This window comes from Perognathus longimembris, chromosome 2, assembly GCF_023159225.1.
Source record: "Perognathus longimembris pacificus isolate PPM17 chromosome 2, ASM2315922v1, whole genome shotgun sequence".
Taxonomy (NCBI): Eukaryota; Metazoa; Chordata; class Mammalia; order Rodentia; family Heteromyidae; genus Perognathus; species Perognathus longimembris.
Window position 1 is genome coordinate 131,841,487 of NC_063162.1, and position 72,089 is coordinate 131,913,575.

The 72,089-nt window shown below is 42.1% G+C and overlaps 1 long non-coding RNA gene and 1 pseudogene across 1 annotated transcript; both read right to left on the reverse strand.

The window, feature by feature from the left end:
- Window positions 1–22,065: 22,065 nt before the first annotated feature.
- On the reverse strand, window positions 22,066–43,769 carry LOC125347088. Its single transcript, XR_007210100.1, has 4 exons — window positions 43,759–43,769; window positions 31,455–31,459; window positions 23,240–23,255; window positions 22,066–22,475 (listed from the first exon to the last, which is right to left on the reverse strand). It is a non-coding gene; the product is annotated as an uncharacterized LOC125347088 (long non-coding RNA).
- On the reverse strand, window positions 31,455–32,121 carry LOC125347086 (annotated as a pseudogene).
- Window positions 43,770–72,089: the final 28,320 nt, after the last annotated feature.

The following is a 72,089-nucleotide window of genomic DNA, read 5'->3' on the forward strand; positions in this document are numbered from 1 at the left end:
ACAAGCTGGGTATGGTGGCTCATATCTATGGTCCCAGCTGCTCTGGAGGTGAAAATAGAAGATCAGGATCTGAGGCCTGCCAAGAAAATCATGAGAGTTTATCTGCAAAGCAAACTAAATAGAAAGCAAAAGGACCAAGGTGTGGCTCAAATGGTAAAGTGCTGTAGTACAAGGTCCTGAGTTCTATTCCCAGTACTGAAAAAAATAAAATCAGAGGACACACTCCCAAAGAATACATGTGGTGCATAAGTTTTAGTATTTTAGTAGATAAATGAAGCCTGAGAAGTCCTGGGCTTTCCTTTGACCTCAGAACAGCATATTATACTCACAAATCACTCTAAGAATTATACAGCTGAGAGCTATTTATCAGTGACAGCAACAGAAAAGGAAACCATGGAACAGGAAATCAAATAAAATAAAATTACAGAGGCTGAGAATATGGCCCAGTGGCAAGAGTGCTTGCCTCAATTACATGAAGCCCTGGGTTCTATTCCTCAGTACCACATATATAGAAAACGGCCAGAGGTGGCGCTGTAGCTCAAGTGGTAGAGTGCTAGCCTTGAGCAAAAAGAAGCCAGGGACAGTGCTCAGGCCTTGAGTTCAAGGCCCAGGACTGGCCTAAATAAATAAGTAAATAAGTAAATAAAATTACAGCGTGGTACATAAAAACCCTGTGGGAAGCCTGAGCCTAGAGGACTAAATTTTACTGGCATGGCTTCTTGTAGAAATTACCCAGTAGAAGTCATGCTACAGAAAAAATGTAAACCTCATAGCACAGAGGGTAGTCTTTCCGCTTCTCTGCCTCAAAGGCTCTCTGAGGAAGGCCCAGATGAGCTGAGCTCAGCTGCTTATAACAACAAGTCACATATAAAGCTGCTCATTATTTCTAAAATTAAGTTTCAGAGTGGAAGTCTTATGGTGGTGGGGGAAACCAAACTGCTCTGGTTTTCTGAGTTGCTTCAATTATTTCATCTACATGATAAATAAAGGCTTGAGGCCTTTTGGGGACCAAATAGTTTAAAGATGAAAAGAAAATACGAAAAGACTGCTGCTTCTTCATATGAGCACCCTCTACACTAACCCCTTAATATACCTCTCAGAGACAATGCCCAGAGTTACCAGGGGTCCAGCTGTGCAGGGTGCCCTCCAGAACTCTAAGCCTCTGCAAATCAGTATCTATTTTTCCCTTCTTTTTGATAGTACTGGGAATTGAACTTGGGGTCTTATACCTACTTGAGCCTTGTCTCTCTTCCCACCCCCAGCGGAATTCTTTAGTTTTAGCTTGTGTTTAAGATAGGGTTTCCTGCTTTTGTTCAGGCCAGATTTAGGCTAGTATTATGGATTTGGCTTGAACTGTGAGCCTCCTATTTCTGTCTCCCATGTAGCTGGAATCCTAGGCATGAAGTACAATATCCAACTGCAACCTTGATTGTTACACTGAGAACATTGAGTACAAAAGACCTCTTTTTAATTTGGCCCTTCCTGGTTTAGAAAATAAGGGTCCAAGCACAGGACCCTGTGGAAACTCTAGAACACTATGGAGACTGTAATTGACTGCAGATCTGGCTGGTGTTTGAATGATACTGTCTAAGTGTTTGACCTTTTGCAGTAATCCTGTCAAAAGGCAGGTATAAAGCCCTGAAGGTACTTATCTTCATATTTCTGATTGCTTGCTATCTATCTCTTAGAATGTATCTCTTTAAAAAGCCCTGGGCCACTATGAGCCTATAAAAGCAGAGGTTGGGGAAGAGATCTTCAGACTAAGAATACTTGCCAATAAACCCATTTCTCACCTCAGGTGGTGTTGGAATATTAATTATTTGATACTGAGATAGTAAATATGATAGATTATTGCATGAGCATTTCTTTATGCAGAGTTTGTTGGTCAGAACCAGCAAGACATAACAAATAAATAAAAACAAGTAGTTTAAGGAGCTTCATAATAATTGTGAAGTAATAAACATCTTCCTACAGAGTAATTTCAGTGTTCTTGATGCCATTCTGTGAGAATTTAATAGAAAAATCCACCAACATTTACTATAGTGCTTATCAAAACATTGTATCTACAAGAAAAAAATAGTATTAACAATCTGTGTAGCTGGATGTAATGGAACATACATGAATCTTTTTGGACTGAGAGTTTGCTGTACTAAAAAAGCAAACCAATAAGTTCAATAAAATTCTATTTAATCATGTAACATTATCTTTAATCTTGCATCACATGTTGCCTGTTAAGTCCAAGAATTAGAAAGCAGCCATTCCAGACAATTTTTCAAATCAGTTTTATCAGGATAGCAGGAAGGAGGGTTCTAAAATAATCTATGCAGGTCTTTTCAAACTAATTGTCTATATCATGCTATGATAACTGTCAACATTAAATGTGAGAATGAAAAAGAACAAAAGGACTATGACCGAAGTGAACTATACCATATTTCTACTTATAAACCAACAGTAGCAAGTCCATACAAGGGAAAATGCAGGCTCCTTACCAATAATTGTTACACCATCATCTTTATCATCTTCAGCCACTTCCTGAACATTGACTTCTAGGTTCATATCAACCTCTTTTCCTGATAACTGTAAATAGGTTTGAAGAGAAGATGGGACCTTGACAGTAACAGAGCCTGTGATAAATTTAAAGGAGAGCTTATTAATGGAAAAAAATCAAAATGTCATATCTGTATTCTTACTGGACTGAAAACTAAGCATGACTCTTGGTTTTCTGTTTTTATTCTTTAGCAGATTTATTTAAACATCGGTATCTTTTCTTACTTCCAGATAGTCAAGGTTTTCTTACTCCTGAGACATTCCTTTTAACTTCTGACAACTTCTGTCAATAATCCTACCCAGTTCAGCAGTATCACAAAAGAGTACTTTGCTACATATCAAGTATCCAGACAAGATATACTATTAATTGAGCACTTACTAAGAGCTGGTGAATTAATCCCCATATCAGTTTTATGAAGTATTATCATGATTCCAATTATACAGATAAGAACTTGTTCCAAATAAGACCCCAAATAGCAAAAAGAATTTTAAGCAGAAAGAACAGTGCTGGAGGAATTTCAGTACCAAACTTCAAGCTGTATTACAGAGCTATAGTAATAAAAACAGCTTGGTATTGGCACAAGAACAGGTCTGAGGACCAATGGAACAGAACTGAAGACCCAGAAATTAACCCACAGACCTATGCCTACTTAATCTTTGATAAAGGAGCTAAAAAAAATAGGATGGAAGAAAGACAGCCTCTTCAACAAACAGTGCTGGCAAAACTGGTTCAACATCTGTAACAAATTAAAGCTAGATCCTTATATACCACCCTGCACCAGAATCAATTCCAAATGGATCAAAGACCTTAAGGTAATAATCAGATAACCTGAAAACATTACAAGAAGGAATAGGAGAAACACCTGGGCTCCTTGGTATAGGATGAAAGTTTCTTAACAAAGACCCAGAAACAAAACAAATCAAAGAAAGGTTGGACAAATGGGATTGCATCAAACTGCAGAGCTTCTGCATGGCAAAGGCTATAGCTTGCAAGATACACAGAAAGTCCACAGATTGGGAGATCTTTACTGGCCATACAACAAACAGAGGAAGGCCTCATATCTATGTAGAACTCAAAAAATTAAATTCCTCCAAAACAAATTCTCAAAGAACCAACTGCCCCCTCAACAAATGCGCTAAAGACATAAAAAAAGACTTCTCTGAAGAGGAAACCAGAATGGCCAAGAGACACATGAAGAAGTGCTCAAAATCACTGGCCATAAAATAAATGCAAATCAAAACAACATTGAGATTCCACCTCACTCCAATAAGAATGGCCATTATCAAGAAAACTAATAATAACAGATGCTGGAAGGGATGTGGCCAAAAGGGAACCCTACTATACTGTGAGTGGGGGTGTAAACTTGTTCAACCACTCTGGGAAGCAGTATGGGTAAACATAGAGCTCCCCTATGACCAAGAAGCCCCACTTTTGGGCATCTACCCAAAAGATTACAAGATCACACTAAAGCCACCAGCACAATTATGCTCATCATAGCACAATTTGTAATGGCTAAAATATGGAACCAAGCCAGATGCCCCTCAGTAGATGAGTGGATCAAGAAAATGTGGTTCATATACACAGTGGTATTCTATGCCTCTATCAGAAAGAATGACACTGCCACATTCATAAGGAAATGGAAGGACTTGGAAAAAAAATCATACTAAGTGAAGTGAGCTAGACCCAAAGAAACACAGACTTTATGGTTTCCCTTATCAGGAATAATTAGTACACGTCTAGGACTATCCTAGCAGAAGAGCACAATAGCTCAATAGGTATGTACATATGAACACATAAAATGATGCTAAGTGAAATAAACTCCGAGTTATGGAAACAAGTGGTTTAACACTGTTGTTATTTTCAACATACCATTTGAAAATATGCCCTTTTTCTTTTGTCTTTCTTTCCTGTGGTTTAACCTCTGATGTCACTGTGATTTTGGTGCCCTGGATATTGCATATATGTGTATTGGAACTAGGGAAGGGAAAGGGAATATCAAAATTGAGAGACAAAGGATAAAAAGACAAACCAAGGCAACAGCAATACCTACAAAACTATCTGGTATAAACCAACTGCACAACTCAAGGGGGAGAGGGAAACAGGGAGGGCAAAAGTGGGGGGGAAATGAGGGAGGAGGTAACAAGTTGGATAAGAAATGTACGCACTGCCTTACATATGAAACTGTAATCCCTCTGTACATAACTCTGACAATAAATTAATGAAAAAAAGAACTTGTTCCAGTATCTATGACAGCTAAGCTCAGAATGCAGGTCTAGCACAATGAACACAAAGCCCATACTTTCTGATTACATATAAGACTAGTGACCACATGGATCATTATAATCAACTAGCACCCTGAGCTCTTGTACCTTCAGTATTACTGAAGTGCCAGACTTTGAAGTCAGGCCCCACTTTACCACGTGAACCCCACTTTACCACGGGAACCTGAGATAAGCAGGCCCTGTGAGCAGACCCAGGATAAGCCCATTAGGGCCCAGTCGGTCCAGAACTCTGACCGCTGGGAATGCTTAACTCTGACCACCCCTGGTGTGCCTCGAACCCTGAGCCAATCAGATTTGTACCTGCGTCCTAATCTTGCTTGCTTTAACACCTGATTGTTGTAACTTTGTTTTTTGCCTTTATAAGCCCTGTGTAATCATAGCTCGAGGCTCCCTCCTAACTTCCGCTGTGTCGGTGGGTAGGACGAGACCTGAGTTGCAGCTCGCTTAAATAAAGCCTTGCCTTGCTTTTGCATTTCGGAATGTCTGATTCCTACAAGTTTGTCGAGATCTAATACTGACCCTTAATAAGTTCCAGGTTAGAGCATGCTTAAAAACTACTTCTGTGTGGACCACCTTGTTGCTTATAATTGGAGTGAAGTGGCCCCTTGTAAGACTCACTGATCTGAAATATGTGGTTCAAAGCCAGCCTGGGCAGAGAAAGGTCCCTGTGAGAGACTTGTCTCTAATCAGCCAGCAGAGTGCTGGGAACAGAGTGGTGTGGAGCCCAAAAGTGGTAGGGTGCTAGTCTTGAGCTGGAGAGCTGAGGGACAGCGCTCAGGCCCTCAGTCCAAGTCCAGTGAAAAGTCACTCCTTCTGGGACAAAAGTGATGGAGCATCCAGAGGCTTGGATGGCAGAGATGGTGTCAGATCCTAGAGTCACTCCTGTTTGGCCTTTCAAAAGTTAATCAAAGCCGGGAAGTCCTAGAAGAATAGTTCATAAGCATGCCTTTCTAATGCCCATGTCTGTCTCCTGGGCAGGAACTTGCCAGTCATCTGTGATAGTGGTTAGTCAGGGTAAGTTTGTCAAATGAGAGGACAGATTAAAATCTCAACCCCCCGCATTTACTCAAAGCTCTGACTGGCAGTGAGAATTTTAAGCTGATACATTTGTTTAGGAAAGAAAGCTTGTAGACCTGAGATTGTGTCCTTACTGAGATCTGTTAAAGGCATGCAAAGGTAACAAGAATGTGACCCCAACTTAAGACATTATATGATTCTGCTTCTGTCCCTACACCCCATTTATTCAGACCAGGGGACTGAAATCCTTAGAACCATGGTGGAAGGGGAAGCCTAGACAGCATCACCACTTGGGTTCATTGCTTCCACACCAGGCCAGCTGACCCCTTTGCCCTGGACGACGACTACCGTGGTGGAACATGGGAGGTCTCCAAGCACCACCCAACTCAGCCGCTTTGCCTTCGCCTCAAGAAAAGAACGTTAGACTGAATATTGTTAGAATTTCCTTTTTGCCTTCTTTCCTTGCTACCCTGGGCTAGTGTTGATGTTATTTTGGCAGGTCACTCCAAAGTGAGGTGACCCCTTTATTTTAGGTAGTTTTGGGCTTGCTCAGGAATACGGGTATAGCCACCCGACCCTTACAGCACAGCTGAGAAGTTTATGTATTATTTTGTTGCTTACATTTGGATACTAAACACTATACAGCTAATGGTAAGTCTGTATAGCTGAAAGTTAATTTTCAGTTTGCAGTAATCCTGCAGTCCCTTGGTAAAGTAGACTAAGGTTATAGATTCCTGGCTAGGTAATGTCAACGCCCCTGAGTCAGCCTGAAGAAGTTACAGAAGATGGATGATTTCACCAATCAGCCCCCCTTTAAAACCGAGGGACCAGAGTTGTTTTTGGGAAGATGAGGCAGGATAAACTAGAGGCATGCAAAACAGAGGTACAGAGACTATACTTGTGAGAAATGGTGACAGGCCCTTTGGTTACTACTTTGAGCCCTATTGGCCCATGCCTTATCTCTATATCATCCCCTAGAAATGCAAGCCATTGAAATGGACAGAATGGAGCCATGATTGGCTCCCAAGGAACCAAAAAGAAAAAGGGGGAAATGAAGTGCCAGACTTTGAAGTCAGGCCCCACTTTACCACGTGAACCCCACTTTACCACGGGAACCTGAGATAAGCAGGCCCTGTGAGCAGACCCAGGATAAGCCCATTAGGGCCCAGTCGGTCTAGAACTCTGACCGCTGGGAATGCTTAACTCTGACCACCCCTGGGGTGCCTTGAACCCTGAGCCAATCAGATTTGTACCTGTGTCCTAATCTTGCTTGCTTTAACACCTGATTGTTGTAACTTTGTTTTCTGCCTTTAGAAGCCCTGTGTAATCATAGCTTGAGGCTCCCTCCTAACTTCCGCTGTGTCGGTGGGTAGGACGAGGCCCGAGTTGCAGCTCGCTTAAATAAAGCCTTGCCTTGCTTTTGCATTTCGGAATGTCTGAGTCTCGGTGGTCTTCTTGGTGGTGGTTTCGTGACTTGGCACAACATTACCTACTATGTGAAAGAAAAATAACAAAAGATTAAAAGGGGATTACTGAAATTCCAACTGCTTAAAATTTCCTTTAATAGGATTATAGGCTTTTGAGTATCTAAGGCAAAACTTTTAACTTAGTTTCCAGCAAAATTTGGTTCTAACTCAGAATTCTAAAAAAGTAGGAATACAGTACTCTGTTAGCTGTGGAATCACGTGTCCCAACAATTATGTAGGTTGTAGTGTAGATTTAGCAGCACAGTCCTATTTCATTAGAATCTGTTTCTTATCACATAAAGGGAGTAAGAACACCCTATCAAAAATCATTAACTCCATCTGTAGTGACAAAGACAGCCAGGAGGATGTTGATTAGAAATGCTGGGAGTATTCCTTTTGAACCTCATTTATTCATGTGCCATAATTTTGCTTCTAGTCTGCAATGTAAGCCTATGTTGCCTTAAATAATTTCATCTTCTCAGTCTTTCCTACTTAATATGTAAGTCTGGAGTAAACTGATAAACTTTCATACTGATTACTCAATCAGTAAGCAACAAAACACACCACTGTATCTGAGTCATTAAAATATGACTTGCTTCCCAGGGTTCCCATGTAAACAGTGACAAGAGAGTCCCCATATCAGATAGGACAGCTTTAGGAAGAGACAAAATAAAAACAGTCCTTTAAAAATTCAAAATGAATAAAAAATGTGCTTTCCTATGATATATATACATATACATGTTTGTGTGTGTGTGTCAGTACTGGGGTTTGAACTAAGGGGTCACCTGGCTTTTTCCTCAAGGCTAGAGCTCTACCACTTGAGCCACACATCTAATTCCACCCATAATTTTAAAAGTAAAAAAATCATGAATTTAAGAAACATTTTTCAAAGACTTAACTGTAAAGGTCTCAAAAGTGACTTCCAGGAAGACAGCTGAGGTGCAGCAGAGCCCTAGCTAAGCTCCCTCCGACATCGCAGTTTTCCCATCCCAGAGAAACTTTTACTCCTAGAAAGAAAGCGCAAGAAAGTTATAACAGTACAGGGATTCTGGCCAGAAAGGAAATATCGACTTTGCTGGCCTGAAAACACAGATTTGAGCTCCAGGTGGTGTCCTGCCGCCACACTAGCGCTGGCACAGCACCCCACACCCCGCGCACCTAAAGCACACAGTGGCGACCATGAAGAAATCCTCCAGACGGCGGCAGACAGATGCCAATAGCAGGCTGAGCACTGCAACTAAAATATGAAACCAACCCAATGCCCCTCAGTAGATGAGTGGATCAAGAAAATGTAGTACATATACACAATGGAATGGGCCAAAATAGCAGAGAAAGTGTGAATACCCCATGAAAGACATTCTCTCTCACATCCACAGAAGGCAGCCCTTCCCCCATCACCAGAGCAAAGTGCCATCTTTGCCTCTGGCATAGGCCTGACCAGAGCAGACTGGAAATAAAGCAGGCCTGGGGAAAGCAAGGATGAAAGGGCTGTAATAGGGAGGTCAGATCTGGCCAGCGCCATCATTGGCTGTGGAGGGGTGTCAGATTGACTCCATCTCAGATTAGTTAAAGAGAGCAGAAGCCAATTCCATCTTCACTAAGATCTCCCCGCCCTATCCAGGGAAGTTCCCCTTCGCTGTGATAAGATTGTGTAAAGCACTTGACCTCTTGAAGTGTGGAAAGTTCAAGGAATGTTCAAGGTTAAACCTGTGCCCTCCCATGAGTAGGCGTATCCACCTGCATCCTGGGAGCCCCACCAAATCCAATTCTAACTAGAATAATAGGTTGGTTCAAACAGATACTGGGAGACAGACTGTAACTCCATTGGCCACCTGTGTATGACATAGCATGCTCTGTAAGTGTGGTAACCCCATTGGCCACCTGCGTGTGGCAGGTTTGACTATGTGATGTTTGCCAATATAACCAGGCCTGAAAGGCCACACGTGGTCGCAGTTCCAGGTCTCGAGTCTGGGCTGCGACTCTGGCCAGTCGGTTTGCTTTTTACTTCCCCAATAAGTCCATCCTTTTATCATCTTTTTTGCTGGAGATTGAGTGGTGGACTCTAGCAGGAACCAGGGATCCCCTCCTTTGTGGGGGGTGACTCCATTACAGGGGCCATCTTTGCAAAGGGCAAGAGTAACTGAACAGTGAGAGCTAGCTCTGCTCAGAAGACGATCCCTCTGCCCACCTGGGAGTATCTCTCCTCGGGCCGAGGATCACAGACTCAGGTAAACTCAGCCAGTGGTGCCCCGCTGACTCGGTGGCTGCCGATTCTCCAGCAGCTGGAATTTCTAAAATCAAACCCAAAGTGGCAAGTAGCTACTGGCAGGATGGAGCAAACAGACAGGAGAGTAAACAGTTCCTGAGACAGATAAACAGCTTCATTACAAACGCCCAATTCTCACGAACAAACAGCTGAATTCCACAGCCAGCTCTGCCCAGGAGGTCACCCTGCCCAAGAGGGAGGAACCTCCCCTAGGGCAAGCAGCTCTCAGCCAGGTAAACCAGGACCCAGGCACCCCACCTGGCTGAGTCCAAGCCTATTCAGAGCCAGATTTTAAAGGCAGCAGCCCCACAGCAGATGAGAGGAGCCATGGTTCCGGAGATTGCTCAGCTTACCCCAACTACAGAGGACACCTAAGTCCTACCTGCAAGCTGTGCTAACCACAGAGCCCCAGGATTTAACTCATAGGGGAGGAGGGTCAGAGTAGATCCACCCCCTTTAAAATTACTTTCCTTTGACTAATACCTTTACTCTTTTCTGTTGACTCTCCATTTTGTCTATTATTTTAACCTCGCTCTTTCTACTGATTCTACTCTTCTCCACCTTTCCATTTCACTGAAACTAAACCAAAATCATCATCCCCCATTCATTTATTCTACTCTCTTCAGTACCCCTAACTTACCCTCCTAAATTTACTTCTAGGACCTCCAGACCCCATTGACCCCTGGTTATAGGTTAGAGGGTATCCTTGTTCAATCTGAGTGAGTCAAAGGGGTTCATAGAGAAATCCCACTAGTCCAAAAAGAACTAAATATGAGAATAAAAATTGCTTATAGGGTTATAATGGTAAATAAGTAACTACTGAATACAGGGTTCAGGGTTGGTTGTTACATTAAAATTGTATTCTTCTGGCACACCAAATTTGCTTTTATATACAAAAAAGAGAGGGAAGATATCTGTATATAACTGTGAACTTCTAAGATTTATACAACAGTGCTTGGTAAGGTCTGCTTTGGATCTTAAATGGTGCTCACTGGTGCTTGTAAATTGGCATTTCCAACCAAAATGGGCAGAAGAAGCACAAGAAAGATGGCAAACAAGGGAATCTCATCTCCCACTCAAAACAAGAAGGAAGTAGAGCAATCAATCAAGACCTAGAAGAGAACCCTCAAAATGCTCTACAAACTCTACTGATAAAAATGTTAAATGAAAAGTTTGAATCTCTTCAGACTATTCTAGAGTATGAGAAAGCGAACCAAAGATTAATACATCAATCCGTCCATAAAGTAATAGAGGATTTCATGGCCAACACAAATAGAAAGATAAATGAACTTCAAGAGTCCAATAAAAAGAGAGCTACCCAACTAAAAGATTTGAGAGACAGCACTCAGTACCAAATTAATGAAGTAAAGAAGTCCATACAGGACTTAAGACATGGAAGCCATCAAGAAAGACCAGTAAGAGGAAGGGAGATTAAAAATCAAGTAGCTAGCCTACAGAACACACTAGATAAAGCAGAGGATCGAATCTCAGGAACTGAAGATTCCCTACAATCTATGGAGAAAGAACAAAAAACTATACAAAACCAATCCAATCAGCAAAACAGATCACTCCAGGAGCTCTAAGATACAGTCAGGAAGGCCAATTTAAGGCTAATAGGTATCAAGGAAAACCTAGAGAAAGAAGTCAATGGAATAGGCAACTTATTTAACAGAATATTAGCTGAGAATTTCCCAAATATCCAGAAGGATAGGCCTATCCAGATACAAGAAACATTTAGAACCCCAAACAGACCAGACCAGAATAGGACATCCCACCTACACATTTTGATCAAAACAGGATCAATACAGTCCAAGGAAAGAATCCTTAAAGCTTCTAGGGAGAAGAAAATAATCACATATAAAGGAAAACCAATCAGAATTACCTCAGACTTCTCATCAGAGACCATGAAAGCAAAGAGAGACTGGAATGAGGTATTCCACACCCTAAGGAAAAAAAAAATAACTATCAACCAAGAATTCTGTACCCAGCTAAACTCTCATTCATAGCTGAAGGTCAAATAAAAGTCTTCCACAGTAAGGAAAAACTGAAGCAATATATTTTCATCACACCAGCTTTACAGAAACTCCTACACATGGAAAATGTACTACACATGGAAAATAATCAAGATTACAATACAGATAGAGAAATGAACCTGCCTCCAAGAGACACATCTATCCAGCAAAAGCAAATATCTTCTAAAAGTGAAAGGCTGGAATAAAATCTACCAGGCAAACTCCCCCCATAGGCAGGCTGGAGTTGCAATCCCCGTATCAGATAAAATTGAATTCAAATTAAAAACGGTAAGAAGAGACAAAGAAGGTTACTACACACTAATAAAAGGATCTCTCCTTCAGGACGATATAACCATCCTAAATATCTACACCCCAAATACAGGAGCACCCAACTTCATCAAACAAACACTACTTACTCTAAAAACACTCATAGACCCAAACACATTGATAGTTGGAGACTTTAACACTCCACTGTCACATCTGGACAGATCAACACACCAAAAACGGAGCAAAGAAACCTCAGAACTAAACAACTGCATAGACCAACTAGACTTAACCAACATCTACAGAATATTCCATCCAGCAACACCAGAATACACATTCTTTTCAGCAGCACATGGAACTTTCTCCAAAATAGATCACACAAAGGGCACAAAGAAAATATGTACAAACTCAGAAGTATCGAAATCATTCCCTACATTCTCTCAGACCACAATGGAATAAAATTAGAGCTCAACTCAAACAGTCACCACAGAAAATCTTACCATTCATGGAGACTAAACAATACATTGCTGAGCCAGAAGTGGGTCATTGAAGAAATTAGAACAGAAATCCAAATGTTTATGGGATTAAACCAAGATGAGCACACAAAGTACCAGCTCCTTTGGGACAGAGCAAAGGCAGTACTCAGAGGAAAAATTATATTTCTGAGTACCTACATCAACAAACTGGAGAAATAGCAACTCAAAAACTTAAGGGATCACCTTAAGCTCCCAGAAAGAGAACAACAAGCCAAACACCAAGCCAATAACTAAAACCAAATCAGAATTAAATGACTCAGAGTAAAAATAAACCATCGAAAGAATCAACAAAATGAAGAGTTGATTTTTTGAAAAAATTAACAAGATAGACAGACCCCTAGCAAATCTGACCAAAAAACAAAGGCAGCACTACCCAAATAAACAAGATCAGAGATGAAACAGGTAACATCACCACAGAAACAATCAAAATCCAGAACACAATAAGGGACTATTTTGCAAACCTTTACACCAACAAATTCGAGAACCTGGAAGAACTGGATGCTTTCCTAGCAAAAATTGATATCCTCAAACTCAACCATGACGATTTAAACCTTCTAAACAGACCCATATCCAGCAGACAACCTTGTAAACAGACCTATATCCAGTGTCTCTCACAGACAAGGTTCCAGTTTCCAGCCTCCTCCTCCCCTTCCTCTTCCCCCTCCTCCTCTTCCTCCTCCCCCTCTCTTGTCAGTCTGTCTCTTTGTCTCTCTCTGTCAATAGTTCCAGTTTCCAGCATCTCTCTCCCTCCCCCTCACCCCCAGGCGGGATAAACTGCAGGCAGAACAGCCCCCATGCTGGCACAAGTAGAATTTCATCCTTGGTTCTAGCCCCCCCCCCCCACCCCCCCCCCCACCCGCTGTCCCCACCACAGTCCCGGCATCCCTTCCACAGCACAAAGACCCACAGCAAGCTTTAAAGCAGGAGGCCATCAGCAGGCCTTTGGCAGTCCTCTGCTTTGATGCCTGAAGACTTTGGGGCCATCTTTTTGATGCCAGGAGGTGGCTCAGGACCGCCCACTCTCTCAGGGGGCGATTGCCCTCACCACTGGGGCTCCCCGCCCTCCTCCCTCTGGGCCGCTGATTTCACTGCGAGCTCAGAGGAGCCACTGGGCCCGCCCTGGCCAGGGAGGCCTTGGTGTCAGTTGCCATACACCTGCCGGGCAGGCCACCCCCCCCCCCCCCCCCCCCCCCGCCTTACCTGCAGATCCAGAGGGGCTCAGCCAATGCCCCCGGCCGCCTCGCCGCGGGCCCCGCCTCAGCCTGTAGATGGCAGTAGCAGGTGCTGGCGCCGAGCACCAGGCGCGCTGCTACCACCCAGGCTGCTGCCCGCCAGGGCGCTGCGGGACTCTGCGGGAGGCTGGAGGGCCGGACGCGGAAGTCCCCCGCGTGCGGAGGTCCAGCACAGCCAGAAGGAGACCTGACCTAGAGAAAAGAAAGGAGGGGCAGAGGTCCGCCGCCCGGAAGTGGCCGGGCTCAGAACGCTGAGTCCTGCCACTCGGCCGGCCCAGTCCCGGGAGCTTTCTCCGGGGACGCTGACTCCGTGGTTAGCTCTGGAGCTTGGACTGCGCCGCTGCCGGAAGAGAGCTCCGCCCTGGCCCCGCCCACTGACTCGACCCCACGTAGCGGATGGTTTACTCTGAATCTCCCACCCACGCTTGCCCGGCAACGCCTGGAGGCGGATGGTCTTCCTGCGGATGTGGGAGTGCTGTCAGTAGGCAAAGTGCAGATATGCTCAGTCTGGCCTCTTTGCCCATGGCTTCGCTACACAACGCCACCCCCAGGCTCAGGAAGTACTTTAAGGACAACGACATTCAAGTCTACGAGGTACTGGAGTCTCCTAGGTCGAGAATGGGGAGGTAGAAGGGCAGGAGACTGAGAAGGAAGAGAGGAGGGAGAAAAGAGCAACAGGCAAGGCGAAGTCGGATGTGCTTGACCCCGCGAGTGTGCGCGGGAGACACAGATCCTCGAAGACCCAGGAGTGATGGTGGCTCAAGTGGGAGGCCCGAGGGGGTGGTAAACCCCAGGGAGAAAGAGTATGTACAGGCCAGGGACAGAACCCCAGACTCCAACTTTGAAGGTTTGGACAAGAGGAGAAACAAGTGTCAGAGGGCCCAAAGAGGGAGGAAAACGAGAGTGGAGTAAGGTGAAGAGTGTTAGCTAGGTGCTATTGCTTCACACCTACCATCCTCACTACTCAGGAGACTGAGAGCAAAAGGATGGGGTTCCAGGGCAGGCCTGGTGGAAAGCTTCGTGATAGGGAACTAGCAAGAAATGGGGCTTCCAAGTGGTGAAGCCACAGCCTAGCACGAATGAGACCCTGAGCTCAAACCCTGTGCTCTCTCTCTCTCTCTCTCTCTCACACACACACACACACACACACACACACACACAGTCTTAAGCAGGTGGTAGTGGGCACTGATTGCCTGAGACAAGGACCTGAAGGAATTCTGTCGGAAAGAAACCTCACAGCATTCCCTTTGGAAAAGAATCTCTCAGTTAAACAAGAGAGGAGAAGGATAATACACAGGTCAATTGTAGGCTTTCTAGGTTTGGGGGTAGCGGACAGAGGAGTTTTTGATAAAGAATTTGAGAAGAACTTCCTAGGTCTGCTCTGGGTTACTTAATGTACAGAACAGCAAGTTTAGGTCATGCATGGCCTTGACCACCTTCATTTTATAAAGCAATGGGTTTGACACTGCCCACTTCAAAGTGACACTGGAAATAGCCTGTTGCCCATACCTGCTTTAGACAGCTCTGTGCCTTCAATAACGTGGGTTTAGCATAAGTTCTTATCTCCTTCAGAGATTTCCCTCCTCCGTCTCTATCAGCTGTCTCTGTTTGGGCCTCCAGGACAGCTTTTCTGAACCATACAACTCTTTAAATTCTTTCTTAGCATTACCTGCACTGTCATTTAATGAAAGGTAATGTGTGATCTGAGAGTTCATATGTGTAATTAAAATTGGAACAAAGAGAACCTGTGTTGTCACTTGCCTATCAAGTTGCATTAGTAGTAGTTCTGAAAGCATGCCAGTGAAATTTATGCAGCTTGTGGATATGTTGTAATGCGGTAAATTCTGGCACTATGGAAAGAAATGAGTCTTTCTGTCTTTCTATTTTTTTTTTTTTTTTTTTTTTTTTTTTTTTTTTTTTTTTTTTTTTGGCCAGTCCTGGGCCTGGGACTCAGGGCCTGCGCACTGTCCCTGGCTTCCTTTTGCTCAAGGCTAGCACTCTGCCACTTGAGCCACAGCGCCACTTCTGGCCGTTTTCTGTATATGTGGTGCTGGGGAATTGAACCCAGGGCCTCATGTATACGAGGCAAGCTCTCTTGCCACTAGGCCATATCCCCAGCCCCCTCTTTCTATTTTTTTGACACAAGTTGCTCACCACATGGTGTGTGTGTGTATGGTGGGCTGCGGATACAGAGAATGGGGGAAAGAGAGAGCACAGATTTGTGCACAGAAAAAGGAGAGCCCAGATGGGGATATTAACTTTACTATTCAATTGGGAGGATGATTCAGTACAGCTTTTCTACTTTTTGGGTGGTAATTTAGAAGTATTTATCAAAATATGAAATATGAATTTTCCTTGCCTAAGATTTTATCCTGAGGGGTCCTTACTTTGGTTTCCACATATTACTAGAACATGCAAAAGGACAGTTTTTCAACAACCAACATACCATCTTAAGTGCATTACTTGATTCTCCTGAGCCTATGAAGGTGAATTTCCCAGAACTTAAGCTCTTCTAAAATCCATCTCCTAGGGTTGAGGGTGTAATTCAAATGGTAGAGTACTTGTCTAATATGTCTTGAGTTCAAACTCGTGCCACCAATGTTTTTTTAGAAGATAAACTAGTTTGAAATCCATCACCTGAAATTTGTGATAAGTAAACAGGTTTACACTCAGAATTGTAGGAAATTTTGGGAACCTTTATTGACTTCTGACACCTCACCTTTATAATATTGACAATATTCTGAGAAAATTTCTCTCAGAAATACATGATGAATAGGACAACTCTTTTTGTGATATATATATATCAGGATGGCTTGGAACTCATATTGGCTTCAGTTTCTCTTGGTTTGGGATTATAGACATAAGATATTGGGAATATCTTAACATTTGTCCATCTTCAAAGATACATCTAAAAGGCACTTATGTATTCACTTATTTATTTTTTATTCATTTATTTATTATGGGTGCCAGTCCTAGGGCTTTAACTCAGGGCCTGGGAGCTGGAGGAGTGGGAGGAGGAGGAGGAGGAGGAGGAGGAGGAGGAGGAGGAGGAGGAGGAGGAGGAGGAGGAGGGAGAGGAAAGGGAGTAGGGGGAGGAGGAGGACAACACCTCTCCTGCTCAAGGTTCAGAAGGTTCAGAACTGAACTGTAGGAGCACAGAGGAGGAGGAGGAGAGCAGTAAGCTGACTCCAGGCCCAGTAGCAGCAAAAGTATCCTCCCGGGGCACAGAGAAGAAGATGAAAGGCAACATTCCTCTTTTCTCTGGTCCAAAATCTGCACTAATCTTATCCCACCTGGGACCATTTTATTACAGCCCCAACAACTGACCAAGGCATGGGCTGGAAGCACCTGAAAAAGGGGATTGACAACTGTTTGGAAGACTCTGATGTGGTTGCATGCCTCAACAAGATGAGATCCCCAAACAAGGTAGGGAGTGGGGAAAAGCATCGACATCCCGGGTACAAGGAGGCAGTGATGGGTGATGTATCCTTTCAAAGCAGGAGCTGGTATATTCTCAAAAGACAGGTAGGGGCAGGTTCAACAAAAGGAAATGTTTCACTCCAGAGTATGAGACCTTTTGGCTTCGTTAATGGCCACTGATCCTGAGCAGAGATCCTCTCTGGGGCAAATGATGTATCACCCCTGGTTTAGGCAAACTGAGGCAGCTTCACAAAGCTCCAGAGTGACTTTTGTGGAACAACCAAAGCCCACCATCCTGGACATAATGTGCTGTTACCTGGGATTTGACCTAGGGCAGGTACAGGCATCCTTGTGTCACAGGACCTTTGATGTGGCATGGCAACCTATCAGATGCTCCTGGAGCACCAGAACTAGTGGTGTGACCTCACCGGCCTTGTGAGGATACTGCTTCCGGCAGCTCTGCCTTGTTCCTGGCCTGCACACTGTCTTGTTATGGTCCTAAAGAGAGACCATGCTCCTTGTCACCCTGCTGCTTGTCTGCCCACTAAGCAATAGAATCAAGGAGGTGACAGGAAACACAACACATCTGTGAGAGTCCCTTGCTTCCTCTGGAATCCTTGTATAAGTGAGCCAGGGGAGACTGGGCAACAAGCATTCCCCTGCTCCAGCAGCAGGAGCAGCAGCAATGCAGCAACCTCACTCCCCTTGTGCCAAATCAGTGATCTGACCTGCCAGAGCACTGAGCCGGAGAGGCAGGAGGACAGCAGGGCTGCTTATCTCCCATGCATCCTCTATAACACCAGGACATGGAGCATTGAGTTGGAGACGGGGAGAATCCTGTCTACCCCAATTCCAGAAGTTCATAAGCCAACTGGAGGGACACAGAGGAGGAGAAGGAGAGCAGCAAGATGCCCCCAGGCTCAGCAATAGAGGAAATCACCTCTAGGGTCACAGAGGAGGAGAAGAGAGTGCCTCGCCTTGCCCCCATTCCAGAATCTTCAGAACTCAACTGTAGGAGCACAGAGGAAAAGGAGGAGAGCAGCAAGCAACCTCTAGTTACAACAGAAACAGAAAGGTCCACCAGGGACAGAGAGGCAGCAGTCAGCTGCAGAAACCTCTGTCCCATTTGGTCAAGCTATTGGTGTGACTACAGCTCCAATAAATGACCAAGGCAGGGGCTGGAAGTGGCTGATGGGGAAGATTGGCTTCTGTTTCAGAAGACTGATGCTATTGCATGTCTCCACAAGAGAAGATCCCCAAACAAAATGGCTCCACCTTGTAAGTGGGGAAGAGTATTGACAGCATGAACACATATAGGTAGTGATGGATGACATGCCCTTTGGAGGCAGGAGCTGGTATATTCTCAGAAGACAGGTGTTAGGAGACAGGTTCATGATAAGGAAATGTTTTCCCCAGAGCTTCAAGAACTTTTTGCTGATTTAACAACTTCTGACCTGAGCAAACTCATCACTGTGGGCAGTGATGTCATAGAGCCCCAGTGAGACTGTCCTGGAACAGCTAGACCCTGGCATCTTGGACATAATGTGTTACAGTCTGGTACTTGACCCTGTCTGGTGGGCCCTTTAATGCCACCATGGTAATTTATCTGATACTCCTATTCACCAAGGTTTTCATTGTGTTTCATGTAGAGAAGTATGTGCAGAAAGTAAGGTATAAACACCAACATGTGACAATACTTTGTATATAAGTGATAGAGCACTTCCATAGCTAGGAGACTAGAGCTAAACAGTAAATAGCTCACAATTTGCCTAAGCCGTAGTCTACCTCCAAGCTCTCAGGCAGTTATTATGGACTTAGCCTACACTCAGGATACAAATCTGAATTCCTGTTAAGTCAGGATGATTGACCTCTCTAGCGAACCCTCAGCATTCTGAGAGTTATGTTGGGAAAACAGCTTTCAAGACTCCCAATCCTTTTGGGTCTCATAGTTTTTTGGGCTCTTACCCGTGTCACCCCGCAATGTAGTTGCCTGGAGAGCAGTAGTAGGAGAAAGCTGGCAGGAAATGCATCATGTCTACATGTCTCCCCTGCCTCTTCTTGAGCCTCTGCATATGGGGAACCCCCCCACCTCCCCTCAAGCCTCAGCAACAGCAGCAACAGTGGCAGCAATCTCACTCCCTCTGGGCCAACTCAGTGATATGCCCTGTAGACACACTGAGCAGGAGAGGCAGGAGGGCAGCAGCGCTGATCCTCTCCCATGAAGCCTCTATAACATCGGGACCTGAGGTACAGAGGGGAAGGCTGAGAACAGCTCACCTACCCCAACTTCAGAAACCAATTGGGGAGACACTGATGATGAGGACAGCAACAAGCTCTCCCAAGCCCAGAAATAGAGGAAATCACCTCTAGGAGCCCAATGAGGAGGAATAGACCTCCTCTCCTGCCCCAGGTCAAAATGCTTCAAGAGCCAAGTGGAAGGGCATGGAGGAGATGTAGGAGAGAAACAAGCTAGTCTGGGACCAGCAACAGCAGAAACTGCCTCTACGTGCATGGAACAAGAAGAGGAGGAGGAGGAGAGCACTTCTCATGCCTCAGGTCCAGAAGGTTCAGAACTCAACTGGAGAGGCACAAGAGAAGAGTAGGAGAGAAGCAAGCAGCCCTCACGGCCAGTAGCTGCACAGATCTCCTTTAGAGGTACATAACAAGAGAAGGAGGGAAGCACACTTCATTCCTCAGGTCCAGTGGCTGCAGAAACCCCTGTTTCATCTGGTTCAACTACAGCCCCAATATATGACCAAGGCAGGGTGTGGAAGCAGCTGAAGAAGAGGATGGGCAACTGTTTCAGAAGACTGATGTAGTTGCATGCCTGGACAAGAGTACCCCCCCCAACCAAAGTGGGCCCTCCTTGTGAGTGGGGAAGAATATAGACAGCCTGAATCTAAGGAGTGTAGGTGGTGATGAGTGATGTGCCCTTTAGAGGCAGGAGCTGGTATATTCTGAAAAGACAGGTGCTAAAGGGTAGGTTCAAGATGAAGTGTTTTTCCACAGAGCTATGAGGCCTTTTGGCCTAGTTAATGGCCACTGATCCTGAGCAGAGATCCTTGCTAAAGCAAGTGATATGACACCTCTGCCTCAGGCAAACTGAGACAGCTTCACAAAGCCCCAAGCAGACTGTCCTGGTACAGCCAGAGCCCTCCATCCTGGACATAATGGGCTCCTGCCTGGGATTTGACTCTCGGTGATGCGGGTAGGCCCATCTGTCAGGACCTTTAATGCATGGCAACATATTTCATGGTCCAGGAGCAAGAGGACCAGGACTTTCTGCTGCCTCCACCCTAAGCCTGCACTTTGCCCCTAGCCTGTGCACCCATCCTTCCCCAATGTTCCTGTAAAGAAAGACAACGCCCCTGCTTGTCACCCTGATGTTTGTCTGCATGCTGCACAGCAGATGAGGTGGAAGGAAATGCACCACTTCTGTGTATCCTCCCAGCCCCTGCACAGTAGAGATGGAGAAGATGGAGAGCAGCAAGAGTTCACCTACTTCAGGAGCAGCAGGAGCAGCTGCAGCAGCAGCAACAGCAATGCTCTTACTCCTTTTGGGCCAATCCAGTGGTCTGACTACCCATGCACTGAGCAGGAGAGGCAGAAGGTGAGCAGGGCTGATTGTCTTTTATGCATTCTCTGTAACACCTGGACATGAGCCACAGATGGAGAGATGGAGAGCACCTCATCCGCTCCAGTTCCAGAAGCTTCAGAACCCAACTGGTGGGGCAGAGAGGAGAAGAGTATAGTGGCAAACTGCCTCCAGGCCCAGGAGCAGCAGAAACATCCTCTAGGGGCACAGAGGGGGAAATGGAGTACAGCATTCATATTTTCTCTGGTCCAAAATCTGCACAAATCTTGTCCCATCTGGTCAACTCCCTGGTTTGACTACAGCCTCAACAAATGACCAAGGCAGGGGTTGGAAACATCTAAAGAAGAGGATTGGCAAGTGTCTGAGAAGACTCTGATACGGTCAACAAGTGATGGTCCCCAAACAGTGGCTCCCCCTTGTGAGTGGGGAAGAACACTGACAGCCTGGATATAAGTAGATGGTGATGGATGACGTGCCCTTTGGAGGCAGGAGCTGGTGTATTCTGAAAAGACAGTTGCTAGGGGGTAGGTTCAAGATAACAAAGTGTTTTTCCACAGAGGTATGAGGCCTTTGGCCTACTTAATGGCCGCAGAACCTAAGAAGAGACCCTCACCGGGACAAGTGATGCACTACCCTTAGCTCAGGCAAACTGAGGCAGCTTCACAAAGCCCTAGAGTGACTTTCATGAAATAGCCAGAGTCCTCCATCCTGTACATAATAGGCTGCTACCTGGATTTGACCTAGGGCAGGTACAGGCATCCTTGTGTGGCAGGATCTTTAATGTTGCATGGCAACCTATCAGATGCTCCTTGAACAGCAGGACCAGGACCTCACCTGCCTTGTGAGGACCCTGCCCCCCTCTGCCTTGATCCTGGCCTACACACTATCCTCCTGCAATATTCCCCTAAAGAGAGTCAGTACTGCTGCTTGTCATCCTGATTGTTGCCTGTGTGCTGAGTAGCAGAAGCAGAGGGTGCAGTTTAAGATTAAGAGGCATACACCACTTAGTAAACTAATGCAAGCTTATTGTGAACGACAGGGTTTATTGATTAGGCAGATCAGATTCTGATTTGATGGGCAGCCAATCAATGAAACAGATACACCTGCACAGTTGGAAATGGAGGATGAAGATACAATTGATGTGTTCCAGCAGCAGACAGGAGGTGTCTACTAAGAAAGGGAACCTGCTACTTTGCTCTAGAACTTTGTTCTTATAGACCAAGAATACATTCTTAATTAGAAAACTGCAATTTGGTTCCACCACATCCTGACTACTACAGTATAAGTTTTCTCTATTCTTTCATTTTCCCCTTCCCCATTCCTTTATTGTACATAAAGTAACTGGTGTATGTGCACAAGCATATTGCTTTTCTTTTTTTTTCCTTTTCCTTTTTTAAAACAAAAAACAAAAAACAAGAAAAAACAACAAACCTAAATGGTCAATGGTATATTTTGATTGACATCAAATGGAGATGGGATTGGGAAAAAAAAAACTGGCCCTGTGAAGATATCCCCCTTCTCCACTAGTGGCATGCTCATTCAGCTTTTATCTTTATATTTCAGTAAGTTATTTTGCTCTCACTGTTTTAACAAAAAAAGAAAAAAACAACAAAAATCCTTGCATACCTTGTTTGATTGGGGAATTTTAATGTTTTCATTTATCATTGTAAAACCAAGGACAATTTTATAACTTCTTTGTACACAGCTGTTACATGTAGGGCAATCTGTCTTTAAGTAGGGGTAAATTACTGTTAAAAAAAAAGGGAATCCTAGATAGTTTTCCCTTCAAGTCAAGCATCTTGTTGTTTAAATAAACCTCTTGTTTTAAAAAGAAAAACTAAAGAAAGCCTAAGAACAAACTGACAGCAGACATGAGACCACCAGAGAGAACAAAAAAAGGAAATGAATATTTAGTACCCTACTTCTCAGGTGCCTCCTTCATGGGATCTGATTCCTCTTTAGTGTTTCTTCCCTTTTTTGTCAACTCATGTCGGTGTCTCGTATGATCTGATGGTCACAGAGAACTGGTTTTGTTGATGTAAAGGCTGTGGGAGAACTCAGGAGATAAACAAAATAAGGGCCCTAGATTATGCTTTCATAAATTATGACCTTAAATAAAAGAATAATTTCAATGTCTTCCTGTACAGAATTCTCAATGTAATGACAACAGAATTAGGTCCCAAGAAGGGAGTAAGGAAGAAATGTGCTTTTTTTCCCCCATTGTTGGTAATTCAATAGTTACCTGACTACGTGGGAAGGTATGAGGGTCACTTATCCAGGTTTGGAAAGGGAAGCTCCTACTTCAGGTATGATCAAGGTGATTGTCCTTATCTTTTGTGGACAACCATGATCTCCAGGCATTTTTCTGTCCAGTGGATAGTTATCAAGGATATTCCAGACTTGACAACCAACTTCCAAGTTGCCACTGAAGCTTAGGAGAAATTAATACTGGTTAATCTCGAGGGATCAATTAAATTGGCCATGACCCAAGTTAAAAGGGCAGAATAAGGAGCACTGGTTCTGGCCTCCCCTCTTATACTTTCCTTTAAAGTAATACTGTGTGGGTCAGGCATCTGGAAAGGTGAATTTCTTTCATTCCACTAAAATCCATCATCAACTATTCCACTGTTCCATTTTGCTATTTTGAGGAGGGACTTTACTTACCCAAATCCACTGAGTATAACGAGGGACAGGGGAGGAGACCCCCAGGTGGGTGTCAGGGCAGTTCAGTGCAATCTTGAGCACAGATTGAGAGCTGGAGAAGGGAGAGCACAGCGCCATCCATGGATGAACAAGAAGACAGGACAGTTAATCCCCCATCACAGGTTTGCACAATATTTATTTCATTTTATCCTTTAAAAAAATTATTACTGAGGCACATTGTGTGCTTAATAGTGGGAAACATTGGGTCCTGGGCACTGTCTTTGATATTTTTCACTCAACGCTGAAGCTCTAACAATGATTTTTGCTTTGAGAATCCTCTGATTTTTGCTAACTGGAGATAAGAGTTGCTTAGTTTAATTGCAGCAGAGGCCTCCAGATAGAGGCTTGAGAGCCCCGAGTGTATATATAGGCTGCCTGCCTGGGTAGGAGGAGGGGGAAAGGTGGAGAGAGAGGAGAAGAGCAGGAGGAGGAGAGAGGAGGTGAGTGAAGTGGAGCAGAGCTGAACCAGACTGGCAGAAGGGGTAGTGAGGGGACAAACATGGCCAGCTGGAGGAATGGAGCAGTGAACCAAGCCTGGCCAGCCTTAAGGGACAGTCTGCAGCCTGAGGCCTGCAAAGAAGCCTAAAGCCTGTGGGGTGGCTTGAGGCATAAAACCTGAGGAGAGGTGAGGCCTGCAGGAATGAAGTTTGCTCCTCTGGAGGTTTGTTTGGAGGTTTGGAGGCTGAGGTGGTTGAAGATTAAGGTGTGGAGGTTTGGAGTTCAGGTCAGGACAGGTCTCAGGTCTGGGTTCTGGGTAGCCAGTCGAGGACAAGGTAGTCACAGGCTAGTATTTGGAGATGGAGGGCTGCTCTGTTCTGGATTTTAGGTTGTAAATAAAGTCCCTTTGTAAATAAAACCCCTTCTCACCTTAAGTTGTGCCTTGATGAATTATTCTTGCTCTCAGAATACAGCAATTAGTATGATGTTTTACGTTAAATCTCTTGAGCTACATCTTCCTGGCCTTCCTTGAGCGGGTTTTTGTTTGTTAGATCATGGGTCTTGACCTCAGAGCCAGGGCTCTGTCTTAGAGCAATTTTCCTCAAGGCCAGCAGTCTTCCACTCTGAGCCACTGTGACCCTTCTGGTTCTCAGATGTGAAATTGGGGATAAGATTCTGCTGGCCTTTACTACTTGGACTGCATTAGAAGGAAGATTATCAGTCAGCCTGCCTCCTGATTAGCTAGGATTACAGGCTTGAGCAATGGATGCCCCTCTCTTTCTTATGAGGAAATTAATAATAAAGAATCCTGAAGGACATCTTTGGATCAGCTAGGTAGATAAATGTTCATAATGAACCTGACTGTATGTTCTAAATGTCATATCAAACACGTTTGACCTCCACCTGAACTGAATGAAAAGAGTAGTCTGTTCAGGGTAGCTCTCCTGCGGTCATTCTAATAACAATGGCAATGTGAAAGCAGAAATGATATGCATTTTGCAGAATAGGACAGGTGTGGGTTTGACCTTAGGCTGACCTTTGACACTGAATCTAGCCTCCAGCCATTTATATCTGTGTTCCCCCCCCCCCCACACACACACCCCGCATCTTGGGGCTTTAATTCTGGGCCTGAGCATTGAGCTCTTCAGCTCAAGGCTAGCACTCTGCTACTTGAGCCACAGTGCCAATTCCGATTTTCTGGTAGTTAATTGGAGATAAGAGTCTCATGGTCTTTTTTTGGCCAGGGCTGGCTTTGAATCCTGAACCTCAGATTTCAGCACCCTGAGTAGCTAGGATTACAGGCATGATCAACTGGTGCCCAGCTTTTTTTTTTTTTTTTTTTTTTTTTTTGGTGATTTTTGAGAAAGGGACTTGCTTTTGTTGCAGACAAGAGCCTGAACCCCATCTTATTTTTCACTTGTCAGCTTAGCTGGGATGAGAGGCATGCACCGCAATGCCAGCTTCTTCTCTTGACATGAATTCTTATGGACTATTTTGCCCAGGCTGGCTTCAAAGTGCTATCTTCACAATTCTAACCTCACAATCAGCTGGGATTATAGATGTCAGTATACACATCTGACTAGATTGCAACTGATAGAAATTAAGACACCCAGATAAGAAATTCACCTTTAGTCCTAGTTGAAGAGGCTGAGTAAACTGAAAGGTTGAAATAGAGCTACTTGACCTTTGTAAAAGAAATCAATGGTGACCAGCCTAAAATTTCAGAGGTAGAGAAATTTAAGGTAAATTAAGAAATTAAATAGGTAAATACAAGTCACACTCAGGACCAAGAATTGAAAAGAGTACTTTGCTTACCTAAGACATTGCCTTGATTGCTTCATTTACTGGAATTGTCATTGCTATTTGTAATCACTAGCTGCCAATTCTTCTGTATGTCTGCTTGTACTTAAACAGAATTTGCCTGAGCACCTATGTGTGGTCATGTCATTTATGTCTTTAAAAACCCAGCCCTACTGAAGTCCCAGGCTGCTCTTCACCATCCTGATGGTAAGGGACAGACACTGCATGCAGCTTAATAAAGGCTCCTAGCCTGATTGTGTACTGGTGACTTTACTATTGTGGGTTTGAGTCCCACCTGGTTGGCCAGGTTGCTACAGAAATATCCAAGGTCAATCTACATAACCACCTAGGAAAATTGTACTCCACTCATGATAATTCAAAGTATCTTACAAGCCCAAGGCTAAGGCTTGTCATCCTAGCTAAGAAGGAGGCTGACATGTGAGGGTAACCATACAAAGGCACTGGAAATCCCTGGACCTATAATCTTGCATGAATAACCAAGGAGATAGAATTTAGGCCTTGGCCCAAATGGTAGAGCACCAGCTTTGAGTATAAAAGCTAAGGGATAGTGTTCAGGTCCTGTGTGCCAGGCTGTGTCCAACACACACATGAAAGAAGTGTCCTGAAGGTCAGGAGCTAAGATGAGCACAGCGGGCGATGCCCAGATAGGCTGGGGCCCTGGGGTGGCCCTGACATCACTGATGCCATTGTGAGGTAACAATAACCATGACTGTATATATACTGGACGGTGACAGGTGGATTCTCGTAGGTAGTTGGGTGGTTGGAGGTAAGGTGGTTGGTTGGTTAAGTGGTGATTTGTTGGTTTGTGGATTCGGTTTTGTGATTTGGTTGGATTTTAGGGTTTTTGGATTTGGATCGTGATTTGGCTTTGACTTGTGGACTTTGGTTTTGGTTTGTTTTTTTGCCTTTTTTGTTTTCCTGTTTGTTGTTTTAGCTTTATTTTCTTTATATTACCTTTTCCCCTAGTTTTTGCTTTACTTATTTCACTTTTATTATTTTAGTTTTACTTTCATTATACTTATATTTTGACTTAATTTTTTTTTTACTTTCCTTGTTCAGAATTAGATAGCATTTAGGTCTCTTGTTCATTTTATTACTATTATTATTCATCTATTTCTTCTACATTTACATTTTAGGTCTTAGGTGTTTATTAGATAGTAGTTACATTTTATTCATTCATTATATATTTACATTTTAGTATTCATTAGTTATCATAGGCTTTGTAGAGATTTTAGTCCTTTATCACCTATTATATATTTTATTATATACCATTTCATTGTATTTTATTTCTGTGTATTTTGGCCTATTGCATTCCATTTCCTTGTATTTTACTTTTTGTTATATTTGATTACTTTTGGTTTCGTTGTCCTTATTTGTTCATTTAGTTTCTCCCTAGACAGCGTCACTAGGGTGCTGTGTAGGATGATTAGAAAGCGTAGACAGGTGAGGTTCCTGTGGGACCCTCAGGTCATTTCCACAACCAAAGAGCTACGTGGGGCTCATTATGAGGTGCTGAGAACCATCGCTCGGGGGGCCTTTGCCCCCATCAAGTTGGCCAGGCACCTGCTCACAGACTCCCTGGTGGCCGTGAAAATCCTGAACAAGATTGACAGTGAGTTCTTTATGACAGAAGTGGACATCCTAAAGTCTGTGGAGCACCAGAACATCGTCAAGCTATTCGAGGTGGTAGAGACAGAGGAGCGGATGTATTTAGTTATGGAGTACCTAGATGGAGACCTAGCGGACTATGTGCAAATGGTGGGCAGGATGGAGGAGGAGCTGGCCAGACCAATATTTTGGCAGATCTTGGGAGGGGTCAAATATTGCCATGACCATTGCATTGCTCACAGGGACCTCAAGGCAGAAAATGTCCTGCTGAACAGCAGAGGCATAGCCAAGATATCTGACTTTGGATTGAGTACACGGTTCCTGCCCCGGCAAGAGCTACAGAGAGTGTGCGGGACAATGACCTACTGGCCGCCTGAGATTTTCAAGCATCAGAAATACCAGGGCCCCAAGATGGACGTCTGGAGCCTGGGTGTGCTACTCTACTATATTGTGATGGGAGAACTGCCCTTTAAAGGCAGGTCGTGGGTAGTGCTGAAAGAGCAAGTGCCAGCCGGAATATTTAAAATTCGAAAAGGTCTCTCCCCTGAGTTCCTAGGGGTTTTGTCATACATGATGACGGCCAACCCTAAGTTAAGACCATCTGTCTGGCAAGTAATGTCCCACTCCTGGTTTGGAGAAATTGAGGAAGAACCACCAAGTCTCATTGAGACCGTTGAGAAGCAGCCAGACCCCACCATTTTGCAGCTAATGAACTCCTACTTAGGGATTCCCCCAGAGGAGGTGCAGGCAGCCCTCTCTGGCAGGATTTTCAATGCTGCCAGCGCCACTTTCAAGATTCTGCAAGACCAACAAGAGCAGGGCCAAGAATTGACCTGTCTAGTGCGGCACCCCCTTCCTGGGCCTCCACCTTGTCCCTCCCCTGTGGACTCATCCTGCCGAAACCTGCCCTTCAAGCGAGCCAGTGCTCCTGTGCGCCACCCTGCTGCTGGCCTGCCTGATGAGCAGCAGGAGGAGGAGGGTGGCAGGAAGGGCACCAGGTCTGTCTGCCTCCCCTATATCCTCTGGAGCCCTAGCACATCTGTAACAGATGGGAAGACTGAGGGCAGCCAGTCTACCCCTGCTCCAGCAGCAGCAGCAAAGTCCATCCCCACAGGCCAACCCAGGGAACTGACCTGCCCAGCCCCTGAGAAGCAGCAGCAGATGGGCAAAAGGGCTGGTTCTCTCCCCAACATCTTATACAATTTGTGGACATGGAACACAGAGGGGGAGAGGGATATCAGCTCGGCTGCCCCACATCTGGAACCTTCTGTTCAAGAGTGCAAGGACCCAGGGGAGACAGAAGAAAGAAGTGAGATAGCCTCAGAAACAACTGTAGCAGAAACACCCAGCAGGGGCACAGAGGCAGTGATGGGGCTCAGAGGCAGGCTTTGGAAAAGGCTGAAGAAGGTTGCCAAACGTTGCAGAAAAATGTGCTGCTGCTGTCTTCCTGGTCGAGAACTCTAAAAAAGCTTTTTATCCTTTGAATGGAGAGCAGCAGTGACAGGCTGACTACAAGGAGGTGGGTCCTGTGCTCTGTTTCATTTGATTCAATGAGATCATTTTAGCTCATCATCCCCTAATTCATGGTTTCCTGTTGGTATTACAGTGTCAAGGTTTAAAGAAAGGAGGGGGCAGAGTGAGATATAAGGATGGGTAAAGGGATGAATTTCAGAAGGAAGGGATGTTCATCTGTCAGGGGTAGTACTGTCTGATTTAGTTCCTGACTTTCCTTTCTTCCTTCAGCTCAAGTGAAGATGCATACAGAGAATTTAAACTGGAAACAGGAATACCATAAATGGGCCTAAAAAGGAAAAACCTTATCATTTCAAAAGATGCAAGAGAAATCTTTTACTAGATACAATATATGCTTAGCAATATGTTTTTCTTTGTTTTATTTGTATGGTAGTCCTGGGGCGTGAACTCAATTGTTGAGCTTTTGTGCTGAAAGCTAGCTTTCTCTGTTTGAGCCACACCTTGACTTTTGGCTGTTTTGGTAGATAATCAGAGACAAGAGATTCACAGACTTTCCTGCCTGGGCTGGCTTTAAACCAGGATCCTCAGATCTCAACCTCCGGAGTAGCTAGGATTACAAGCATAAGCCCCCAGTGAACAGCTAACAATATTTTAAAAAAATATTTGTATTATCTTAAATAGTTGTACAAAGGAGTTGCCATTTAGCATAGTTGATGAATCTCTCCCCATTTGAACATTTTCACCCATCCACTCAATCCACCCCTTTTCTCCTTCCCTCTTCTAATTTTGTAAGATATTCATAGAAAAAATAATTTTTGTGTGTGCCAATCTAGGGCTTGAACTCAGGGCCTGGGAACTGTCCCTGTGCATTGTTGCTCAAGGTTAACACTCTACCACTTTGAACACAGCTCTACTTCTGGCTTTCTTTGTGTGTGTGCTTAATTGAAGAGTGTCACAGACATAATTGCTTGTCTAGTTTTGAACGATGAATCTCAGGTCTCAGCCTTCTGAATATCTAGGATTACATGTGTGAGCCACCAGTGCCAAGCAATACATTGATGGTGGTTTTTTTTTTTTTTAAATTTCATTCTCCTTGCTTTTCTTCATTACAATAATATATTAATAAATTTGTAGCCAAGCTATAATAAAAAGTGAACATAGTATGACACAGCCAACTAAATTTTCATGAGATTTGCCTAATGGCATTTCATTTACAGCTGACATCCTATTTAATGCAGAAAAAAAATGTATTGACCTCTAGTGTTAGTGACAAAGTCAGGCATGTCTGTTTCCATGACTTCTATCGAACATCATACTGAAATTATAACTAGTGCAAGAGGGAGGTAAGAAAAAAGGCATTCAAATCTAAAGACAACTTCTTTAAGGAAGCAGTGCATACTATATTTAGTAAAAGAATTTAGCAATATGACATATACAAGGCCAATATTTAAACAATATCCTTTTGGTACATTTACCAAAACAAGTCTAATATTAATAAGAATTGGTTTTTCTTTTTTGTTTTTTTTTACCATTCATGGGGCTTGAACTCAGGGTCTGAGCACTGTCCCTGGCTTCTCTTTGCTCAAGGCTAGCACTCTAGCACTTGAGCCACAGCACCACTTCCAGCTTTTTCTACATATATGGTGCTGAGGAGTTGAACCTAGGGCTTCATGTATACAAGGCAAGCGTTCTTGCCACTAGGCCATATTCCCAGTCCTTAATAAGAAATTTAATGGGAAAATTTTAAGGTATTTTTTATCAACATTTCATATGCTTTATTGAAAGTTGACAAGTACAACAGTTAAATACAGTGACACCTTACAACTGTGTAGAGAACATGCACAGAAACATATGCATATAACTACTATACAGGTAATATGCAGAAACTCCTACTGGGAAATCCACTCATTAGCTAGGACTGATCATTATTCCAAGTATTCAACCAGCTCATTGGAAAGACTTCAGTGAACAGGGATTCACTTCAGGATATTCAGCAGCTACATTTCAAAGTACACAAAGTGACTAAACTGTGCCAAATTCTTAAAATTTCTTCAGGTGTGATTTTTGTCATATTGCAGTTTTTATGTTGATCTCTCTAGAAAGGACAATCCACACCTCTTCATACAGCCAATGAAACATCTAAATTTCAATCTGTACAACCTAAATAGTTATAGTCCTCTATTGTACAAAATAGTTACACTACATACACAAATATACAATAAGCAAAACAGCCTTCATAGTAAGATAGCCTAGGTCCCAGCTACCTGTCACCGTTTTGTCATTAATAGTTTTGTGTCATCCAATGTTTCAGAAAAGAGGCACAGTACTATTGTGTGTGTGTGTGTGTTCTTATGGACTTTGGTGACAGTCGCCAACTTGTATAATGACTGTATCCACCCTCATTTTAGTTTGTCTCTGGCCTCTCTTTAGTTCCTCATGGGGGACGAGAAGAGAACATAGGGCCCAAAGTCCTTGAGGAACCCCACACAAGGTGCAGGCAGGAGAGAGGACTCTTGGAAGGGGGTAGGCAGCAGGAAGGGATGGAAAGGCACACAGCTCCTCAGTGTCAATGAAACCATTCCTCAGATATCTGCCAAGGTGCACAGGAAACATCCATTCTAATTCTGATTAACCTTTAATTCACCCAACTAGCACATTTCTTCAAGCCAAAAGCATATGAGTGTTTTAATACTGGAAAGAAGAGATAATGTCAACGTCCCTTTTGCAGCGAACAATGAAATGGGTGACTGTGGAGGCGGATTTTCCCTAGCACATCTTCTTGGTCTGTTCAGTTCAGACAGCAGCAGCCAGTTCTGCATTCTGCGGGGCATAGGAGGCTATGCGGTTGGTCCTGAGCCCTGGGACGCTGGCTGGGCCGGGGGCTGTGTGGTCCTGGCTGCGTGGTAGCAGGAGGGGAGCCAGTCTGACTGGCCAGTGTCTTAAGCAGATTGTTTTCTTGCTCCAGCTGGGAAATTTTCTCTAGTCGTTCTTTGATTTGCTCTTTCAGAACCTCCACTTCCTCTGTAACTGCGTACATCAAATGGCTTTTCACCAGATCCATAGCTTGTTCGATTTTGTTGTCGATAGCTACCACACTTGCACCAGAGGGGCTATTGTCAAGTCTCACAGAGGCGTTTTCAGTTCCCAGCAAAGATGACAAGAGATTGAAAAATGTCTCAGTTGGTAAACTCCTAGATCCATCACCACTGGTCTACACCATTGGGATTTCATGCAATTGCAGCCAAAAACATCCGCGTGGAAAAAAGGAGAAGGAACGCGGGCAGCCTTGTTCGGGCCAGCTAAACCCCGGTAGCTTGCGGCAGCCCAGCGAGGGAGCAGCGGACAGTAGGGCTGGTTTGAGGAAACCCGGCTCCTCCTCGGGTTTGGCGAACGGGAGATAGGACCCCAGCGCTTCTAAAAAACCTCCGCTCGGCCACCGGGCTGCACTAGCTCCCTTAAGGTATGTTTATAAGCTTTAAAATGGAAATTTTTACATAGGATTTAATGAACCAAAACCAACATCAGCATAGTTTGTGAAAACTATTAAATATGATGGAGGGGATAAATTTAAATGGATACAGATGTGTCTTGTGTATGTAACCTTGCTAAAGTTGCATGTGCATGTCTTCCTTCTGATGTCATGTTCCTTCTGGCTCCATAGCCAGCAGAGATGCCCCTACTGCTGCAACCCTGTATCAGGCAACAACTGCTTTGTGTTGCAGCTCAGCAGCAGACGTGCCTGCTCTGTGTTGGCGCTCAGCCATAGGTAGATCCTGCTAGTGCTGTAGCTCTGCTGTGAGTCTGACACAAGAGGCTTCTTAGGACTCTGTCTCATGAGTTCAAAAACTGAAGCGTAGAACAAAGGAGAATGTGTGCCAAGAAGAACAGTATCTTACTAGAAGGCCTCTGATGTTTTGTGTGTCCACTCTGTGTAGCTGGCTGAGGCTAGGGGATATGCAAAAAGCCACATCCAATCAAAATAATATAGGAAACCACCTCTAGGAGAAATGAGGAGGAGGAAGAGACCAGCACCTCACCTGCCCAAGATCCAGACACTTCAAAACCAAACAGGAGGACCATAGAGGGTAAGGTGGAGAGCAGCAAGCTGCCTATAGTTCCAACAGCAGCAGAAAGGTCCTGCATAGACACAGGGTAAGATGGCGAGCAGCATACCTCCTTCTCCCTGGGGCTCAGCAGCTGCAGAAATGTCTGTAAAATCTGACTGACTAACTCCTCTTACTAGAGACCTAACAAATGACCAAGGCAGGGGCTATAAGCAATTTAAGGAAAGGACTACTTTAGAAGACTGATGCTGTCCCATGCCTCGACAATAGGAGATCCCCAAGCAGAGTGGTTCCTCCTCTGTCAGTGTGAAAGAGCATTGGCAGGCAAGATACAAGTAGGTGGTGATGGACCACGCACCCTTACGAGGGAAGAGGGAAACAAGTGCTAAGTTGTTGGGATTCTTGGCCCATTTGTTTCCCCCGCCAGCAGGAGAAGCACTGAGCATATCCCATGGGGTTGAGCTGAGAAGAGGTAGAAGAGCAGCCTACCGCCTGCGTGCAGCCCAGAGAAGACACGCAGGCGATCTGGGGAGAAGTCAAGCATTCATCCAAGGCCTTTATTCTGGGATTGGATTTATATAGCAGTAATGGTGGCAGGAAGGAGAGGGATTTGGAGCAGCTAGCTAGGCATGGTGATAGGCTGGTTAGGCTTGTCTACCAAGAGTGACATCATGGGACTTCCGCTAAGGGCAGTTGTCACAGCCCCCAGGACTGCCTCTGAGTTCATCACCCGCAGCCATCTTGGCGCACATGTGGTCCGAGGTGGGAGGCGGGGCTGGTTAGAGCTGCCTTTCTGGTTCCAGACCCAGAGAAGGCAGGCGGGGCTAGTGGCCCCAGGGCTGGAGAAGAAGTGGGCCTGCTAGGACCGCCTCTTAAAGCTGCAAGCCAGTGCCCTACATCTCCCCCTTCTGTTTTTAAGTAGCAGGAGGCACCTTACTCGAGAATGTGCCTGTCTTAGGTTGCCCCCACATGGGAGGTCATACCTGTCATTGGCTGACACCCTAGCTCTTCAGGCAAACATACATGCAGGGTCTGCCAGCCCAGTGGAATGCTGGAGCCAGCCGGCAACGAAAGGGAATCCTGATTAAGGGGGCAAGGAGTAAAGAAAAAGAAAAATACAAGACAAGAGAAAAAGACAAGAGACGAAAGATGGGGTTCAGGAGGTATGCAGCTCAAGTTTGTAGCTCAAGACTGCAGCAGCGTTTATTCTTAACTTCCAGCTTACATGCAGTTTGGGAGCCAGGGAATGGCATAGGGTTACTAAAGTTTAAGAAAATAAGAAAGCTTTTAAGTCGGTAAATAACAAGAGGCAGTAACACAAGACAAGGCTGAATGGTTAACATAAACTGGGCTCCTATGGACACAGTAAAACATCTTGGTAAGTGCTGGCTGTCAATTAAGCCAAATCTTAACACATTCCTTGAGATAACACCACAGCCAGAGGTCAGGATAAACTTTGCTGCCAGCTCCCTACATCTCCCCCGTCTTTGTTTAAAGAAGCGAACCCACCAGTCTTAGGTTGGGTGTGTCACCTTGCCTGCCTTACCCATCATCAGGTGCAGCAAGATGGCGGCCGGCAGTAACCTGGGGGCGGTCCTGCTAGTAGTGACGTAGACTTACGCTGCCCCTTAGGGAGGTCCCATGGCCTTCTGCCCTTGACTGACAGCTCGGACCGCCAATCATAGCCCCTGGCTAGGTATGTTACACCCTCCTCTTCCTGCCGTCATTGCCCATACTTAAGATCGGGTCCGCACCAATAAACGGAGAGCAGTCTTGAACTTCTCCCGAGTCGACTGACTAACCACAGCAGAAAGGTTGGGTTGGGCTACCTGCAAGTGACTTGTGTCTCATTACCTATTCTGGGTTCACCCTCGGCAGGGTGTGCTTCCTCACCTCTCCCGCTGGTTGGGAGAGCACCCAGGGTGCAGGAACCCCTGCAGCTGGTGCCTGAACGTGGAGCAGAGGACGGTGAGCCCGGTGAAGTGAGTCTCCATAGGTAAGCGTCTCCCCAGGAAGAATGGGGCAAACTCCAAGCCAGCTGTGTAATCCAGCCTTCCGGGTGCTGAGATTCATGCTCCAAAATGCTGGACAGGATATCTCAGACTCCCAGGTCATAAAGATTTGGGAGAAATTGACACATGTTGTCCCTTGGCTGGCAGAAGCTAATCTGCTCTCCTGGGAGATGTGGGATGGGTTAGAGCAGGAAGTGGAAAGCAGGGAACTTGACCTGGGAGACGAGCTCCCTCTCATGTTTTTTTTTTCCCAATCTTTCAGGCCTTTAAGGACTGCTTTGCCCCAGGCACAGTAAAGAAGGACGTCTAGGCCTGGGAGAGAGACAGCTCCCCCGCTGCTCATGAGGAGAGGGGCTCAATGCCCCATCTCGAGGAGCCCACAGACGGGTATTAGGCTGGTCCCCTGGGTCCCGAGTTAAGCGCCTCGATCCTGAGACACGTGACGGATGAGCAAGGTGGGGGATGGCCTCCGCTGTCTCGTCACCCTTCCCCTACCGGACGCTCCCCTCCACTTTGTGCAGCCCTGAGAAGGCCCTGCGAGCCACTGGCCCGCAGCCTCGGTTCGCGCTCACCTTGCATGGGCCCCCCAGCAGATGTTGATCCAAATGCTTTAAGGGATTTCTCAGGGTTCTTTAATTAAAATAAAAAAAAAATCAGAGCTAAGTGTCAGAAATTTGGATTTAAAAGGACATATATATACTAAACTAATGCGGATAGAAGTAAACTCTCATTAACTCTATGTATGTAGGAAGAAATGGAAAAATGGGCCAATGTTTCTCACTAATATACTGGAAAGCTGAATGGATAAGTATTTCCAATTGTAATTCTTGCATTAAGGAAAAATTCAAAGGTCTTCATGCCATGCAGTAATTGGGACTGAAGAAAAAATAAAAGAGGCTCTTTTGAAACAAGCAGCCCATAGGCAAAGGGCGGCACCTGGTTTCAGAATGCCTGTGAGCTTCAGTTTTTCTGATGCAGATAAAAGTTGAAGTGTTGTGTTAGTGTTAAAAAGGCTTTGGAAATCAAGAATACGTTTCTAGATAAGAAATTTGGAAGTAAAATTGTCCTAAATAATTATTGCAAAGTGAGAAAAGGAGAATTATGGCTAGCAAAATGTTTAATTGCCATTCCAGCTTCTTTGTAGTTTTTTTTGTAACAGTTTCCAGCAGGCCCACAGAGAAGCACAGGTGATTCCTACAAGTTTGTTGAGATCTAATACTGACCCTTAATAAGTTCCAGGTTAGAGCATGCTTAAAAACTACTTCTGTGTGGACCACCTTGTTGCTTATAATTGGAGTAAAGTGGCCCCTTGTAAGACTCACTGATCTGAAATATGTGGTTCAAAGCCAGCCTGGGCAGAGAAAGGTCCCTGTGAGAGACTTGTCTCTAATCAGCCAGCAGAGTGCTGGGAACAGAGTGGTGTGGAGCCCAAAAGTGGTAGGGTGCTAGTCTTGAGCTGGAGAGCTGAGGGACAGCGCTCAGGCCCTCAGTCCAAGTCCAGTGAAAAGTCACTCCTTCTGGGACAAAAGTGATGGAGCATCCAGAGGCAGTAAGCCGCTGCTTGGATGGCAGAGATGGTGTCAGATCCTAGAGTCACTCCTGTTTGGCCTTTCAAAAGTTAATCAAAGCCGGGAAGTCCTAGAAGAATAGTTCATAAGCATGCCTTTCCAATGCCCATGTCTGTCTACTGGGCAGGAACTTGCCAGTCATCTGTGATAGTGGTTAGTCAGGGTAAGTTTGTCAAATGAGAGGACAGATTAAAATCTCAACCCCCTGCACTTACTCAAAGCTCTGACTGGCAGTGAGAATTTTAAGCTGATACATCTGTTTAGGAAAGAAAGCTTGTAGACCTGAGATTGTGTCCTTACTGAGATCTGTTAAAGGCATGCAAAGGTAACTTTTTAGGTCATCAGAGATCAGTTCCCCAGCCAGTCAGGAGAGCAAGCGTTGGCTGTCAGATGCACATAGACTGTGCTGAAAATCCCTGTGCCTAAATCAGCCAGACAAGTCAGAGTACCTGGGAACAGACTTTAGTAGACCCAGGGCCATGAGCTTTGCCTCCTGTGCCCCAGTATTCCCAAGAAGGCTTGGAGTGGATAAAGAAAATTCCCATGGCCCACAAAACCCTTGCACAGAGAAGGAAACAATGACTGGTGGAAAACTTGTGAAGGGAAACTTATCTTGCCACAAGGGCTGGGTAAGGAGATCCTTAAGAGAATCCACTGAGCTTCTCACATGGGAACCCGAAAAATGCAGGACTTGCTCTGACACTCCAAAGTGAAAATTAGACAAGGAAATCAACTTATTGAAGATATTGTTAAAAAGTGCAAGCCCTGTCAGCTCACCAATGCCCCCAATCAACAAAGCATGACTAAAGGAGCTCGCCTCGGTGGGGATAGACCAGGCGTATATTGGGAAGTAGATTTCACAGAAATCAAACCTGGAAAATTTGGATACAAATATTTGCTAGTTTTTGTAGACACCTTTTCAGGATGTGTTGAAGCCTATCCAACAAAGCATGAGACTGCGAATATAGTGGCTAAGAAAATCCTGGAAGAAATCCTACCCAGGTATGGCTTCCCATCCACCACAGACAAAGATCCTCGAAGACCCAGGAGTGATGGTGGCTCAAGTGGGAGGCCCGAGGGGGTGGTAAACCCCAGGGAGAAAGAGTATGTACAGGCCAGGGACAGAACCCCAGACTCCAACTTTGAAGGTTTGGACAAGAGGAGAAACAAGTGTCAGAGGGCCCAAAGAGGGAGGAAAACGAGAGTGGAGTAAGGTGAAGAGTGTTAGCTAGGTGCTATTGCTTCACACCTACCATCCTCACTACTCAGGAGACTGAGAGCAAAAGGATGGGGTTCCAGGGCAGGCCTGGTGGAAAGCTTCGTGATAGGGAACTAGCAAGAAATGGGGCTTCCAAGTGGTGAAGCCACAGCCTAGCACGAATGAGACCCTGAGCTCAAACCCTGTGCTCTCTCTCTCTCTCTCTCTCTCTCTCTCTCACACACACATACACACACACACACACAGTCTTAAGCAGGTGGTAGTGGGCACTGATTGCCTGAGACAAGGACCTGAAGGAATTCTGTCGGAAAGAAACCTCACAGCATTCCCTTTGGAAAAGAATCTCTCAGTTAAACAAGAGAGGAGAAGGATAATACACAGGTCAATTGTAGGCTTTCTAGGTTTGGGGGTAGCGGACAGAGGAGTTTTTGATAAAGAATTTGAGAAGAACTTCCTAGGTCTGCTCTGGGTTACTTAATGTACAGAACAGCAAGTTTAGGTCATGCATGGCCTTGACCACCTTCATTTTATAAAGCAATGGGTTTGACACTGCCCACTTCAAAGTGACACTGGAAATAGCCTGTTGCCCATATCTGCTTTAGACAGCTCTGTGCCTTCAATAACGTGGGTTTAGCATAAGTTCTTATCTCCTTCAGAGATTTCCCTCCTCTGTCTCTATCAGCTGTCTCTGTTTGGGCCTCCAGGACAGCTTTTGTGAACCATGCAAGTCTTTAAATTCTTTCTTAGCATTACCTGCACTGTCATTTAATGAAAGGTAATGTGTGATCTGAGAGTTCATATGTGTAATTAAAATTGGAACAAAGAGAACCTGTGTTGTCACTTGCCCATCAAGTTGCATTAGTAGTAGTTCTGAAAGCATGCCAGTGAAATTTATGCAGCTTGTGGATATGTTGTAATGCGGTAAATTCTGGCACTATGGAAAGAAATGAGTCTTTCTGTCTTTCTATTTTTTTGACACAAGTTGCTCACCACATGGTGTGTGTGTGTATGGTGGGCTGCGGATACAGAGAATGGGGGAAAGAGAGAGCACAGATTTGTGCACAGAAATAGGAGAGCCCAGATGGGGATATTAACTTTCCTATTCAATTGGGAGGATGATTTAGTACAGCTTTTCTACTTTTTGGGTGGTAATTTAGAAGTATTTATCAAAATATGAAATATGAATTTTCCTTGCCTAAGATTTTATCCTGAGGGGTCCTTACTTTGGTTTCCACATATTACTAGAACATGCAAAAGGACAGTTTTTCAACAACCAACATACCATCTTAAGTGCATTACTTGATTCTCCTGAGCCTATGAAGGTGAATTTCCCAGAACTTAAGCTCTTCTAAAATCCATCTCCTAGGGTTGAGGGTGTAACTCAAATGGTAGAGTACTTGTCTAATATGTCTTGAGTTCAAACTTGTGCCACCAATGTTTTTTTAGAAGATAAACTAGTTTGAAATCCATCACCTGAAATTTGTGATACATGATGAATAGGACAACTCTTTTTGTGATATATATGTATGTATATATATATGTATATATATATATACATACATATATATATATATATATCAGGATGGCTTGGAACTCATATTGGCTTCAGTTTCTCTTGGTTTGGGATTATAGACATAAGATATTGGGAATATCTTAACATTTGTCCATCCTCAAAGATACATCTAAAAGGCACTTATGTTTTCACTTATTTATTTTTTATTCATTTATTTATTATGGGTGCCAGTCCTAGGGCTTTAACTCAGGGCCTGGGTGCTCTCCCTAAGCATTTGGTGCTCCAAGTTAATGCTGTACCATTTGAATGCTCTACTTCTGGCTTTTTTCATGGTTAATTGGAGACAAGTTTCTCATGGACTTTGCTTTCTGGCTAGCTTTAGACTTCAGCCTCCTGAGTAGCTAGGATTACAGGCAGGAGTTGCCAGCACCTGGTGGCATTTGTGTTTTTAAAGAAGTTGTTAAGATGTGGAATTTTAGATAGATCATACAGTACTTAGAAATGTATAATTTCCTTCTGTTTCCTACCAAGCAGAAGCCAGTGCACTATCTGCATAGACAAATTATGACCACAGGTGAGCTACATATGATGACTATAATGTCCACAAAAAATTAAGCAGGTATACCTCCTTCAAGGATTGGGACATGATCAAAGCATCATATACATGTACACACACAGCACATCCTCAGTAACTTCCCCAATTTTCCAGGAAGCTCATAGACATTTATTCCTCCTCATTCTTTTCTTTCTTTCTTTCTTTCTTTTTTTTTTGGCCAGTCCTGGGCCTTGGACTCAGGGCCTGAGCACTGACCCTGGCTTCTTTTTGCTCAAGGCTAGCACTCTGCCACTTGAGCCACAGCGCCACTTCTGGCCATTTTCTGTATATGTGGTGCTGGGGAATTGAACCCAGGGCCTCATGTATATGAGGCAGGCACTCTTGCCACTAGGCCGTATCCCCAGCCCCCTCCTCATTCTTTTTTTTTTTTTTTTTTGGCCAGTCCTGGGCCTTGGACTCAGGGCCTGAGCACTGTCCCTGGCTTCATCCCGCTCAAGGCTAGCACTCTGCCACTTGAGCCACAGCGCCGCTTCTGGCCGTTTTCTGCATATGTTGTGCTGGGGAATCGAACCTAGGGCCTCGTGTATCCGAGGCAGGCACTCTTGCCACTAGGCTATATCCCCAGCCCTCTCATTCTTAATGTTGACCTTTCCCTTTTCTTGGTTTCCTCCTTTCCTGCATAAAAGTACCTCTTAGGAAGACTTTAAGGGAGGATGTTTTCTTTCTAATTGGATTCATTTTGTATTCAATCTTCCATTCTCTGCTGGCTACCTTCACAGATGAGGATAAAGGAAGAATACTCATAAAGATAGGGCCAGATATAGGGCCAGAATCAAACCCAGGGCCTCATGTAGAGGAGGCAAGCTCTCTTGCCACTAGGCCATATCCCCAGCCCTGAAAGATGAATTTTAAATTCTCTTTTAATTCAGTTATTGAATGCTCACTCTGGGCAAAGCCTGTGCTAAAAACTTACAGAAAATTCCTCATTCAACCGGTATAATAGCCTAAGATGGCCATACTGTCATTATCTGAAGAAACTGAGACGTTGGCTGAACTATTTGCTCTAAGTTACCCACAAGCAAGTAGAGTTAGAGCCAGGATGTAGAGTAAGTTCTGATGCACTACTGGAATCGGAGTCTCTTTAGATGATATTAGAAACCATGAGAATGGATGAAAGTGCCAGCCAGAGTGTGTAAAATGGAGCCAGAAAGAAGCAGAATTGCTCAGTGGGGATGAGGGCCGAGGAAAGCAATAGAAAACTCTCTGTGCAGAGGCAAGAGAAGAAACAGTTCTGAGTCGCTGACAATCAGTGTTCAGTAAAGTAAGATTTCCTTTTAAGCCTGCTCTTCTATACCTTCCTTACCTTCCTCTTCTACTACTCCTGATGTTGAATTTTGGAATTAAAAAAAACCCTAACACATATTTTCCATTGTATTAGACTTTGTGTCATTGTAACAAAAGAGCCTGACACAAACCACTAGAGAGAAGGAATTATTTTGGATTACAATCTCAGTGGTGGTAGTATGTGGTTGGATAGTTCCATTATTTTGGGCATGATGTGGTGCTGGACATTATAACATAAGGAGAGTATAGATGAAGAAGCAGAGAGAGAGAGAGGCAGAGAGAGGAGAGAGAAGAAGATGAAGAGGAGGAGGAGGAGAGAGAGAGAGAGAGAGAGAGAGGAAGAACCAACAACCAGATGTAACCTTCAAAGTCACCACCACTCCCCCTATACACACACACCAGAAAAAAAAGGTCTACTTCCTCCAGCTAGGCCATTACTGCCCACAATAGCAGCATAAGCTGAGATCAAGTGTTCTCTGTATGAGCCTGGGGCACTTTTCTATAATTTTGTTAGACTGTTGTTACTATGACAAAATACCTGGCACGAAAAACTGGAGGGAAACTCTCATTTGAGTTCTCAGTTTTGAAAGTTTCAAGGCATGTTTTCTAGCTAAGGTGATTCTAGGTGTCCCTGGTGTAGCACACAATCATGTGGTAGAGGCTATTTGTGTCATGATACACAGGAAGCAGGGAGCAAGAATGACCAGGTGTAAAAAAAACTCTGGTGGTTTATTTCCTCCAGCTATGCCCCATCTCCGACAGTTCCCACCACCTCTTAAGTTACTGTCACTAGTTGGGGACCAAGACTAACACTGAGACTTTTGGCTATTTAAAATAAAACAGTAACAAATAAAACCATAAGCCAAGAGATGGTAGAGGTATCACATTAGCTAATAGCTTTAATGTACAAGGCACTTAAACATTTATAAATTTGCACCTGCTGATCTCATACAGGTCCTAAGATTTTTTTCTCCTCCCAAGTCAATAGTCATAGAAAATAATATTTCCTATTTGCTTCTTTTAAAAGTGAGGGTTTCCACGAGGCTGCAATAGCTTGGAATCATTCACATCGTTGCCTGGAGTCCTCCAGTGTTTGTTTTGTAGCTCAGTATTAGTGTGTAAGGGAGGTTGTCACAAAGTGCCATGGACCAGGTAGCTTGAGAAAGATAAATATTTTCACACTGAGAATTGCTGGAAGTATGGCATGAAGATAGGGACAAAATTGTTTCTTTCTGAGGATGATAAAGGAATCACCTGGTCCAGGCCACTCTCCTTGCTTTGTAGATAGCCATCTTTTGTGAATTTCCTATATCTTTGTGTCCAAATTTCTTCCCTAATAAGGATGCCAGTCATACTAGATTTGTACTCACTCTATCCACCTCAGTTTGACTTATAAACGTTGTCTTTATACACATCCTGTCTCCAAATAAGCTCACATTCAGAGATACTGGAACTTAGAACCTCTGTATTTAAGTGTATTAATCTTCTTAGGTGGTTAGGTTGTTTAATTGTTGAGATTTTGAGCGTGGATGAATCCAATCAATATAGAACTGAACTTCAAATAAGAAATATATATATGGGCTGGGAATATGGCCTAGTGGCAAGAGTGCTTGCCTCGTATACATGAGGCCCTGGGTTCGATTCCCCAGCACTACATATACAGAAAATGGCCAGAAGTGGCGCTATGGCTCAAGTGGCAGAGTGCTAGCTTTGAGCAAAAAGAAGCCAGGGACAGTGCTCAGGCCCTGAGTCTAAGCCCCAGGAATGGCAAAAATAAAAAAAAAGAAAAGAAAATATGGCTTATGACTTTCACAAGTTACCTTGTTACTGTTTTAAAACCAGGCTGGTGTGGCATGGCAGATCATGATTTGATATAGAATTTGCCTTTTCAACTTTGGCCTCCCTTTCTCTTTTTTTTTAATTAATGAATTTATTTATTGTCAAAGTGATGCAATGAGTGGTTACAATTTCATACATAAGGCAGGGAGTACATTTCTTATCAAACTTATTACCTCCTCCCTCACTTTTGTCCCACCTTCCCTTTCCCAAACTCCCTTCCCCCAGTTGTACAGTTGGTATACTGCATATTGTCTTCTAAGTATTGCTGTTGCATTGGTTCGCCTTTTATCTGTGAAATATACACTATATAGTTTCCCTCATTAGTAATAATTAGTATATGTCTAGGATATGCCTAGCAGATGATCACAATATCTTAATAGCTATGAATATATGAACACATAAGATGAGGCTAAGCAAAATGATCTCCAAGTTATGGAAATAACTGGTTTAAGTGGTTTATCATTGTTATGTTCAACGTACCATGTGAAATTAGTCTTCTTTTCTTGAAAGAGTAAATCTGTGCAATTATGCTTTTGGAACCCAATATGTGTGATGCTACTTTCATATATTTGGTTTTCTGTGGCAAGAATGTGATCATGCAAAGAGCACTGGGGTTTTGGTATTCTCTCACAGAAAACAGAGAGCAAAGTCAAAAGATAATACTTCTTGCTATTCATTTCTTTGGATTTCCTAACTTGAGCCAGTCTTGAAGCAAAACCAAGATAGATACTTCACCAAGATAGATAGATAATGGCAGGATATGCATTCATTTACTCCTGCCAGTGGATAACTGTTCTGACAAATGACAGCACTGATGAGTTTACAATGTCTTTGTGCAAGAAAAACTCACAAGAAACATAAAGCTTATTATATATATATGTCAATTAGAAAAATCAAACAAAATCTATGACTTTGTATATCTCTGTGAGTATGTGTGTTAACCATAATGTTCACATAGGTACACACTAACACAGTGACATGTCTGATTTCCAGCTGTCCCTTTGATGCCTTCTGTGTACACACAGTTAAGAGGTCAGATGTAAAGGAGTAGACAGTAGCTTTGATCAAAATGGAAATCATTCACCTGTCAATGTGAACCCAAGGAAGGGAAAGGAAAACTCACTTTTCTGGTGGTCTTGGCAGAGGGCTTACAAGGACTCAGTTGATAAATCTTTGATCTGTAGCTCTTGGGGTGATAGAAGGTGATGAGTCTGAGAAGAGAGCAACAATATTCCGGACAGAAACTAAAAGGGAAGGTGTCACAATCTGGGAAATGTGGGGAGATTAGATAAATCTAAGAAACTCTCAGATCAGATGGACTAACTGCTAAGTTATCAAGACAAAGTTAAATGCTTCAATTTGAATTTCATCTGTGTTGCTCTTGTCTTTGTGGCACCAGACACCTTATTTCATCTCGTTTCTCCCTAATTTCTTCATTTTGATAAGGATAGAGAAGTTGGGTGTCACTTTGTGCTGCCTACCTTGCATTTGTTCAAAATACTACCTACTAAGTTCTGTGCCTGTCCCCTTCATTATAGGTAAATAGTGATAATAACCATAGTGGTAGTAATGTCCAGACATCAAATGTAAGGAGCCTCTCCTTTATACCAGGGATTCTATCCAGTTTTTATGCATCATCATAGTTCATATTTGTTATGATTGAGGTGGAACCTGTTATATCCATGATGAGGAAACTGAGGCTAAGACAAGTTACGCTACCATAGCGAAGATAACATGGCTTTCAGCAAGAGGCCCAGGAGTTAAATCAGCCTTCTACTTAAAATGTCCTCGGATGGCTGATGCTCTACGGTGTCAAGTAAACTCCATGCTTGGATCAATTTCTCTGTCACCTCCAACTAAAGCTTTTCTGGTGATCTGCTCACTTTGGCTTCTTCCCTTGAGCGGCTTCTCAGAGGATCTTCCTGCTCCCTGCAACTGCTGTGTTTGTGTGTGTGTGTGTGTGTGTGTGTGTGTGTGTGAGTGTGTGAGAGAGAGAGAGAGAGAGAGAGAGAGAGAGATACATACCTTATCCCATCTCTGGATCTGTGTTTGATGGTTACTGTTATTGAAAGAGGTCTCGGGGCTACAAGATTCTCTTGGTTTAGGCTACAGAATTGGAAGCACAGGGAGCTATTGACAGACCCAATAAAATAGTCTCCCTTGAAATAGTGTGAAAATGAGTGACTTGAAATTGAGTTAAGACAAAGTGATGATTTTCCTGGGTTTCACTTGAATGCTCAGAAAAATTAAGCACAGAGAAGAGAAACACAAAGAAACACCAAATATTAAAACAAAAATTTTAAATAAAAAAATAAAATTTTTAAAAAAACTGCTCGTGGAATGTTGGAAGGGAGCTTCTCTGTGTTCTCTATCATGCTGTATTCCTTTTCATTCCATTTGAGGCATTTTATCAAGTTTCAATCAATCGAGGAGCCTCCTCTGCTAATACTCAAAATGGGATCTGGTCTGATTTAACTGTTGTTTACAATTTTCAATTTTCCTTTTTTTTTCTTGTCCTGTAAAATTATATCCAGCAAGCTCAAGGTTATGGCAAGATTTATTTCTTTGTTTTTTTTTTTTTTTCTGGGAAGTCACATGGGAAAGGATAAAATGGAGCAGAAGTCAAAAGGTTGCGTTTTGGACTTGCCAATGTCAACTTCTTGCCTACACCATCATTCTTCAGAAGTGGGCTGCCTATCATGCGCTGCTCTGTATGTGACCTAGACACTTGATTCTGACTCTAAAGCAGTGTCTCGTGCTCTCTGCACATGTGCAGTGTCTTCTTTTGCTTTAGTTAGGTTGAAAATTGTACAGACAAATCCTGGTGGCATCATTTGCTCCCCTAGTGTCCTGCCCCCAATTTGGACTGTGTGATGTATTTTGAGCTACGTTTGTCCTTTCAAATGCATGTTTGCAAATATAAAGTAGCAGACAATTTCACTCAGCCAAATAACCTGGCAGGAAATTTCTTGCAGCTAGTTCTTATACTACAGAACTCACTGTTGGATAAACTAATCGTTGAGTCTCCCATGTGATATCCCAAAACTGGGGGAATCAGAACAGGGAAAGATCAAATGTGAAGCACTTTGAAACCCAAAGCAGAATGCAATACCAACGACTTCTTGCTCCATGGGTCCACGTGAAATGACAGCCAGTGGGTTACACTGTAGTTTCGCTTCAGCCAGAAACTTGTTTCTAAAGCCCAGACAGGAAAACTGGTCACCAGCTGCATGAAGACAACAAATACACAGCATGTTAACAAAAATCCTGAAAACCAAGCAGGTTTTCAAACACTTCCGGAGACCTTAATGAGGCCTCAAAAATCTATTGTGAAATAAAACATCTATCTGCCTCCAGGAAAGGAGAAAAAGGTATTTTTTTTTTTTTGCTTTTGATACAGGATCTCGTTTGATACAGGATCTTCCATCTTCTTGCAAAGGCCTTCTCAATACGAAGATTACAGTCATGTACCACTATAGTTGGCTTGAAAAATCCCCAATTTGTCTAAGATCAGAAAGGCACAGTTCGAGAGAAGACAGATAAGGGAACTGGGTCTGACATAAAACCAAACATCCTTCCTATTCTTTAAAAAATATCTTTAATTAACATGCATTAGTTGTTCAAAGGAAGATTTCTTGTGATATTTTTACATACGTATATAATAAACTCAATTAACCTAACTCCTGTCAATCTCCCTTATTCCACTGTCCCTTCTTAAAACAGTTTCAACGGGTTATATTGTTCACATACTTATAAACACACCGCCCTAATCATATTTGTTTCATTCACTTAGTTTATTAGCCCTCTCCCTTTCCATTGGCAACTCTCCAGTAGAGCCTGACAAATTCTTAATTCAGCATGCAAACCGATGAGTACAGGTAGCCATGGCAGTGCTGTAGATGTTTTTCAAAGCATTCTTATGATCCAAGACATACAGAGGCTAGAAGCATAGCCCTGTGCCCTTCAAAGAATGGGTGAGATAAGAACGAGATAGGGCAAGACAAGAGGAAAAAGTAGGGATCCAAGTTTCAGCCCAAGAGCAGATAAATCTATGACTGACTACAAAAGTCATGGCATGGTGAGAGAACAGGAAGATAAGTGGGCAGCAGATCTAGGCAGAGTGACTGAAGAGGGGTGGTTACAGTGGGTGGGCATGGCGCTTGAGGTTACTCAGGAAATAATGCGTAGTAACTAGAATGGAAAGTGTTGGGGAGGGAAAGTATTTGTCAGTGACTGAGATCTGAACTGATGGCATGGGCTTTTTTTCTCTACCATGTGGATTGGGTTATTTTATTCATAACAATGTTTGCTAACGTGATGGAGTTGGGAGTTTGAGAGGGTGTGATGGAGTTGAGAGTTTTCATTTTGGAGGAGCTTATATATTCATCAACCAGCAGGTTCCCCGTTTTTCAAAACAGGTTTGATTTTCCAGCACTAACTCAGTCTTTACCTCAGTTGAGTCCATACCTCGCAGTTCCTATCCTCTCTGTTCGATCTGTCTTCCACTCATTTGAACTGTCAACGAAGCCTCTTTAGGCAGCCACAGGCCTCAACTCAGATACCTATCCACACTGGCTACCTGTTGTTACCTCTTTGCTCTTCCTAACCATCTTGTCCTTGGAACATCTATGCTGAAATGACGATCTCCTGATTCCCTGTTTCTTTTAGCTTTTACTTCTGTCTCAACAGTGCTAGTGTCCATGGACCTTTAACTGAGTGCCCCTACCCATTCTCCTTATGGAAACCCTACTTGCTTCCTGCCAGTGGATTTGTCATTGGGGCATGTGGGAGTGGAAGAAATGGACATGATCCCAAATAGTTACTTATTACATCCCCTTCCCTTATGCTACAACATTTGTGATGCTCCTCATAGGTTTGTAAAGATTACAAATTTGTTATCTCTTTTGTGAGCTAATATAACAATAGCAACAAATAGCTAAACTTTGCTGAACTCGTATCAAACTGCAGATGTGATATTAAGCATTTTGCCTACATATCTCATTTAAGTCTCATGACTATCCCATGATGTTGGGAGTATTTTTAACTACAACTTAAAACTTGGGCATAGAGAGCTTAAGAAGCGTGTACCTGGGCTGGGGATATAGCCTAGTGGCAAGAGTGCCTGCCTCGGATACACGAGGCCCTAGGTTCGATTCCCCAGCACCACATATACAGAAAACGGCCAGAAGCTGCGCTGTGGCTCAAGTGGCAGAGTGCTAGCCTTGAGCGGGAAGAAGCCAGGGACAGTGCTCACGCCCTGAGTCCAAGGCCCAGGACTGGCCAAAAAAAAAAAAAAGCGTGTACCTAATATTTATTGGAAGAGTAAAGTTCTACTTATGATGTGTATTCTTCACCATGCTTGATGGAAGATATACAAATGTGAAACACAATTAAGATACTACTGCATACTCAATAGAACAATTAATATATGGTGGTAGTTAGGGTAGTGAACACCTGGTCTCCCATAGGTCCTATTTAGGGATATAAAGTGTTATCATCACTATAGAAAACTGTGCAGTCCTTTCTTACAAACATAGATACCTACTCTACAATCCTTCCATTCTACATTGAGGTATTTAATTCAGGAGAAAATAAGAATATGTGTCCCTGTAAAGACATGTGCTTATGATAACATTATATATAATGGTCCATAAGTGTCCATTAACTCATATAAATTATTGTATACCAATACAATGGGACATTCATCAGCAATAAGAAGGACTAAACTATCCATATGCATATGAATAAATATCTAAAGAATCATACTACTTTGAGGAAGGGAGATATAAAAATGTGCTAAAATGTGACCTCATTGCTGCTAAATTTTAGAAAAGAAATAACTCTAATGACAAAAAGCACGTTAGTGGTCGTAGAGAGATGGGAATCAGGAGAAGGAATTAACCACAGAGGGCAAAATGAAGGTCTTTTGAGTCTTGATTGTAGTGATGGGTAGACAGGTAATCAATTTCATATGTATGGAAACAATTTTCTAAAAGTCTCATCCAAATGTGCAAATATGTGAGGGCAAATTAAGATTATGATGATAAATGGAACAAGAACAAAATGAAAAGAGCTGGGTATGGAAGGCAGCTCAAGCGTGTAATCGTAGATATTTGGAAGGTGGAGTTTGGCTGATCACAGTGGGCATAGAGTAAAATTCTGCCTTGATAATAACCAGGGAAAAAGGGGGCTGGAGCTGTGGCTCAACTGGTAGAGCATCTGGCTAGCAAGCATGCAATCTTCAGTATTGCCCTAAAATAAAATGATACCTTTTAGGATAGGACAACAAAGTTTCCCAGTCACAAATAGACTCTGCCCAAGATTAAACATCCCATTAGCATGCATCACACCATGATACCTGGAAGAGTGAGTATACCACTCCAAATTTGTTCTATCTCTATTAAGATGTTATAAGTCACTCAAATAAAGGTAACTATCGAAAATGGGGAAAAAATGAGAAAAAGGTAGATATTTAACTCTACATTCTTAAACTTTTTCCCATAGGGCTACTGGATAGCATAGATTGTGGAACTAGGCAATGTAAATTTACAATGTGTATGAAAACCTGTGCTTTGTTTCCATGTCTTGGCTATTGCAAATCACACCGTAATGAACTTGGGAGTGCATTTATCTTTGGTGATAATTTGCGGGTACATTTATCTCTGGTGACTGCTTTTTCTTGTGCTGTCCTAATACCATAAAACCAGGAAGGTTTTACAGAGAAGATTCATTTCCTAGAGTGTTTGGAGGTTGAGAAGTGGAAGGTAAATGTACCAATGATTCAGACTCTAGTAAAAGGCATCTTTCTGTGTAGACAGCTTCCAGGTATGTTCTCAAGTGGTACAAGTAGCAGTCAGTAGCAGGTCAGTTCCCTGGGGTCTCTCTTTTAGAGGCACTAATGAAGGTTATGTTCTCATGATCTGATCATCTCCCAAAAGGTTTGCCAGATAATACCATCACCTTTGGAGTTATGAATTTTGTAGGACTACAAACACTCACATACTGTCCAGAAAAGAATAAGACTTAAAATAAGTTCTGCGGGCTTTGACTGTCTAAATATTTGAACATTTGATTTATTGAAGTTTTATTTTTATGCCCCAAGCAAACTACAGAATATAATTGCTATTGAAAACTTTAGTCATAGGAAATTAACCAGGAAAAGCCTAACTCTGAATGGAAGTAATCATTCATCAAATTGCTCAGAATTAGTTTGTATCATTGAAACATGATAAGTGGAAAGTAAGAAACTCAGGATGCAGAGATAGGAGGATTATGAGTTTGAGAACTGTATTAGCAAGACTTTATCTCTAAAATATATACATAGAACAGAGTAGAAGAGAATAGATGAAGAAAGATACTTATCATAGGACTAGTCCAATCTTAATGTTTCTCAAAGAATTTCCTCTTAGCTTGGGAGGTAGTTCTCTTTTTTGAAGTGTTTCTTTTGAAGAACAGAAGTTTCATTTTTTTACCAGTTTTTTTCATTAAAAATTTTTTTTTATTGCATGCCGTATGCATTCAAAGCACACACTTTCACCTAAGAAGTTCTTATTGTCAATGTAGCTTGATTTATCTGAGCTTTCCTGTATAGGTAATATATTTATGTCTTGCTAAAGAAAGATTTGTTTAGACCAAACTCATTAATATTACCCACATCATGGTTAGGGTTATCAGTTTGACTGTTTGACTTCTCATATTCAGAACTGAAATACAAACTAAAAGGTAAACCATTATCTTATATGGATATTTACTTTGACCACCACCATTTAGTGGTAAGGTCATCACTCTTCAGTATCATTTCTGTACTTTTTATTTAGGATATGTGCTGCTGAAGTGAGTATTATCTCACAAATGGCACTAATATTAGCTATAAATATTTGTTGCTATAATTCCTTATCCTTTTATAATTCTTTATCCTTTGTAATTCTTTATCCCTTTAAATATTTTCATTTTATCTTATTTGTGCATTCTAATTCATCTACCTGATACCTATATACTTTCAACCCCTAGTTAATCTAACCAAGTTAATAGTTAACTATCAACTAATAGTTAAATATTACTAAGTGTAGTAAAAGACAAGAAAACTTCTTTTCTGTTACATATATACATATGCATGCACACAAAAATACAGATATAATATATACAGATATATAAATATAGAAGTTATAGATAGAAAAAGAGTTAGAGATGATATAGATATATAGACATATTTTATGTAAACATATTGCATCTGTGATAAAAGGTTTCTCTAAAAACTTTTGTGCTAATGCAGACTTATTCTGCAAGACAAAGTTTAATGATCTTCAAACCAAGAAAGACCACCACAAGATTGGATCATTATCTTGGATTTTTGCCACAGTCTTGAGATAACAACTTAAATTGCTTTTTGTTTTGCTTTTATGTCTCCGTGAATAACTGTCAGGAAATGAAAGAGAAATGCTTAAGGTCAAACTCCTTTCCTAAGTTAAATGCACATTTGAAGACAAACAACTGGACTTCCATAAAAAGAAAACAGAAAATTGGACTCATTATTGAAATGTAAATGCTAGCAAATGTAATAGAAAGATAATTAAGTTTGTCAGATTATTGAAAGTCATTAAACATTTTTAAAAGATTAAAATGTTTAATGTATTTAAAAATCTTTCAAGATTCCTGGCTTCTCTTTATATAACGCTTCTTCATAGTCTCACAAAAATACAATTAATTACGTCAGTTTAGTAATTTACCATTTTTTTCTCCATCTAGCTGATTCGCTCTATTATTCAAATAGAGTAAAAGAACTCATATCCATTGTGACACTCAAATTTACACTGTCTTTCTTAGAGATAATAGAGCGTAATGTAATGCAAACAGTAATTCTCTTGTGATGGCAGCCCTGAACTCTATAGGCTTATTGGCTGAGCTTTGAAACCCATAGGCTTATAGTTTGAGACTCAGAGCCATCTAGTGATTGCTGAGACTAGTCATGTTATCAGTGAAGTTACCTGGCATGGATGCAAGCTGTCTGGAAAAGTCATGAATGGAGCAACACCTCCTAAAGCAAGAATCATGTTTTCAGCTTCAGCCAAAGTCACAGTGGTCTGCACAGCTTGAGTGGAGGTTTCCTGCTTATAAAGTGTTCAAAGCAGCTAGTCTGCCATGATGACAGTCCAGCCTATCAACAAAGAAGGTCATTAAGTTGACAATCCCCACTTAAGGCAAGTAGGTACATTGCAAAGTCTGACAGCTGTCAATCAAGACTAGCTAGCTGCTACCAGCGTGTGTTTATTTTAAAATAATGCATATATAATTATACATGCATATATATATTCTCACAGTAAGACAGGACTTTACTATTCTGTCCAGGTTAACTTCAAACTCTTGAGCTCCAATGATCCTTTTTTTTTTTTTCCCCCAGTCCTGGGGCTTGAACTCAGGGCCTGGGTTCTGTCCCTGAGCCTCTCGGTGCTCAAGGCTAGTGCTCTACCAATTGAGCCACAGCACCACTTAAGGTTTCTCGAATATTTTATTGGAGAGAAGAATCTCACAGACTTTCCTGCCCTGGATGACTTTGAATCATGATCCACAGGTCTCAGCCTCCTGAGTAGCTAGGATTGCAGGAGTGAACCATTGCTGCCTGGAATTGAATGGTACTTTTAAGGCTAGCTTTTTTCCTATAATTAATATTCCTTTTATTATTAGTTTTAAGTTGAATCCATTTATTGAAAAATAAACTTTAATAATTTCATAAAAATATTTTATAAGTGCATAGATTTTGTAGAAACCATGAAGGGGCTAAGGACATGACAAAAGTCTGAGAAGTATGACCACAGGCTAGTGTTTGACAAATTAGCCCTTGTGCCCAGACCTATTCTAAATAACTTGTCATAGGAACACAGTCACACCCATTCACCGAAATTGTCCAAGGCCAGTTTTCCCTGTAATGGAATAATTGAACCGTTGAGATAGAAAAAGAATGACCCGATAGTCTAAAATACTTAATATTTCCAGAAATAGTTTGCTGACTTGTCTCCTAAGCTTTACTACTAAGATGTCAATATGACCAACAATTTATATTTTATTAACATATTCATACTTCTCAAAGGTACAAATACCTCTAGCACCAAAAATGACCTGTACTCTCCCGTTTTACATTCAGGACAGTTGAGTTCCTTTTTACAGATTGAGAGCATTTCAGGACACTGAAGGCCTGACACCCTGTGAGAACACTGGGCTGTTATAAGAGTTCCTTTGTTTACTGTTTGACAGGATAGATTCAAAGGATTTGGTAAAGAAGGAAAAGTCCATTTCTTTGCATTCTAAATGAGGACGAGACAAGGGACTCCGGGAACTTACACTCCTAAACCAGTGTTTACAGCACCATGAGACATGGCTTCATTTGTCTTTCAAGGTTCTGCTTGACCTACTGGATTTTTCAATTCAGTTTTTCAAATAGATTCTGGCTACATCCTCCTTACCCAGTTTTTAAACACAAGAACTGAGCTTATATTTACTTTTGTGTATCCTTTGAATAGATGGTGGTCCTATCTCTGCATCAACTAAATACTATTATCAATCCATGCTCTAGCCTAACCATTGTTTCCAAGTGTTTGTCATAGATTACCTATGACATCCTCACAATGGCCCCAAGAGATGGAATCTATTACTATGTCTATTTTTACAGAAGAGGACACTGAGACACTGAGAGATTTTGTAAATATGAAAAAATCACAGAAATGGCCCTTTACAGGGTGGAGATTTGAACCAAGGATTTCTCATTTTAATCACTACAGGAGTTTTGTTTGTTTGTTTGTTTGCATTCTGTTTTCCTGATCTGGACATTCTTGTGAAAGAAAAATGGGTTGTTTGATGTCAGGCTCAAAGTCCAGGAATCCCATATTAGGTATAGACACTTGCCCCATATACCAAAGAGAAGTGGTGAAGAACAATGGTAACAAGGGGAAGACAGCATTTCAGTACATCTTTACCCATCTCCAGCGGTCTTCAGCTGTGGTCTTTCTCTAGTGGTAAAGCTCAATGCTGAAGAAGCCATGGGACAGCAGTGAGCCCCTGAGTTCAAGTCCCTGCTTTTTGCTGGCTATTTTGCAGTTAGAGTTTTGCACACTTTTCTGCTGGGGTTGGCTTTGAATCCAGTCCTCCAGATCTCAGCCTCTTGAGTAGCTAGGATTACAGATGTGAGCCACTGGCACCCAGCTCCAAATAGTTTTTTCTATATCTCAACTGTATCAGGACAATGCAATAATACATAAAGAGAAAGTGTAACACAATTAGGAACTATTCTTAAAAGGTGTGTGGTAAACAATGTCAACTCCCTTCCCCAGTTTTAATCTGTGAGTACTAAGGTGCTAGTAGGATTCTAAGGAATCTACCTACTAGTGTGAAGAGTTAAAGAGAAAAAGTATTTTGCTTTAGAACCCCTAGAAAGAATTAGGAGCTTTTATATTGGACAAGATTATAACTCCATAATAGAAATGATAAACATTTAAATGGATGTAACTTATTTTTTATTTATTTATTTTTTGGCCAGTCCTGGGCCTTGGACTCAGGGCCTGAGCACTGTCCCTGGCTTCTTCCAGCTCAAGGCTAGCACTCTGCCACCTGAGCCACAGCGCCCCTTCTGGCAGTTTTCCATATATGTGGTGCTGGGCAATCAAACCGAGAGCTTCATGTGTAGGAGGCAAACACTCTGGGACTAGGCCATATTCCCCAGCCCTGGATGTAACTTATTAAGAGATAAATCAGAAGACTCTTCCAGGGTAAACTATGACTTACCTACTGTAATTAAAAGTTAAACATGCATTTACACAAAGCTTTATCCAAAGGAAAAAGATGGGTTCTGGGCATCTATGTTTTTACTCAGAGAAGCTTAAAAATTACTTTTTAGCTGCCCCTTTATATTAAGTGGAAGTATTTATCCATATTTTAACTATCTGGTTTTACAGCCGAGTTCTGGTATATCTTGAACTATGAGCCTTCTGCTCTTGGCTTAGCTATTTTGCTCATAACTAGTGTTATGCCCAGATTTCGGGTCCCCGAAGACCACCACGGAGCTGATTCCGATGCAAACTCATGAGATTCTTTATGGCAAGCTCGAGTCTGGACTCTCAACCATCACTGTCACCGACGCGACCCTCAGATAGGCAGGGTTTTTATTGCAATTACAACAGGGACAAGCTATTTCCAACGAGGCATATACTTGCTTGGATGGCAAGCAAGCAAGCAAGTCTTGCCCTGTTTCTATTGGCTACCTACCCTTTCAGCTATCTATTTTGGTTTTGATCATGGGAACTGGCCTTGGTACCAGGAACTGACAGCAGGTGGTCCCTTAGTACTGATGCAGGGGGCTAAGTCACAAACGGGTTAAGCAAGCCGTTTACAGAAGCAGAATTCTGTAGTTAGGCTGACCTAGTACCAACTTTATTTTAACAATTGCTACCATGTTTTCCCATTACCACTAAGCAAGCTTGAGTGGGCTAAAACAATCCAGTACTCAATCATAAGTAAACCAACCCAACAGTTACCATGGCATTTCTACTACTATTATGGTTATTTCTATAGTCTATGACTATGATCATTTTTTACTGTCCATTACCATGGTTGCTACCTAGGTACAGAGGGGAACAAGGGCTCCCTATATTTGTAAATGTCAAACTACAACAAACTAGTCTCACGGGTGGGGGTGCAGCCGTCTAGCATGGAGTCATCACCAGGGTTTAGAAACTCTTATAATTTTAACACTAACACATATATAGTCACTCAAGTTGTCAGGTTAGCCCTTACACTAGCACTCTACCACTTGAAGCACACCTCTACTTCTGGCTTCTTGCTTGTTAATTAGAGATAAGAATGTCTCTTGAATTGATCTGCCTGGGCTGGCTTCAAACCACAATCCTCAGATCTCTCTCTTCTGAGTAGCTAGGATTTCAACTGTGTGCCACTGGCACCCTGCTCTGGCATATCTTTTTTTTTTTAAGCTTTCAACTTAAAAATCACTATGTTTATTTTCAGTAATCTAAGAGAGCTATTTTAAGGGGGCATGGAGTAAATGAGGGGACTAATTTGATTAAAATACTGTATTTGCACAGTGAAATCCCTTTGAACAGTTAGCAATACACTGAAAAAATAAATGAAAGATAGTGATATCAGGATCTGAAGACAGGTCCTATCTGGGGTGTGGGTACAGGTAGGAGTGGAGAGGACAAATAGAGAGGATGGATGGTGGTAAATACGATCAAAGCACTCCATGTGCATTTGTGAAAATGGAACAGTGACACTGGTGGTATAGAAGTGCAGTGTGGAGGAGCTGAGGGAGAGTGACACAGGAGGAGGGTCCAATCAAAGTACAAGGTATACACATGCAGACCTGTCAAAAATTCTGGTAGACAACTAATTGATGCTGACAAAAGTGTAAAAAAGGAGCATGGAAATAGTTCATTGTTAGTTGCACAAGATCAGCTGTTGTATTCATACTCATGAAAAAGAATATTTCTTTCTTATCATCTCTCATCCTTTTTATTTCCACTTCCCTGCTTTTCAAAAAAGTCTCTCTCTCTCTCTCTCTCTCTCTCTCTCTCTCTCTCTCTCTCTCTCTCTGTGTGTGTGTGTGTATTGGCTTTATTTCCTCCAAGCCTCACACTTGCCATGAGGTGATTTTTTTTCTCTTTGCCTCTTCCATTTCAATTAAATCCCACAAGGGAGAAAAAAGTAGGGAGGAGAAAGTGACCGCTGCCATTTTCACAATTCCCTATCTATTCTCAGTCTCCAGCAGCTAGTTAATTACCCTAAAGCATTCCATCTGGGACTGGGTCTTTTCCTAAATCCTTATTCTGTCTTCTTCTGTTTCTCCAGTTTTCAGGGATGTACTTTGCCCTCAGTCATCCAACAGATCTAGGAAGAGTGTTTGCTTTTAGTTTGTTTAGCCTTTTTCTTGTTTGGAGGATGGAGTGATAAGTTCCAAGTTCTTTATATGACAAACTGGAAACTAGAAGTCTGGAACACTCCCAATGATCCATGGATATTGACTGAATCAGTAGCCTTCTAAAGGGATGACTAATCTGAGGGCAGCTCCAAATCCAATCTTGAGAGCTCAGAAGTGAAGTCAGTGATAGAAAAGGCACAGGAGCCAAGAAGAGAGCTGTCACCCCGTGGGAGAACACTTCATCTATGACTGTCTAAGCATATTCCTTTACCTTTACTACAGGGCTGGTGGGCTGCTTTTAATAGGAGGGGTCTGTGGCTATCTCAGAATTCAGGTGCTTTGGTTATATACAACAAGAGGAGAAATATATAACTATATATATATATATGCAATTGCTAAATTGAAATGAACTTAGGTTATATCATGTTTCTAAATAAGATCATACTCAGACTGTCTTATTTCAAACTAGTTAATTTTGTGGAAAGGTAATACTTGTTCAGTAACTGAACTGAACACATTGTTTTTAGTCCTGGAGGCTGAATATTTGCTCTACCACCGAGATACTACCTCAGCTTTTTAAAGATATACCTAGTAGGGGTAGGGGCTTTTACTTGCCACAGGCTATTTGGATATTTATAATATCATTCGTGCCCATATAAAATTGTCAGTCAAGGCAGAGAGAAGCATGTCTGTGCAGTCATGTACCAAATGATTCCATGGACCTCATCTGACCCATGGGTTAGATGTTCTCCACCCCTGTGATGTTCTGTTGTGCCATCACCTCAGAGGTACCTGCTAGTTTCTGCTGATGGAACATTAGCAGTAGTGGAGAAGCTACAGTCTCTACTTCTTACATTGTCCCTTAGAACCACTTCTTTCTGAGATTTTCCATCTTGCCATAACTGCTTGGACACTTGTTCTTCTTTCCTTTAGTCATGAATCATGTATAAACCTCTTAGCCATTCTCTCAGATTATAAATTTTTGCTTCTCTTCCTTATTTGACCATTAGTTTAACAGATTTGTCTGAATTTCGAGAGATAGATAGGAGGGCTGAAGAAATGAAACTGGAAGAGCAGCCATGTGGGACACATAGTGAAGTGAACCATAATCCAGAGATCAGCAGAACGCCATCCATTGCAGCCTAATCTAGGATTGTCCAGCAAGTCAAGTGGTTCTACAGATGACAGCCCATTTTAGAGAAAATCTGAATGGGAGCTGAGGACTCAGCGCCCAGTCCTTTACTTTGGACTATCCATGTTCAAAAATGGAAAGAGTTAGAACTAGCATGGAGCATTTATACAGATACTCAGGCTGGAAGGTCTCAAGTACTCCCCACCTCCTTAGTGAAAGGATGTGTCCCAGCCATCCCAGGGGACCATATGGAGATAGCCATGGACAGGAGAAGAAGGTTTATAAGGAAGCTTATTAGTGGGGCCATATCTCCCACGGGAGAGGGAACAATATGACATCTTCACCTTATCCAGGTAGCAGCTTCTCTCTGGAGCTAAAGGGAAAGTAGGTAGGTCTTAATGGTGAGTGAGTGTGAATAGTTCTAGGACAGGGTGTTGAGGTAGATCTGGGGGCTAATGGGAGGAGCTGAGGACCTAAGGTGTGGGAAATGCTAACAATTAGCAGTCTTCTTCCCCCAGAATGGACCATATCCATCCTGTTTTGACGACATGGATGTCCTGGATTGACGACATGGGTCCTGCCTCTAAAAGCTGATTTGCTTCCTGTGATTCTTTTATGATCTTAAAATCTTTGAATCACTGAACTTTCCAACTTGTTATAAAATGTTGATTATGCAATGTTCTTACCAATCACTGTTAACAGATGATAAATGCCACCAAAATTTATTTTACACATATTTGACACATACTGACTTGTAATCTGCCAAAGACAGATTAAATATGTTAGTTCCATGCAGCAAGAATTTTAACAAGTCAGTATTGATTTCTGTTTAGTTTGTAAGATTAAGTCATTCAGGAATTATCAAAGCACCAGTTTTCAATAACTCCACCTCTCCTTCAGGAATAGAGTTATGTTCATGACTTGCAGGGGACACAACAAACAGAGGGTTCCTTTCCAACATGGCCTTCTGTGCTAACCTTTGGATGCAGCAGATGCTCTGAACTCAATTGGATGAGAACAAGGGCGTTCAAACATTTGGCCCTTGTATTTCTTGGCCATACTGCTAAGGAAAGTCTTTATTGTCATCTTGTACTGCAGGTTCAGTATTGGGAAATAATTGACTAAAAAAAATAACAATGATCCCAGCTGGTCTCAGCCTTTGAAATGTTCTCCAGCATCTGAGGAACAAAGTAATAATTCCCCTGGTGGAATTAAAGGAATAGTCATCTGTACTTTTTTGAAAAAGCAACATCCATGAAAACCTGGAACAATTAGGTGCTTAGTAACATAATCTAATGGTATTATGGGTATCCTTGAGAAGAACTGGTCTCCTGAATGAACTGTTTAGTAGAACCACACCCCCCCCCCCCCCCCCCCGCCCAGGAGTCCCAGTGCACCTGGGATCAACTGGAAGTTTCAAATAAGCTCCTGCCAAGACAGGGGGCATTAGTTCTTCTTACCAATCATGAGCAAATGAAGTAAACTGACTACTTTCTGTTGTTATTAACACAAATGTGTTTCCATTGCATAAGCAGTTCAACAGTTAGAAACTTGCAAATTATATTTTGATTTAAAAAAAAAGAAATAGAAATTTACTAAATTTCAGAGAATGTGGGATTTGATAGCTTGTCAGATTCCCATAGTCTGTAAGATTTCAAGGGATTCTAGACTCATGGATACCATGTTTCCTTAGCTAAGGAAACAGCTGAAGCTGAGAACTCCCCACACAAATCTGGCATCTTCCCCATCCCCAAGGGGAGAACCACTCTCAGACAACTGAAGTTCTGCTAGGCTTGCTAAAGGAACATGCACATCTGTTATTTTCATGTTGACCATCCACAAAGAAGAACTGTATAAGAATGCATTAGAAGGAAGAGAATTCTTAGGAGGCCTCTCTCATCCTCCAGGCTACCTCTGGGACATTAGTTTATTCTATGTGAGTTGAAACTTGCCCAAAGTTAAACAAAACCTGTTAGATTGTCTGCAGGCAAAAATAAAAAGGCAGGGAAAATAAACATCAGATTTATCCTTTCCAATGAATAGCATGAGTTTATACTTCTTTTGCTTTAAACCCATGTGGTAAATCTGTTTTTTGGTTTCCTCTTAAGTGGCACAGCTGGGGTTTTCTCATTGTGACTGGCTTGACATAAACTAAGTGTGTGTGATAGATCTCAGAGGACTTGTAGTTGTCTGTTAGACTTTCTAATAATCACATCTATCGATTCCAATTGGGTCATTTGGGTGTTGTTCACTCTAGTTCCTCACCTTAAAGGCCACATCACCTTGAAAGCATTACTTCCAGGTTTTAAGTGGTAGACAGGGTTGCTCTAGTATTCTTCTGGATCAGAATTGCCAGACAAAAGCCAGGCGTTATTTCTGCCAGGTGCTTTTGGAGAATACACATGTTTTCTACCTCCCAATAAGTTCATGAGATATATAGAAATGTTTGTTCTCTTACAGATGCAGAAACACAAAGCCAAATGTCATGCTCAAGGTCACAGACAGAGCTTCAGATTCTAAGTCATATGATTTTTCTATCAGGGTGATAACTTCTCCTGATTAAGTTATCTCTTACTTTATATGTCCCAAAAGAGAGATCAAAACAGTACTAATGGATGGTTCATGAACTTATTGTTTCTTAGAAATCTAAGAGTAAAAATTTTGAGTTGCCGTTTTCTTACAGAAAGCATAAGTAGATGGCTAGGTAGCCATGCAAATAGAAATCCATCAACTCTTTCATTTCTCTGCTCAACATTTAACATTTCTCTGGATTTCTTCTCTGCTAGAGGCCTATGTAGGAATACCAGGTAATTAAATGACAGTGTACCCATTTTTTTGGCTTATCTTAGAGAAGTAGATTAGGAATAATTATATCTCAGACTACCAGAAAAATTACTTGACTGCCTTTTATTCAGTTGTGGCTCTTTTTTATTGTAAAGATGAAATATAAAACTTAAACTATTTTGGAACTTTTTTCAACAAATTTTAATCACCAAATACATTTTTAAAATATTTTGGTTTGGTTATGTTCTGGTCATTCCTTTTAATTTTCCCAATATACACTCTCTATCACTTCATCTTCTCTGTTTGTCAATCCTTCCCCCTTAGTTATCTCTTTTTATGCACTTGTCACATGCCATATATTAAAAATAGTTCCTAACTAAGCACTGGTGTGTCATGCCTGTAATCTTACCTGAATACCTGAGATCTGAGAATCATGGTGTGATGCCAGCCCAGCCAGAAAAGTCTGTGAGACACTTATCTCCAATTAACCACCATAACATTGGAAGTGGTGCTGTGGCTCAAGTAGTAGAATGCTAGCCTTGAGCAAAAGAGCTCAGGGACAGTGCTCAGGCCTTACAGTAAGACCCACAATCAACAACAACAACAAAAATTCCCTTGTCTTTACCAACTGTTGAGAGCCAGTACAGACAGTAACTCAGCATTATTAACTGACAACCAAAGGTGTCTGTTGTTGGGTATGTGTCTCCAGAGGCGGCATTTACTCTGGCAAGTGAGCAAGACAGTCTGTTTTGGTGTGGCAGGAAAATGTCAGAAGTTTAAATACTTTTCTTTGGGCTTGTTTTTGCTGTCATACACTTTGTTTTAATATTGTTAGCATTTCCCTAGCCTCAGGTCCTCCGCTCCTCCCACTAGCCCCCAGATCCACGCATACCTAATGAGCCACTACTACTCACTACCTAACTACTTCCCCTTTACCCCAGAGAGAGAAGCCACCACCTGGATAAGGTGCAGATGACCAGTAGCTCCCTCTCCCGTGTGAACTATGGCCCCACTAACCAACCTCCTTATGAAACTTTTTCTCCTGTCTGTGATTATCTCCGCATGGTCCTCTGGAATGGCTGGGACCTATGCTTTCTAATATGTTTAATCAAAAGGCTTCGGTTTAATCCAAAAACGTAATACATAATATATTTAATATATTATGTATAATATATTATACATAAACATATTATAATACATTATATTATATTGTAATACATAATATATTTAATATATACATATATTTAATATATAATCTTGTAAGATTAACATACATTTATTGAATATGTCTGCTCAAGATGTTTGTATTGTGGTGTTTATGATTTTTAAAATGTGCCAATCACAGCCATAGAGGAGCTGATTACAAAGAATATAGTATCCACTGTTCTGTAATAACTGCCTCCTATCTGCCAGGTAATAATTGCTTCGTTCATATTATATCATTCAATCTTCACAAACAACTCTGTGATGTAGGTACCATGTTAAGGTATCATGCTAGTCTCAGATTGCAGAGAATACTAGGACATAGAGAAGCTGGATAACTTTTCCAGAAATGCAAAACTTCTAGTGGCAGACCTTGAACTCAGGACCACATCCTCTAAGATCTTGCTCATAAATGATGCTGTACACTGCCTCTGACAGTTACTGAAGGGTAGAAGGCCTGGACTCTGCATTCTGAGGACCATCAGCTAAGCAGCATTTCCCAGTCCCTTTGGACACCTATCTCAAACTAATCTGCAGGCTAGGGACTGTGGCTACAAAGATAAATTGAGACATGTATTCCACCCTCAAAAAGCTACAATGCAAGAGACAAAAGTCACCTAAATATCTATAATACAAGTAGAATGTGAGAAAGATAAAAAATGGAGAGCAATAGGGATTTGAAATATATTTCTGCTGCATGGCAGAATTATAATCCCCATTTGAGCTGATTTGAAGCCCAATCTTCACCCCCAATCACCACATATCATTCTGAAAAAAAAGTCACTGAGTATCTTTGAAGCTATTTGCCCTGGGCCTTGACTTTTCTCCTTTTCCTCTGGGAACTCTTTTCCTACTGAAAAGTAGGGTGCATCTCTGAGGCTGGGCTTCCGCTCAGCCATGCTTAGCCTAGAAGGCCTCTGGGCAGGGAGAGTGGAAATGCAGAAGTTTTCCAGCAGGACCTGTCCTTCAGGCTTTCCAGAGTTTGATTTTGGTGCCCAACCCATGACCACCCCCACCTGCTTTTGATGCCTAACAGGAGCAAGGCCATGTTTGATAGAGTGTACTTTTAAATCTCATGGACATGTGAAATTCAAGAAACTGTAACTTTGAATTTAGCTTTTAAGTTAAATTGTGGCATGCATTACTAGCCTTTGAGGCAAGCGAAAACAGTCTTCTTTGGAGAAATTGATTCCTGAGAGCAGAATATTTTCCCAGAAGTATTAAAAAACAAAAGAAGAAAAAGCAACTTTGCCTCAAGGAGGCAAAGAGCCAAGAGATGTTGTCATGCATAGGGTCAGCTTTTTTGGGATTAGGAGTGGCCATATGTCAAGGTAGTTTAAATCAGAAGTACATTATTGTGATGATCAGCAAATGTGAGTGAAATTCCGTCTCCTCTACATACCCAATGCTGGGAGTAGTCATTTAATCTTCCACCATATGACTCAGCTTGGGAGACACAAAGAAATATTTTACTCAATGTTGTGAAATTTTTCTTTATTAACCCCACAGCAAAGTTGGCTGGCACACTGAAGGGAGCCAAACTTGATAAGTTTTTCATTTTCTCCCTGTCTTCACTGTAAAAGACTGACCTGGAAGACGCTTAGTGAAGCATTTTCCCACAAGAGAAAAGCAGTGGCCTTGATACAGGAGTGATTCTAAGTTCTGGCACTGGAAGTGCATATTATTTTATCTGTTGGGGGAAAGATGGGATTTCATAAGTGATTATGTGGAGATGTGCCTGCAGACTTAACTATTTAATATGGCTTAAACATCTCTAAAGAAAAACATGAATTGTAAGAGGAAAAGTTCTGGCTTCAGCTCTCAAGGTTTGTCAGTGATCTATCTAGCCTAAACCTTGGACCAATTTTTTGTGCCTCAGATTTCCCATGGAGGAGAATGTTCTCGTGTATATAGCCATAACATTATAATCTTTTAAGAAGTTATGTCATTCAGGGTGGTTGACTCATTCCTTAAATCCTAGCTACTTAGAAGGCACACATCAGGAAGATTGAGGTTTGAGCCTGGGCAAAAACCTTTGTGAGACCCCTGCCAATCTCAACTAATAAGATGGGTGTGGCAACATGAGCCTATAGTCCAGCTATATCAGAAAACAGGAGGATTGAGTTCGGGCAAAAATGTATGATGCTGTACCAAAAACAACTTAAGCAAAAAGGACAGAGGACACGGTTTAAGTGGTGAAGCACAGCCTAGCAAGCACAAACCCCTGAGCCCACCTCCCCCCACCCAGTGCCACAATAAAAAACATTAAACTTGCTGAGAAATTCAGCTTCAAAGAATAATAGAGCTTTTTAAAAGTCGCAAAGCAGAATGGATTCAATTGAAGACATTGGTAAATGCCACTTAGGAGGGTTCTCAAACTCTGAAGGGCGTGCATCTCCCATTAAGGCTGGCCATCTTTCAGCAAGTTATTTGCAAAGTCTAAATATTCTTTCTTGAATTCTGTCTCCTAAAACTCTATCAGGAGGGAGGAAGACAGTCCCTATAATACCTGTGAAATCATTAGGTACATATGCTTCTTGTTAGCTGTCTACAGCCATCTGCCTGTACTGATGATTTTGTATGACTCTCAACTGATGTTATAAATATCCAAATGGCCCTGGGTAGAAGAAAGATTCCATAACACTTCTAGACAGAAAACAATAATATCCCATTCCTTGTAACAAGAATTCTTGTATTAGTAAATTAGAATCCTTAGTTTTCTGGAAGATACTTCTACAGGAGTCAGCAGACTACCTAGTATTTCTTGAGAATTTACTGTGTGCTTGGGATCACAATCCAAGCTATCAGAGTTCCAGACAATACCACAAGGGACTTGCCTATTGAACCTCTGAGCTGGGATCAAAACCATTGATTCCAGTCACTCAACAGTGGATTTCTGTTTATACCACTCCAGGTGCCCCTTAGGCTTGTTTATCTCCAGTGACAGGGACCTATGTCTTGACATCATTTTGTTGCCAGGAAAGACACATTTCCACACAAAGTTAGTCACAATTCAGGAATGAGTTAAGTAAGTGAGTGCTGAATCAGTTGAAAAAGACAAGATCTGCATGAGATCAGAGGGAAAGCATAACCACTGTGGGCTGTTGTGGTCAGAAAAAGATGACTTGAAGTTAAAGAACAAAAACCATTTGTCCCGTAAGAACAAGTTTTTAATAGTTACTGTTAGAGTTCTACAGAGATCTGAATAATAGTTAATATTTGTCTAAAATAATACTGTGTCCAGTAGAAAAAAATATAGAGTGCTATAGAGTCTATGTTAGGAACAATATCAATGTATTATTTCATATAATCTACACAGTAATCTTCTGAGATGGATGCAAACACTACTTTATGTAATGAGATCCTGTGGCCTACGGAAATTCAGTCACCACAGAGGCAGAGCCAAACTCTGGCCTCTTTACATAACGACATAGTTCTAGTCTTATCTGCTTTTCTAACTGCCTCTGCTGGAAATTCTCCATCTATTATGTACTTGCTAACAAGTTCTTTGCAGTTTTACTGGTAAAACAGGAGAAAATGCATAAGCAGTGGGAGAGAAATAACTCACTGGTGGTTGTTAAACCTGGTGACTCTCGTTCTGAGAGGAAAATGATATTATCTCATAAATATCCATTTTTTTTACATATAAATAGGGAGCTCCTCCTTACTGATAGGGTTTCTAAAGTCTAGCACTGATAGCTAAAATAAATGGTGAATTGTTATATACTGGGGCTTCTAATTTGGTACCCTAAGAACCTGGGTTGCTTCACAATGAAAGATCACCTGTGGCACCTTGGAATGAATTAGTACGTAGATAATTGTAAGTCATAGAGTTTGATGATTGTTTCCAATTTCATTCATCTTAATAAATTAACATACTTTTTACCATTACTTGTATTCTTCATACTTGCTTTATTGGATCATTTTGTTCTTATATAACTACTGAGATATAAGTGTCTAGCTTTCTTTTTATTACTCAGTTCCTTTTTTCTTTAAAAAAAGTGAGAATGAAGATTTAGAAATTCCAAGATAAAGGGGAAAATTCCTAATGACTTCTAGGCCCGTTTTTCTCTAACCTTAAGCTTTTTAGATGAACAGTTTGGCATTTTGAAATAACTCTAGAGAGTAGATATTATTTCCCCTAACTAGAAAAGGAAACTGAGGCTTAGGAAGATTGTCTTGCTAAAGTTTTAGAAGTAATAAATGGCAAAAATGAAAACTCAAAAGAATTTGCCTTTTCTCTAAATATCATTCCAGAGTGCTTGTCAGCTATTTTCATATTTGCATTTCTTTTCTACCATTCATGACGCTAACAATTACTGACATTTGAGCCAAATTTCATCAGACATAGTTTCAGAAAAAAATACTCATATTTTTAAGCAAGAATTTGAATATCAGTGAGCTGTTAAATTGGTGTGTAAATAACTTTTGCTAGAAGGAGATCTTAGATGTGGTGTTTTACTGTTTCATTTTGTTTGTGGCAGCAAGATGGCAATATTGCCATCTATATTTCAGGGACCAAAATATATAATAGGTAAAGCTTCATAAGTAGAAGGGCTTCAGATGCATGTTGTACTTGAATAAAGGCTAATACCATGAAAGCCCTCTGATCTTGGAATTTCTTTCAGGGATTCTGTAAAAATGCACTGTTCTTGGAGCACCTGGATGTCTCTCATTGTGCCCAGATGACAGATAACATGAAAACAGTGGCCCTTTACTGTGCTCAGCTCTCTTCTCTCAACATTGCAGGCTGTCCCAAGGTAGGCTGCACCAAAAGGGCTCAGACACGGCAAGGGAAGCACTGCGGAAGTACCCTGACTGGCAGCAGTCAGAGGCAAAACTCATCATAGAACTTGTTTTCTTTGCATTGGCTCAGGGATCAGATTTTTTTTTTCCACTCCCAAGTTGGGAATGTCTTTAGCATTTCATTTATATTGCAATAGAATTTGTTAAGGTTAAAATATAATTCTCATACAGTATAAACGTGTGTCAATGACTTATTTAAATAGTCAGAGAACCAGCAAAATAAGACAGGCAGTCCATAGAGCATTGAAATGAACTTGGTATGTTAAGAATTGAAGAATGAATTGAATTACAATTTTCAAGTTAGATTACAACCATAGCCTTAGGCTTACATTTTCTACAAGCTAGAAATAACTTACAATTTTTCTGGACAAAATTATATTAATATGTTCTAGCCTTAATCAATAGTTTATTAATAGTTATTCAGTTTGGGCCTTAATCATCAGAAAATAGTATGTGAAATAAAAGTATAACCCTCTGTACATTTCCTCAGGTGAATCAAGTAAACAGGACCCCAATATGACATGAAAGTTCATGCAATTATCTTTACCCTACTTTTGAGTGTGTGACCATTTTCTTGACACTTGTAGTGTAAAATAATTTGACTCAAATAACAGCTTTCAGAGGAGTTAATACTCCACTGGCAAACAGCAACCAAGTGCAATTACTTTTTAGCATTTTATTCTTATTCTTCCAGAATATTTTCCTACATACAAAAAAAAGTACAAAGTGGCTAAGGGATGTTGCTTTAAAAAAATACATTTATTGGATGTGGTGGCACACACCTGTAATCCTAGTGCTTAGGAGGCTGAGGCAAGAGGATAGTCAATTTGAGGCCAACCTGAGCTACAAAATTGACCCTGCCTCCAAAACAAAAGAGGTAGGGTGGGTATAACTTAAGTGGTAGAAGAAAACTCCCTAGCAATCTCAAAGCCTGAATTCAATCCGTACTGAAAAAAAAATCATTCTTTGTAAAGTACAATATAATCTACTTTTTTCTTGTAACATCCTATAAACATAGCTCCAGGTGAATAAATAAAAATCTTGGGATTTTGGTTAATTGGGCAGGTTTCTCTATTGAAACACTCCCAAGACTGAAGAAGTGTAAGGACTCCCATGGATAAGAAAAACAAGAGGATGATTAATAGCAACAATGTTTTCTTTTCTTTTCTTTTCTTTTTTGCCAGTCCTGGGGCTTAGACTCAGGGCCTGAGCACTGTCCCTGGCTTCTTTTTGCTCAAGGCTGGTACTCTTCCTCTTGAGCTACAGCACTACTTCCAGTTTTTTTCTGTTTATGTGGTGCTGAGGAATAGAACCCAGGGCTTCCTGCATGCTAGGCAAGCACTCTACCACTAAGCCACATTCCCAGCCCCAAACCAACAACATTTTGGATTTTTTTTTTTTTTTTTTTTTTTTGCCAGTCCTGGGGCTTGGACTCAGGGCCTGAGGACTGTCCTGGCTTCTTTTGCTCAAGGCTAGCACTCTGCCACTTGAGCCACAGCGCCACTTCTCCAACAAAATTTTGGAATCTTGAAAATGGACAAATTTAGCAGACTAGAGACAGCCTCCAAGTCCTAAGCCTAGGAAGTGCTGGGGCAGGGACTGAACTTCTGGTCATACTGGAGTTTGAACTCAGAGCCTTGCACTTGTGAAGCATGTGTTATCCACTGGAAACACTCTACCATAAAAAAAATTCACGTCTGCCTCACCATTCTATGCCAGGCTTCCCAAAACCCCACAGTGCTTTTTAAAAAATGAACATCTTATTTATCTCTTGGACCTCTTTTCCCTGAAGTTACCTTACCTCTAGCCATTCAATAATAGTAAAACCTCATCTTAGCCAATCCTAAAATGCCAAATAAAGCAGATGTAGCTCAAAGGGGATGGGGGACTTTGTTGCTGAGGCCAAGTTCTAAGGCCTTGGCAGCATACTAGGCCCTGCTATCACCTTTGATCCATATGACAGTGATTCGAAGTAGGAGTTAATGACTAGAATGAAATTAATAGTTGAGAAAAATAAATAAATAAATAAATCCTTGAACAGCAATAGCAAAATATTTCTCTAATATATCCTTTATGGAGATGAAGCTGAAACAGGCCAGGAATTGCATTTTTATAATTTAGACACACGCAATAAGAACAGATGCTTCAGAATTTACTGACCACCAGTCCCCTAGAGTCTTAGGAAAGCTGCCATGACTGGATGAGAACATGCTTCACTAGCACTGTAGCTAAGGGATGCAAAAGCATCCCACCATGGGGTTTATACCCCCATGGGCAAAATTGCTCAGAGGTAACACAAAGCAGGGAGGGTGTTGGGGCGCTGGCAAAATGGCTAAAGCATTCGAGCACCTGCTTAACAACACAAGACACATGTGCAATCCCTACTTTCAAAAATGAAAGAAAGGAGGAGAGAGAGAGAGAGAGAGAGAGAGAGAGAGAGAGAGAGAGAGAGAGAAGAAAGTAAAAAATAGTTACTGAATGTTGTAGTTATGTGTTATGTTATGGTCATGGATTTGTAATTGTTTCCACTTGGCTAGTTTTTGTCAATTTTGAGTAATATGCTTATGTTACTTCTACTATAGGAAATCACTTCATTTAAAATATAAATAGTGGCATACTATAGGGAGCCATCCGGCAGCATACATTGCTGATTCCAGAACTTGAGAGGCTGAGGCAGGAGGATAGGAAGTTTGAGGCCAGCCTGAGATATATTGCAAGACTCTATCTCAAAACAAAGCCCATAAAACAAACACAAAACCAAAAATTTGGGCTGGGAATATGGCCTAGTGACAAGAGTGCTTGCCTTGTATGCATGAAGCCCTGGGTTCAATTCCTCAGCACCACATATATAGAAAATGGCCAGAAGTGTCGCTGTAACTCAAGTGGCAGAGGGCTAGCCTTGGGCAAAAAGAAGCCAGGGACAGTGCTCAGGCTCTGATTTCAAGGCCCAGGACTGGACCAAAAAAAAAAAAATTCTCAGAGAATCAAAGGGAATTGTTTTGGGAGGAACAATATCATCTCCCAAAGGGGCTGACATTAGAACTAGGACCTTGTCAAACTACAAAATATACATTCCTTAAGGTCCATCTACCAACAGGACTAGACAGAAAAATAGCCAGCTCTCTCTAGTTCCAGTTCCAGGTTCTCAGTTCATAAATCCCTAAAACATTAACAGTGATTTTCCATCTGCACAAAATGGCCTCCCTTTCACTACCACTGTGAACTCCACCTGCCCTGGACTTTCTCTCACCCTACTCCCACTGGCCTTCCTTTCCTCAACAATACCGAGGGCTTTTATCTTCTCTCAATGACATCAGATCTTTGGAGAACCATATAATATAGAAATAATGTCTGAAGACATTTTTGTGAGAATCAGTGTCAGTAATAAACCTTGGTTCTGAGCACTGTGCTCAGGAAACATGGAATGCTTAGACAATGACAGCATCCCTTTTCCCAACTTGCAAAGTGTACATTTCAAGCCAAAGGCCTTTCCTGCATAATTCTCTTAATTTTATGTTAAAAAAGCCAAATCTCATGGCATATTTTTTTTTACTGTTCAAACATAAAATATTAAATTCAGGTGGAAGGAAAATTCCTTTGTGAGAGTAATCTAGTTTATTCTATAGCAAGTCTCAGTTTCACAATAAACTCAAAAGCTAGACCTCGTGAGTGAAATAAACTAAGAATTGAGGTTGAATTACCCCTGTTGGACATCTAGGCAAACTTGCAAGATGTTGGAATATATTTGGCAGATTTTCTCTGAGCAGAACTCTGATCGTCTTTGTGGCTTCTGCTCATCTTCCTTTGCCTGCCTCCAGACATCTGACTCACTCCCTTGTCCTTTCTTATATACATCCACCAGAGATGCCCAGACCTTTCTTACCAGAGTGTTGTCCTGTTGGGATGTATATTTTGATCTTTAAAGGTTGTCTACTTTTAGTTTGATCACATATCATGTCCTCAAACTTATTTCAAAACTGATGAAACTTGAGAGTAGATTTTAAGTTGAAAGGTAATTTACCTCTTTATAATATATTTTGTAAGTTGCCATATTGATGTGATAGGTATTACTAAAGAAACTTGGTTAAGTTTTCCATTCAAACTTGAGACTCTTCAATAAAAATGTATTCCACTGGGGTCCTTTGAGGCAAATCTTTTTACTATTCTGACCTTGTTTGGCAATCAAGTTAAGCCAATACTTGGCCCACCTTGTAATAACCCGAGTGAAAGAAAATGCACAGGTTTCCTGATTCTGTTTGTTATGTTTGTACTTACATTCCTCACAAATTCACACTTTGAAACTCTAATTTCCCTTGTGACAGTATGAGGAGGTGAGCAGTGAATAGGTTTAGGAGAGGCCATGAGAACAGAGCCCTCAAATGGGGTTCTATAAGAAGAGGAAGCGACTAGAGGTCTCTCTCTCTGCCATGGGAGAGTGTGGAGAGAGGCAGACACCTGAAGAGGAGGATTTTCACCTTGATTTTGACCTTCATTTTGCATCTCCCATGCTTCATAACTGTGAAAAATCAATGTATATTGTTTAAGCCATTTAATCTATTGTACTTTTTTTTTAATCATAGTATCCTAAAATGACTAAGTCAATGTTCTTCAGTGAAATAGAGTTGTCTGAATAACCAGTACTTATTTTGGTTCTGTGTTCAGATTACTGACACAGAGATAGAGATGTTATCGGCAAAATGCCATTATCTGCACATTTTGGATATCTGGTTGTGTCTTGCTTACTTACCAAACCCTTCAGGACCTTCAGATAGGCTGCAGATAGCTCCGGATCCTTAAGATGGAATACTGTAGTCACATCTCCATGTAAGTATGCAGCTGAATAGGAAAAACCTAGAGAACTGTTTTCAAAGAAAACAGAGTGTATGGCTGAAGTATTTGTAATATGCAGAAGTAGTCAGTTACGAAGGTTCATTTTGTATGCTTGCCTAATTAAAGCCAACATTTTGAGTCAAAGCAAGAGAATCTCTCTTCTATAGTGACCTTTGTGGTTTTACATCCTTTTCCCAGTGGCCCATGTACTTTGAGCATCTTCTCTTGGATACTCAAGCAGGTGTCCAAAGTTAACTCTGTGCCTTGCATCTTATTTCCAGCTCTTCCTCTGTCACTCCTCTCTTAACTCCATTAGAGGTTAAGAAGGTAACCCGATTGGACAAGCTGAAGGTAGAGATGTGAAGTGACCTGATGCTGTAACCCCTAAAGTGTTCAGAGAAAGAATCCTTGGTCATTCCCTGAAGGCTGGTTCTTTTGGTCTGCTGGAAAAAATTGATAGTAAGAATGAACATTTTTGAAGTATAAAATATATAGCATGATCCAAGCATATGGATTAAATTAAGTAGGCATGAGCTAAACCAGCCCCCAAGGAAGCACGGAAGAAAATGTGTTTTGTTAGGTTGTGTGGAAAGAAATGGGAAGAGCAAGGCAAGTATGGA